At 48.7% G+C, this 72,089-nt stretch overlaps 1 pseudogene; it reads left to right on the forward strand.

Moving 5' to 3' along the window:
• Window positions 1-1,349: 1,349 nt before the first annotated feature.
• Window positions 1,350-40,755, forward strand: LOC138489366 (zinc finger protein 135-like; annotated as a pseudogene).
• Window positions 40,756-72,089: the final 31,334 nt, after the last annotated feature.

Here is a 72,089-nt window from a genome sequence, read left to right on the forward strand (position 1 = left end):
GGGTGTGGTGGGTGTTGTGAGGGTTTTATTTTGAGTGTGCTCACAGTAGTGTGTGTTGGCTATTATGGTGGTCCATGGGACACAGGTAACTGTTGGGGGTGGCGACACAACACCGTGGGTGTTTATGATGTTTTGGGCTTGTCCACCCAGGTGTTTGGAACACCCAGCCTGGTTCCTGGGAACGTGTGAGTGCACAGCTTGGAGTTGTGTGTTTGGTGTGGCTGTGAGGGAGATAGTTGGGTTGGTAGTTGTAGTTAGTGTGGCGGTGCAAGTTGTGCAGTTGTGGAGAGGTGTTGGAGTGCCTGAGGTAGTGAGGATTTGTAGTGGTGCACTTCCAGTATTTGGTGTCCTTCCTCCACTTTGTAGAAAAGGGGAAGGGCATTGTTGGTGTGTGTTTGCTAACACTATGCTGTGGACGGGTTTCAGGTTGTGTAGAGTTTCAGGGTGTGTAGATGTGGTGGTTGCAGTTTTGGTAGCGATGCACGCGCATGGGATGGTGTGTGTGTTGTTTGAGTGTATTCTTTCCTGGTAGGTCTTATTTGTTGTTCATTAAAGGGGGAAGATATGTAGAGACCTGGTTTCCCCTGTATCCCTTTAAATATTCATGGAACCTTGGGTGAGTGACATGGAATGCAGCCTGTGAGAATGTTGACGTATGGTTGAGTGTTCTGAGTGAGTCAGATGGAGAGATGTAGCTTACCTGAGAGGAGGCCGGTGCATGTTGCCTTGAGCTTGAATGTACCTGACTCAATGTACATGATATTATCCACAAGAACTTTAAAACATTATTAACCAGTACATCAGGAGAAGTCAGGTCATCATTTGGAGAACCCAAGCTTTACAAACTGCTTGGGGACTGTTATTTAAACATTCCAACTGCATGGGAAGTTCTTGGTAAGTGGGGGGGGTGGGGAGGGGTAATACCAAGTGCCTCCCCAGATGTTGCAGTGTATTAAACATGGCATGTAAGGAGGGAAGGTAGACACATGTGCCCAGGATGAGCTGACCAATAGCCGGCCTGTAAAAGTGGCATTTAACTGATATCTGGCAATGAGATTACTCTCACACTTCAGTAGTGATAGTATCTGCGCATGCTCTGGAGAGTAGTGTTTCCTGGTCTTGTGATTAGTGTCTCTTATTCCTGGTGATTAGTGTCTCCTGTTCTGCGCAGCCTCAGTCTAGTCCTGGGACCCTCAGCTCACCCAGTCTCCTGGGACCTTCCTCTCTACCTTAGTGGGTTTGCTCTGAATCCTGCAAGAGGTCAGTGCAGAATAATCCATTCATGATCTCTAGGGAGAAATCCACCCAAGATCACTGGGGAGGAATCCACCCAAGATCACTGTGAGAAATCCACCCAAGATCACTGGAGAGGACTCCACCCCGGAGCACTAGAGAGAAATCCACCCCGGATCACGTGAGGGAAATCCACCCAAGATCACGTGAGGGAAATCCACCCAAGACTACTGGAGAGCAATGGCTGGGAAAGAGCCAGATGAGGTGAGGGGCCTCCTGGGCTTTTTCTTTGGGGACAGGAGCCATTGCTGCCAACTGGGCCCATGTCACGGGGCTCATCTTTTGCCCTCCCTGGTATTTTAGCCAACAATCCTTTGGATTCTTGGAGTTGTAGTGTCAAGTATCCCACCAAAAATGCCCCTTTAAGTGTTAGAATTCCCAGCATGCAGCGTGCTATTGCCTGAAAAAAAAGGACTGGCTGAAGGGGTCCTTTATGACATGGAGCCTTTTCCAGGTGTGCAGCACGTATACTTGTGTTTATTGAAGAGAAAGCCGAGTGCTTCTATCAGAAACACTGTGCATAAGTTATAAGGTTGGTGAGTGGACCAATGGCCTAACAGGGCACTTTACAATGGTAGTGAATAGTGAGCAGGAAATGATGGAGGTGGCAGAGGAGGAAAATACAAGTGGAAAACCTGGCCAAGGGGCATTATAGATTGCCAGTACACCATGTACATTATTTATACTTACTTATAATAACCAGTAAAGGAAGGTGAAGTTGGGGATTAATGGGGAGGGCTGATGACACTATAGTCTCCTGCAACTCAGGTGAGTCTCCAGGAAAAGAGCGCTGTCTCCCGGCCTCTTCTATTGCCTTTAATAATGGCTTTAATGATGACAATAAGTGCACTGTCTGCCAACCACGCCCTCGGGCATTCTGCGGGGCAGCTTCAAGGAGATGGGTGGGGTGCTGCGCTGAGCACTGCACATGCCACGTTTCTCTACGGGCTGTGACCCTCACATATGTCGCTCCAGGAGCCCTCTTGTACCTGGTACTTGCCTAGGGGTCTACAAAAGTAGGTTTAACATTCCCAATAATACCTAAATCTAAGCCTCTATTGTCCAGCAACATTGTAGTGTATTCATTAGTTGTGTATTCTCTATCACCTTAAGTGTATCATTTTCTGAGGATTTCTGTGCATGTACAGATCCCCAAATGCACAGACATTAATTGCCTGAGACCCGGCCTACCCTCTTCTAAAGTTCTGCAGGTCTCCCAAACGTAGTGAGGCCCTCTTTTATGGGAGAATAAACATGAGGAGTAGCAGATGTCACAGTCAGTTATCATCAAAGCCAAACTTTGGCTGTCTGAATGAGAGTATATGGCTCATGGTTACAGACACCTAAAGGTATGGGTGGGCGTTGCGAAAAATAAAATGCGCCTCAAGTCCATTGTGCTTCATGTACTTAGCGGTTCAAGAATACAACCATTATATCACAGAGATACTTGTCAAAGTTAACACTCTGTAGTCATTCGTATGTTCTCAAAATGCCCTTTATTGTTATGTAAAGCAGCAAGGAGCCCCCATTAGTGCTATTTGTGCCATTGCCCATTCTAAGATGGGTATTTACAATACAATGGGAGTGTACAGGACTGTGCATCTTAGAGTGACATTCTCATATCATCAAACCTTAGACAGATTACAAAAAGAAATATGACAAAATATATACATATTACATTGCAAACAGATATGTTTACTTTTGATTTAGAAAGAGAAATGGTCTATATAATATTAAAATACGTAAAGTAGCTAGCATTATAATTAGGAACAATCATCAGACTATGTTTCATACATCTAATATCAGAAAAGAATAGATATGGTTGTACTAGGTTTTAATAATGCACCGTTGGCTACAATATTTACTGGAATTGTAATAATGACAGTACAATGAAATAATTTCATTTTTTTTAGTATCACCTTTGTCTTTCAAAATATTATAAAACTTATATTGGGATGTGATCCGATTAAAACCAATGATCTGCTTCTTCTGTGAGCTCCAAGGCAATGCTTAAGTTTGCGTGCGGGCCACTGGTTGCTACTGTTGCAAAACTAGCACATTTATTACAGTTTGAAAGGCACTAATAATTAACAAAGAATGGAACATACAAGCACATTTGCAGAGCCTGCAGCCTGGTCCTCTGTCGACTTACAAGATCTGGTAGAACCGCAGCACATCCCCTGCGGCGGAGCCTATCCGCACCCCCCTCAAATCCTCCATACATACAATGCACCCAAGTGTGATGCCAGCTTTCCTGCCGGGCAACCAGAATTACCACGTATGTCTCCAAATACTAGGCTGCTCCCCTCCCATGGGAGTGCTGTTGTTGCTGCTGTTCGCATTAACCGTAGCAAATAACCCTCAATCCTCCAAGACAGCACTTGTGCTCTGGCTGTCGCCCTGTCAGCAGCAGCGGGGGTGGGTCTAGCAAACATGCACCTAACAACGCAAATATCTCCCACCGAGTGGGAGGGAGCCATCCTGCATGAAGGCTGTGGGTAGTGGAGCGATCCTGCATGAAGGCAGTGGGTAGCAGAAATTGGGCAAAGGGCCATCGTGCCTTATTACTACAAAAAGATGCAGAGGACATGTTAGCAGTCCTGGCCTCAAGAGATTCGGACAATTTTTGGTGAATGATACGATGGGGTAAAGTGCAATCCTCGTTGCAGCATCAGCTGATTTCTGGCCATTTGTGGGAGACCTATTTTAGCTACTTGTATGCTCCTGTGATTCTCCCAGGGTTTTGTGCGTGTGGGAGTACGGGAGCCTTTTTGGGTGCAGTGGCTTGTGAGTTGTTGGATATTGATCTTGTGGGGATTCAGCTGGCCATTAGGAGGCTAAGTCTTCGAATGCCCCTTGACCCCATGGCCTTTCCAAATAAAAATCAGCAGCGCTATTAAGGGCTGAGGTCTTGCTTGAACTGTTTGGCAACGTTGTTGGGCGGGCTAGGTGCCCTTTGACTTGGAAGGAGGCTATTGTAGTGGTTATTTTCAAAAAGGGTGGCAGGGCGGATCCAGGGAATTACCGCCCCATCTCCTTGTTGAATGCCTCCTACAAGTTAATTTCAGGCTTTTTATTGCATGCGCTCGAAAGATGGGATGTTGATGCTGATAAGCTGACCACAATTAGTCAAGCTTTCGTAAAGGAACAAGTACAGCTTTGAACTGCCTCTTGATACAACTCTCATAGCTCTCAACTCACACGCATTTGGCGGGTGTCACCCGCCTTGTAAAGGGCTGTATCACCCGCCAAGCCTCCTACACGCCCATTCATTCCAATGGGCATCTCACCCGCCAAAAACAAAATCGGGTGATTTCACCCGCCTCTGCAGCACAAATGGTTGAGAGCTATGCAACTCTTGAAGAATCAGGCATTTAAGTCCAAGCAAACTTTGTTTCTCCAATTTCTCGACATCTCTTAGGTGTTTGACTGCGTTGATCACTCGAGGTTATGGGAGATGCTTAGATCCTCAGGTTGTTCGGAGACCCTGGTTCTGATGCTGGAGCTCTTGAACAAAGATATTAGACTAAAAGTGGGGCTGGTCCAAAAGGGTACTTACCTGGGGTGGATCTCTGTGGACCGGGGCTTACGCCAGGGGTGTGTATTGGCACCCTTTTTGTTCAACTTACACATTTTTGGAATAAGGGAAGCACTAGCAGGCATTGGTGTCAATCCTCCGGGGTTGGGTCTTGTGAAAATCCACTATCATCTGTATGCCAACGACCTTGGGTTTCTCGATTATACTGCAATAGGCCTACATAAATCTTTGGTACGCTCGTATGATTTCTTCAGGAGCTCGGCCTGGACATTAGTGTGACCAAGTCTAAGGTCTTGGTGATTAATCGCAGAAAGATTTTGTCGGGTAGGCCTAACTTCGGTTGGTATATTGATGGTAAGATATTGGAGGTGGTCTGGGAGTTTAGGTATCTTGGGGTTGTGATTAAAGCCAACTGGTCGGTCTGTGTCTTTGGCTAATCAGGCCTTGAAGCTTGATGCAATCTCCGCAGACTCTCAGCTCCACATACTCAACAGAAAATATGGCAGTTTTTCACTATTGCTGACACTCAGAATGTATAATCAGGTACTTATTCCAAGGCTGACCTACAGGTCCGAGGTAAACAAGTTCGACTTGGAATTGGACAAGACGGAGTCCCTTATTTGGAAATGTCCCTTCCAACGAGCACTCCGTTTGCAGCAGTTATGCACATTTTGCGACTCACATCATTAGAAGCTAAGGTCCTTAGGCTAAGAATTTTGCTTCTTCAATCCATTATGTTTCCGCCGGCCTCTACCTTACTTATGCAAATGAATGCACTCTATCCTCTTGGCAATTGTGTGCCACTTAAGGCTTGGGTGAGTTCTGTGTTGGCCATGGTGAAAGAGAGAACAGTTTTGCTTGAAGAATTAGAGCGTAATCCAGCTAAGGTAAAAAAGATGTTATTTTAAAGTGACTGGATTGAAAACCGGAAAAAGATTGCTCTCTCACAACGTGTTTGAGCATTTCTCCTTGGATGTTAAACCATTTAATTCTACTCAGAAATGTTTATTAAAACATGCCTTGAAAAATCTCAGAAAGTTTTAGCTACTGTAAGGTACTCAGGTTGGCAACAGTAAAAACAGACACAAGTGATCACAGTTCAAGGGTTTTTATTAGCTGTATGCAGGTTGGAAAAATGCCTATTCTAAACCTAACACGAAGATGGAAGCAAGCTTCGCCCATCAAATGAAAAATAAGGCAGTCCTTGTGGTGTCTTGTCAAAATAAAAGGGCCTATACTAAAAAAAAAACTATTGCTAATCCTTACAACTAAATATAGAAAGAGTCTGGGATAGGGTTCACAAGAAAGAAAAAAGTGTTTACAAATACTAAATCAGAATGTGGTGGCCGTGGTCTTCCTTCCCCACATTATGAGCAGAGGATAAAGTGGGACTCCTGAGCACAGCACTCTCTCAAGCGTTCCAAGCACAAGACGATAGTTCCTTTTTCACATATCAGGACCTTTGATGGTTAAGTCTCTTTTCGGGCGAAAAGTTTCTTTGGCTCAGAGGCGCTGATGCGTAAACAAATATAAACAAAAATTCTGTCCCGATTGCACTTGGGTGATGTTTCTTTACCCCTGGGTCCCCCTCTGCTGGGCTCAGACCCCTCTCAAAGTTCAGCCTCCCTCCATCAGGTTCACAGCTGGTTTTCCCTTAATATCAATAGTTCTTTGAACTTCCGTTAGTTTGCTACTTGCAGCTTTCTTTCAACACAGTTCGGTTTCTTATCGGCTCTCCCCTTGACTCACTGGCTGGGATGAACCACTTGGCTATTCTTGTATCTGGAGTCAAGGACGGGACCACAGTATCAGGTGTCTCTCTCAGTCCTGCTTATCAGCATAGGCATGCTGCGTGTACCGTTGACATCTGCTGCAACACACTCGGGCTATTCTTTGCAGTCTTACGATTCTTTGCAGGGAGGTTTTGTGGGTCTGGCTTGGAAAGGGCAAGGTCGCTTCTCTCCTTGTCACCCCTTCAGTTCTCACTGGTTTTCTCTGCCTCTTGAATTGCCGTGCTTGGGTAGCTGTGTCGTTGTGCAGTCTGCCTTGCTCGTATTGTGCTCTCATGCTCCACCTAGTATCGTTTTGTATAGTGCTGGGACGAGGAAGATGCGACTAAGAGTAGTGAACACTTGTGAGTCATTTCACCACTCTAGTACTGGGACAAGGAAGAGGCGACTAGGGATAGTGAACACCAGTAAGCCATTTAACCACTCTAGTACTGAGATGAAGAAGAGGCCGGCAGAGTATTGTGAAGGTCAGGCATGTCCCATGATCTCCTCTAATTGCAACCAGGCTATTACAATTTGGAACTCACACCTGCAACCTGTCAAGTGGTTGCAGGCGAATTAGAAGGGAGGAGACCAGCAGCACAGAGACCAGCAGGGAATGCTGTGTGTGAGGAGGCAGCTGTGGCGGGTCCTGCAGGAGACCCAGGACACCAGCAGGTGACCTCATGGAACTGTGGAGCCCAGGGCCAGGCGGGCCACAAGACGACCACAGATGTGGAAGCCTCCATGGTCGGAGATACGCAGCTAGAGCTGCGGGCGAAGAACAGGAAGCAAAGTGACCATCAGCATCTGCGGAGAGGAAGCAGAGCTGCCGATCAGAAGTGTGAGCGCAGGTGAAGGAAAGCCAGCTGGCGGAGCCAAAAAACAAAAGTACACCTGTCTGGAGGGAATGCCAGGACTGGTGAGTAAAGAGGGAAAGTTAATGGATTGGGGCGCTCCAGGGGGCTATGGTGAAGCGATGCGAATGCCGAGTGAATGAAACAGCATGCGCACATGAAACAAACCCCAAGCCACCTATTGGAAGAAAATTAAGAACAATATAATGTGCAAGTGGCAAAGCAAACAATCACACATATTGAATCCCAAACTGAATGAGAACTGTTACAACCTAATGACAAATCATTGTGAAATTCAGAGAGTGCCTAACTGAAAGCAAAGTACGAAACAAGAAAGCAAGTAGGGAAGATTGCGAGAGAGCCTGACAGCATGGTGGTGAAGGAAGAGAACCACCACAAAGTGAACTATATGCATGAACACTGTGTGGCAAAGCCAAAGACTAGCAACAGATATATTACATATTGTGGCAAAGCCAAGAGGCTGACAAGGAGAAGCCAAGTGTCTGTGAACATTCACATACAGGCAGATACAGAAGAACCTGTGTGGGCTAGAAACCTAGGGTTCCTGGTTGCGTGACCTGTAATGGGTGGGCTGTGTTGCCTGACAACTGCGCCTAGAATGGGGAACCTTCAATTGTGTGATCCAAAGACATTGCTGAAGTGAACCAAGAAGAAGTAATCTGATTGAACGGAGATTATGTAGGAATGTACATATGTAGGAATGTACATTGTGTGCGTCCTCAGATAAAGTATTAAAAACATAAGAACAGCCCCTCAAACCATTTCATCTTCCCAGACTTCCCTGGGAATATGTCTCCATAGACAGTATGGTCAAAAGTTATTGAGAAATATGTAACAGTACTGGTTGACTTATACTCTAAATGGATGGAAGGGAAGCGTGTGTGCGAAACAGATTCCAGGGCAGTAGTTCAATTTATGGATGACATTTTTCAAAGAGAAGGTATTCAACTCAAACCTTTAACTGATAATGAATGGTGTTCAATTCACATCAAGATTTAGGAAAGAATTTCTCAAGGACATGGTGGTGTTGTTAATGAGTTCTGTTAGGGTGTGGAAGGAGGATATAAAGAAACTGGTAGTTGCCTATAGATTTGCGCCACACTCAACTACAGATCTCATTCCATTTGAAGTTCTAAGAAGAAGGAAAGCTGCACATTCAGTGTGTCCCCAATGGTTGGGGAGGATGCTTTTTGTGGAGTGGGATGTGTAAGGAACTCATGGTGACGACAGCAAAGACAGACACAAGTAATTACAGTTCAAGGGTGTTTATTGAACAATGAATGCAGGGTGGAAAAATGCCTAATCTAAACCTAAATCTAAGATTGGAGCAAGCATCGACCATCAAATGAAAATATTAGGCAGTCCTTGTGGCGTTGTCAAAATAAAAGGCCTATACTAGCAAAACCTATTACCAGTTCCTTATGCTAAATACAAAAGAGTGTGGGATAGGGTTTTCAATAAAGAAAGAAGTGTTCTCAAATCGCAAGTCAGGATGTGATTGCCAGGGGTCTCCCTTCCCCACGTTTTCTGGCACGGGACAAGGTGGGTCTCCAGAGCACAGCACACTCTCCAACTTTCCCCAGCAGGAGCCGACAGTTCTGCTCCAGCTATCGGGCTCTCTGATGGGCAAAAAGTATCTTTCCAATAACAAGTCTCTTATTTATTTATTTATTTATTTATTTATTTATTTATCTACATTTATAAAGCACACATCGGCCCTGGGGCATCTTGGCGCTGTTACAGCTTATTCACTTGGCAGGCAGACATATAAACAGGCACAGAAGTACATTGAATGGCATAATAGGCTGTCACTAAGGTTACAGTTGAGCAGCGTGTCTATACATAATGGTTAGTTCTAGCCGAACAGTATGTTTTTCAGTTTTTTGCAGAAGACAGTGTAAGAACTTTAGTTTCTGAGGGTTGTGGGTAATGCATTTCAGTTTTTGGGAGCCAGGTGTTGAAAGCTGGGCCCTCCCGCTTTGGTTCTTTTGAAGGCTGGCACGTAGATCTGGTTGGTCAGGTGAGATCTGGTGGGTCTGTTGGCTCTTGCCCTTGAAGGACTGATAGTTCCAACAACAAACATAAAGTTCTGTTCTATGAACACCTTGGGTGAGGATTTCACCGCTGGGTACCTCTCTTCTGGATGCTGACCCCCTCAGAATACTGTTGTTTGATGGTTTCACCCCTGTGTCCCCCACTTCTGGGCGCTGGCCCATCAGAATACTTTTAGGTGACTGTTTCACCCCTGGATCCCTCTGTTCTGGGTGCCAACCCTTTGCGATACCTTTCGGGTGATGGCTTTACCCCTGGGTCCTCCTCTTCTGGATGCTGACCCTTTGTTTCTTTCACAATTATGGTGGGATTCAATTCCCTTGCTTTCTCTCAGTACGGGATTCACTTCCCTTGCTTTCTCTTAATATGGGATTCACTTCCCTTGCTTTTTACCAGTTTGCGTAACAAATTCGTTTGATTGTATGGGGAATTTTGCTTGACCTCCTGTATGACCATGTTGACCTGTTCGTGCAGCTCTCCTACGGCCTTCTGGTATCTGTAGTTTTCCACAACATGAGATTAGCCAGAGTCTCTCGAGTTAGCACCCACGTGATGCCTGTTCCCTCTGCAGCTGGTTTTCCCTTTTACAATTAACAGTTCGTTGAACTTCCTTCAACTTATCACTTTACTACCTTCATTCAACACAGCCTGGTTCTTATCGATTCTCCCCTCGACTCATTGGCTGTGATGAATCGCTTGGCTTTCCTCTTTACTGGAGTCAAGGCCAGTACCACAGTCACTGAGCCTCCCTTGTTCCTGCTTATCGGCGTAGGCTTGCCCCGTGTACCAATTAATGTGATCAAGTATGGGTACATAGACCGTGTTGGTGTATTCTTAACGTTGAGAGCAAATTTGTTGGGCCCTTGAGAGTGGACAAGGTGTTAGATAATGCTGTTGTGTTAGTGGACGGCACATGGAACCAAATGCAGAACAGCATTCAGACCCAGGACAAGTGGTCAAAGATAAAACAAATATAAAGAAGAAAGGAGGTTAAAAAAAAGAGAAAAGGCTGTTTTCTTCCTTCCAGTATAAAGGGGGAGAGGTGTGTTATATAATCGCATTTGCATAATTCATGTACTAAACAGTACAAGATGTAAGTTGTGTATCTAAACTCTTGTAAATATCTGTTGGGATAGAAGTAGCATTTTCAATATGTAACAAGTTTCAGTTGAGGTAAACATGTTATGGTTGTGATTAACAGTCAACAGTAACAAATATAAGCTGAGGTAAACATGTGATGGGTGTGACTAACGGTGAACGGAACAAGTGTAAGGTGAGGTAAACATGTGATGGTTGTGACTAATGGTCAACGGTAACGCGTATAAGTTGAGGTAAACATGTTATGGTTGTGACTAATGGTCAACGGTAGCAAGCATAAGGTGAGGTAAATATGTTATGGTTGTGACTAACGGTCAACGGTTACAAGTATAAGTTGGGGTAAACATGTTATATTGGGGCTAACCGTCAACATAAACATTTTTGGTGAGGTGCAGCACTTCATATATCTATTTGTCTATCTTGTTGCCATGTTTAAGTACAACACAAGCCTAACATGTTGTTAGGTTTCCAGGACACCATAGAACCTATCAAGTTTCCAAACTGGATGCATAGGAGGCTGTGTGAGTGTCCAGCTGTTAGTTCACAGCATGGACAGGAGGGCCTCCTTTTATGAATAAAACCTACTTGAGGAAATGTACCCAGTTTCCTATGGATCTTTGGATAATTCAGATCTCATAAAAAAGACACCTTTTTATCCATACAGATATATCAATATCTCACATCTCCTGCAGTGTCTATATAATATTTACTGAATTATCCATGGCTTTCATTATTTGAATATTAAAAATCCTTCTCTAATATGCACCCTGGCAGATATAGGTTTGCCAAATTTGTAATGATTGTATAGGGGGTTTGTTTGGCAAGACAAGGATTGGCTGCCAATATGCCCCTTCATCTCTCTATGCCAATTATCTGTATGCCCCACTGTCACTTCAACATCATATACAATTACAGAGTACATTCTGTTTATATAAGATATTATATCTGGGGATAACAAACATGTCCTATATCTTTGTTCAAAGCCCCTAAGTGATGCCATTACAGGATTTAACTTGCTTTCAGTGCCAAGACAGGTACAGTTAACACGTGCTGGTGTAAAGCCTTAGGCTCTGGCCTTCCAGTTTCCCCAGGGGCTTGAGTGGTGTTCTGCAATCAGCATCCAGGTCTGAACAGCTCCTGACCTGGTCTCGCTCATCTTCTCTGTGTATGCTCTCCCATTTTTTCAAGCAGCACTCCTTCCACTGTTTCTCGCTCCAGGAATCTCCCCTTGTGTTAAGGAAGCATTAAAAGGAACAGCTGCTTCCTCTGGGATTCTCTCTCCTTCTGCACATTCCCAGCCCATTCCTATTATAGTCTTTCATGTTTAAGGCTGTTTCTGATGGGTTACTCCCATGCGTGTTAGAACTCTTTTTTCCTTAGTTCCTCACATTATTGTATTTAATTAAGGCATGGTATTGAGTGATGACCAGATTACCTCTATTGCTGCAATCTCTTACCCCCCACTTAACTTTACTGTGGCGCACTCTTGTGCTGACAACCTGTGCCGACACTGCGCTGACTTCCTTGTACCCCTGTGGCATCAGCCCCTTCCACTTACGTGGGGTGGTGCTGATGCCGCAGGGTCCTTTTTTGATATAGCTTTTCTCCCCCACTTAGCGTAATGGTAAGTGAAGGACACCCCTGCAACCCCTTCTCTGCTTGGGCGCAGTAATGTGGGTTGGGATGTTCGTACCAAGCTCCGGCGCAGTTGTAGTAATGTCACCACAATCGTGGTGACATTATGGTACGATTCCTCTTTGAATTACTGGTAGCATGGTAGAGGACTCTGAAGTGTTGCCCAGGCTCTCCTGCATCCTGAAAACTTTGCTGCAATATAAGCAGTTACACCCAAGGAACACAACCCTTCCTTCCCTTGCTCTCGCTCAGGTAGGCTCTCAGTATTCTTTCCTGGAAATTTGAGAATATCACAGGTTTGCAAACAGTACTTCTCTAATTGTTACATGTTTGTTGATCCAAACCCCGGATTGCAGCAAAAGGTGGCAAATCTTTCTAGGAGTTGAAATCCTCCAGGCCATAATCCCAAAGGTTTGCCACTTGGGCTGTCTTTCCGCGTATCTGGAGGAACAGCGAACCAGCGCGATTCCACCCCATCCACTCTCTGGGGGTGGATCAAATGACGTAGCCGCTGGACCAACTCAGTCCCTGTTGGCTCACTTACTCCACATGCCAAGATGAGGAGTTCAGTTGGCACATCACACCTGCCCTCGGAACTCAACTCTCTCACATGCAGGTGAGGGGTTAGAATCTGCCTTGCATTCATAGAAGAGGTTACTGGATGGATCTGCACCACACGGCATCTGCCAGAGAAGAGAGGAATGCAATCGGATGGTCATTCTTGCAGTAACATGTGTGCTTGCTCTAACTATAAATCTAGTCATATCATAATATTCTCCATTGTAAGACTATTGTGTTGAGTTTATCTCAGCCCACAATCCAGTTTGTAGGATGACTAGACTTTGTGGCAGCTAATGAAACCTAATGTGAGGCTATATAGAAGTGGAATATAGCCACATATCTGCTAAGTACATTTAGGCTTTAGCAGACTGTATTAAATAATGTCAAACCTTTCCCCAACTCTTCCAAATGATAACAAACACTGTTGATATGCTCTCCAAGTTGATTTATTTCTTGGTAGTTTCTCTACAAGTTTTAATTATGCTACATTAGTTGTCTGTGTTAATACCATTGATTGCAAACCTTGACGCGTGTTTTTCCATTGATTTTACAATGGTTCATCAGTAGGTTAAAAAGAATGTGCATCTTTAACATTTAATTCACTGCAAAATAAAGTCAACAAGAAACCTTGTGTTAGTTTGAAACAATCCTATGATGTGTGTTGCTATTCAGAAATGTCATAACAGAACAAAAGTCATGTCAGAATTGATAATTGTTACTTTCAGGTGTGAAAAAACGATTAAATGACTAAATGACACCTTCATTAGCTTACTTGTTTTGGACCTTCACTCAGGATAATCAGTCTGTGATTTCAAATTCACATTCGATTTCAAATCAAATTTCATAAGTATGGCGAAATTTTCATTTCTTCCTTTTTATCCTGTAGGGGTCTTTAATTCCTAAAAAATAATAGTTGATTTCAAATGAAAATAGTATAAAGTGTGCTAGTAGTATGGGATCCATGAGATTCTTATTCTTACCTGAATTTCTTCATCATATCAAATGAAAACCTTATTGTTCCTGTTTTGCATTTACCCACGATCGTACAAGTGAACCGTGAGGTACAGAAATGGCCACCGATTTGTATTACGTCGTTATGTGAAGGCACGTGATCAGCACGTACGCGCCTTCACGTGACAGGTGCCATTTTAAATCGGGAAGTAATTATTGGGTTTTAGATCGGGAAGTAATTGTCAGGTTCTGGTTGCCGCAAATTTAAGTTTTTCAAATCATAGCTTTTTCAAAAGTAATTAATTACAGCTTTTTCTAAGCAAAATTTAATTAAAAAAAAGAGTTTCCCTTATACTAATTTAGTTTCAACTATGGATGCCAAATTACTTAAAATACTTTGCAAATTATTTTGCCAACTTCAGGTATTTGACCTGATACATCTAGTTTCAGGACTTATCTATTTCATGGCATATAGGTTTTTGCGGTAATGTCTCTGAAAAACATATTAATACTTGACAATTATTATAAAGGTTTACCTGAATTGCAATATTACCCCCAGTACATCATTCAGTCTGATATTTCCTTTGTTGTTGAATATTCTTCAAAGAAAATGTCTAAGTTCATGGTCTGAGTTAAGACCTGTTACACAACTGTCCCTAGTGTAAATCCAATTAGCCTCTTTTTGTCTCAACAGTTTTTCTCTGCTATCACCTCTCTTAGGATTTGTTACAGGTTCTAGTCCAAAAAATGTTATGTTAATAATTTGTTCCTCTGTATGTATTTCCCCAAAATGTTTGCTCATTGGATAGTGTTCATCTTTTTGTTTGATGGCTCGAAGGTGTTCTGCTATCCTGATTTTCAGACATCTTATTGTACTTCCTATGTAGATTTTGTGGCATACACATTTGATTGCATAAATGACACATTTGGTATTGTAATTTAGGAAGTCTTCAATGATATAAAGCCTCCCATTGGGTTTCATTATCTGTTTGAATCCATTTTCTGAGTATGCACACATGCTGCAATTACCACATTTGTAATGTCCAGTCAGTTTTCCAATTTCCCATAATTTATCCAGGCCCCTAGTTGTTTTCTGTTTAATGAAATGGGAAGGACACCAAATGTTTTTAATATTAGGTGCTTTCCGATATTTAATATATGATGTATTAGTAAGGTACGGAGTAAGATCTGTATCCATTTTTAGCAGATTCCAATGTTTTTTTTAAATTGATCTTAGGTGTTTAGCTTCATTATTGTATGTAGTTACTAATCTGATTTTTGATAAGGAGGTATTGTCTGATTCTTTCGGTTTGCTTTTCAAAAGGTCTTTTCTCATTCGTTCCTTGCTTTTGTTTTGAGCTTGGTTTAAATGTTGCCGTTAGTAACCTCGCATCAGGAATTTTTCTTTTGCTATGTTCAAATGTTTGGTCATTTCTTCGTCTTGAGTGCAATTTCTTTTGATCCGTAAGAACTCCCCATAGGTAATATTGTGTTTGATGTGAAACGGGTGGTTGCTTGCAGCAAGTAAAATACTATTTCCTGAGGTGGGTTTGATGAATAGGGTTCAATGAATTTGGTTGTTAAAAAAGTTCTAAATCTATGAAATTGATTCTCTCTGTACTTTCCTCCATGGTCAGTTTTAGGTCGTACTGGTTAGTGTTCAAGTATTGATGGTATTCAAGAAGAGATTCTATGCTGACTTTTCATATTATCAAAATGTCATCGATAAATCTGCTCCAATAGATTATTTGATTGTTCTCTGAGAATGATGGATGTTGCCATGCATGGCGTAATTCATATGAACCCATATGAAGATTTGCATATGCGGGGGCAAATTTTGCCCCCATTGCAGTGCCTTGTTGTTGTTTGTAGAATATTTCGTTGAATAGAAAGAGGTTATTATTTAATGTGAAGTTCAGCATTTCGATGATCATTTAGTTTTGTTTTTGATATGAGATGGATCTTGTACGTAAGAATTCTTCTGTTGTTTCTCAAACTTTTAGGTGTAAAATACTAGTATACAAACTAGTAACATCAAATGTGACTAATCTGTATTCTGGTTCCCATTCAATCAGTTCCAGTCGGTTGATCACCTCTTTTGAATCTTTTATAAATGACACTAGGTTTGTGGCTAAAGGTTGAAGATGTTGGTCTATATATGCAGAAATAGGTTCTGTCAGAGAGCCAATGCTATTTATTATTGGTCTACTGGATGGCAGCAGATCACATTTTTTGTGAGTTTTAGGTAGGAAGTAAATACTTGCAATAATTGGATGAGTGTTTTTCATGAAATTCTTCTTCTGTGATTAGATCTTCCTCAAACCAATGTGTATTAAAAGTATTCCATTCTTTGATTATGTCTGGTAATGTATTTGTTGTAAGTTTTTCATAAGTCTCTATGTTCTTGAGATGTTCTTCTGCCATTTTTATGTAGTCTGTCCCAACTCTATCATATTCCAGGGATACAGTTGGAGATGCCAATGGACATCTGTGTAGTATAGGCCTGTCTCCTTAAGGCTTGTAGGTTTTTTAAATGGAGTTTACACGAAACACAGATTCTGTTTTACATTTCACATTGGAAGTTGAATGTAACCTTACAGCTGCTGGTTATGGACTGGGCACAAAAGACATATACATGTATTTATTATATCAAAAGCCGTGATTATTGTAAGCATGCACTTGGCTTAAAATTAGCTCCGGTGGCAACACAGTACTGCTGTAATATTATTCCTTCCAAATACTCCCAACACATAGGAGCCTGCTCCCTGCTTCCGCCCACACAGATCAGGGGTACCAGCAGATCAGCCCCACAGGAAGATGCTGTAATATTATTCCTTCCAAATACTCCCAACATACAGGAGCCTGCTCCCTGCTTACACCCACACAGACCAGGGGTACCAGCAGAGCAGCACCACAGGAAGATGCTGTAATATTATTCCTTCCAAATACTCCCAACACACAGGAGCATGCTCCCTGCTTCCACCCCCACAGATCAGGGGTACCAGCAGAGCAGCACCACAGGACGATGCTGTAATATTACTCCTTCCAAATACTCCCAACACACAGGAGCCTGCTCCCTGCTTCCACCCACACGGATCAGGGGTACCAGCAGAGCAGCACCACAGGAAGATGCTGTAATATTATTCCTTCCAAATACTCCCAACACATAGGAGCCTGCTCCCTGATTCTACCCACATAGATCAAGGGTACCAGCAGAGCAGCACCACAGGAAGATGCTGAAATATTATTCCTTCCAAATACTCCCACCACACAGGAGCCTGCTCCCTGCTTCCACCCACACAGATCAGGGGGACCAGCGGAGCAGCACCACAGGAAGATGCTGTAATATTATTCCTTCCAAATACTCCCAACACACAGGAGCATGCTCCCTGCTTCCACCCATACAGACCAGGGGCACCAGCAGAGCAGCACCACAGGAAGATGGTGTAATATTATTCCTTCCAAATACTCCCAACACACAGGAGCCTGCTCCCTGCTTCCACCCACACAGACCAGGGGTACCAGCAGAGGAGCATTGCAGGAAGATGCTGTAATATTATTCCTTCCAAATACTCCCAACACACAGGAGCCTGCTCCCTGCTTCCACTCACACAGACCAGGGGTATCAGCAGAGCAGCACCACAGGAAGTTGCTGTAATATTATTCCTTCCAAATACTCCCAACACACAGGAGCCTGGTCCCTGCTTCCACCCACACAGACCAGGGGTACCAGCAGAGCAGCACCACAGGAAGATGCTGTAATATTATTCCTTCCAAATACTCCCAACACACAGGAGCCTGCTCCCTGCTTCCACCCACTCAGATCAGGGGCACCAGCAGAGCAGCACCACAGGAAGATGCTGTAATATTATTCCTTCCAAATACTCCCAACACACAGGAGCCTGGTCCCTGCTTCAACCCACACAGATCAGGGGTACCATCAGAGCAGCACCACAAGAAGATGCTGTAATATTATTCCTTCCAAATACTCCCAACACATAGCAGCCTGCTCCCTGCTTCCACTCACACAGACCAGGGGTACCAGCAGATCAGCACCGCAGGAAGATGGTGTAATATTATTCCTTACTTCCAAATACTCCCAACACACAGGGGCCTACTCCCTGCTTCCACCCACACAGATCAGGGCTACCAGCAGAGCAGCACCACAGGAAAATGCTGTAATATTATTCCTTCCAAATACTCCCAACACATAGGAGCTTGCTCCCTGCTTCCACTCACACAGACCAGGGGTACCAGCAGAGCAGCACCGCAGGAAGATGGTGTAATATTATTCCTTCCTTCCAAATACTCCCAACACACAGGGGCCTACTCCCTGCTTCCACCCACACAGATCAGGGCTACCAGCAGAGCAGCAGCACAGGAAAATGCTGTAATATTATTCCTTCCAAATACTCCCAACACACAGGAGCCTGGTCCCTGCTTCCACCCACTTAGATCAAGGGGACCAGAAAAGCAGCACCACTAACAAGACCCAGGTCAGAGAGTTAATCTACATTTCTCTCATGCAATATGTGAATATGTAGTGAGTTCCAAGCATCTTCTTAAAATGATTTCTGTACTTTATCATTTTATTTTTTACTTGTCTGTTCCATTTGCTCTTCTTTCGCCTTGGTAATGCATGTTATAGTTCCTTATCCGAGACCACTGTGCCAAACACGTATTGGTCTTAGTTGTCTTGGTTTTAGTGTATAGCTGCTGTTGCAGTATATGGTGAATAATACTAATGGTAACATGTCCATGTTTATATAATGTATGAGATAAAGTACTCAAGAATTAAGTATTATTGGACTCTTATTATATAAGACTAGGTAGTGTGTCTTTTATATTTTGATCCTTCATTGCACTAATTATAGTACTTTAAAAGTTCCAAATAAAAAAACTATGTGTTAGATACATTTTGAGCGAAACGAGGCAGTGACCTCTAATTAGTGGCAGCGAGCATTGGACAACTGCCAAATGATTTTGGTGAGTTGGGAGAACAGTTTTTCATGTGCTGATGACAGAGAAGAGGTAAAGGGGGGGAACGGAAATATGGAATACCCAAAATGATCTTATCTAATACCTGCAACATGCACATCCATCAATGGTCAAATCTAGGGCCAAGAGAAGGATTGTCTGTATTGTTAGATGAGCTATAGTATGCTACCGCAATTTAGCTTATCATAAAGTAATAAATGAGCTTCTCCAGCATTGGATCTTTCATAGATTCAGATGCTTGAATATTCCCCGTCGTCAGACTGGGAATCCTCGGTGATAAATTTAATAATAATACATTTTTTTTATTTTTTTTTTTAAATATACACACACTGCTACCTAGCAGTGCATGTACATAGCCCATTATGGCCTATGAGCCATTTCATTGTGTAGTCCCTCCACCTCACTTTGGTCCTTTATGGCCCCAGCCAATGAGGTGGCAGGGCTTAAGCTCCGCCCCCGGCAGCCATCTTCAGATTTTTCACCGCAGTCTAACAGACACAGGGAATCTTCAAGCTCTCTGAGCTTTTTCAAATTCTTTCTACTTTTGTGTGGAATATATTTGGAAAAATATATTCCATCTTGTTCCCCTTCTTAGGGGCTTTGTTTTCAATTAACCTTGGAGACAAAACTTGTTGTTTTCCTCTCAAAATCGTCGACTGAACTTCTCTTCAGAAATGGAGGCACCTCAGGCTGTCAGGAAGCCTTCCCTGTTCAGGGACTGCACGAGGTGTAAGAAGAAATTGGTTTACTACAAAGACCCCCACAAGCATTGCATTTATTGTCTGTACCCACATGACATTAAAAAATGCGAGATTTGTAGAAATTTTTCCACCAAGACCCTTCATGACAGGCATAGAAGACTCCTTTCATACCTGGAATCCAGGGATCAATCTTCGGACGAAGAGTCTGTCAGAACAGCTCCTGTCCAATCCAGCACTCCATCTGAGAGGCAAACTTCAAAGAGAAGGGCCTCTTCAGTGGAAAGGAGTTCCTCTCCCAAGTCCAAAAAGAGGAAGCTGGAATTGATACCCTTTCTGCCTCCAGTTGACTTACCAAGCCAGAAAAAGTCAGCAAAATCTGCCTCGAGAGGTAAGGAGGAGTTTGCAAAAAACGGGGGGGGGGGGCAGTCGTCGGCGGGTAAACCGTCCACGAATGAAGGGAAAGGTAAAGGCCCGTCATCGGCCATACCGTCGACGAAACCATCATCGACGACGACGACGCTTAAGACATCGTCGACAATTAGATCATCGTCATCGGACATGTCGACCACGAAGCAATCGTCGACGAGCAAGAAACACCACTCGTCCACGAAGCATTCATCCATGACGCAGTCGTCCACGGAACATACTCCACATTCGTCAACGAAGCCCTCGTCGACGGGAAAGTGTCAGTCGTCGACGAAGCCCTCGTCGACTTGAAAATCTCAGTCGTCGACGGAAAAATCTCAGTCGTCGACGGGAAAATCTCAGTCGTCGACGGGAAAATCTCAGTCGGCGGCGAAGCCCTCGTCGACGGGAAAATCTCAGTCGTCGACGAAGATAGCATCGTCCATAACACCTTCAGAGGCACCACAAATTTCGGCAGTTACGGAGGAATTACTGCCGTCCACATTTGAAACTCCTGTCATTGAAAGCAATATCATTGAGAAGAATACTGAGACTGAACCAATGGTACAGCAATTTTCACCTTTGGGGCACATGGCAGAACTTCCGGATATAATTCTTCAGGAAGAATTCTCTGATGCGGAAGTGGTGGAAGAGTCCATCGGTCCCTTACCGAAACAATACAGCCCTCCTTGGCACCCGTCCACAGGAGAATTCGAATATCCTCATGACCCGATACTCATGTTATCCGTGCAGAGGATTGTAGAAGAATTTTACAAACGGCAAAGGGAGAAGCAAATCCCGATTAATCCCATAGAAGCAGGAATTATTCCTAGAGAGTCATCTCCGATTCCAGGCACATCTGGTTGCTCTCCTCACAGGAGTAGACCGCAAAAATGGATGAGATCACCTGCTCGAAGACCGAGGAGCAGCACTCACAGTGCTTCACCTACAAGAGTCCCGTCACCACAGTCATCGCACAGACCGCGATCTCCGGACGTGGATCCTACGATGGTACCGTCCACCATCTCGGTATCAGACTGGCAGGAGGATCCTTTTGGAGAATTCTCGGAACCAGAAGAAGGAGAAATAACACAGGAGCCAGAAGCACCCAGTGAGTGGGATGACTACGTAGTCGAGAAGCCCAGGAGGAGAGACTCGCCGGGCAAAGCCTCACCGCCGGATGATCTCGTCTCTTTCCACACCATTATAGGTAAAGCCGCAGAATTGTTTAAAATTCAGGTTTCTTCGGAGGAAAGGCAATCAGTGCTCTATGAGCACAGGGACAAACGAAGGAGGACAGTGACCACAATTCCTCTCCTCGATACCATCTGGGATTCCGGATCCAAGATCCTATCCACACCCTTATCGACTCCGGCGTTGGTGTCCAGGCCAGAAAAGAAATATAAAGCTCCGGATTCGGCACCGCTTTGTTTGAGGGGTCATACGAAACCAGACTCGGTTGTTACAGTGGCGGCCAGAAAGAAACTCGCCAACCCCTCCTCACCGTTGTCGGCACCACCGGATAAGGACGGACGTAAACTGGAAGCCATGGGCAGAAAAGTATCATCTTCTGCATCCCTTACAATCAGAGCGGGCAATGCGCTGGCCATGACCGCAAGATTCGATCGCGAGCTTTGGCTCCGCATGTCTAACTTGGCGAAGCAATTACCACCGGAGCTCCAGGAGGAGGCAAAATCGATAATCGCGGATGGTGAAGCAACATCGGATCACATGATCGACGCAGCGGTTGATGTGGCCGAATCAGGCTTCAGGCAGATGGCGCACGGCACAGTGCTCAGAAGGCAGGCCTGGATGAAGGCTACTAACTTTAGACATGAAGTCCAGGCGCAGATATTAGACATGCCGTTTGATGGCCAAGATCTCTTTGGAAAAAAGATAGACGACCATTTGAAGACAATCAAGACAGACACGGACACAGCCAGAGCCATCAGTTCTTTAAAGGACAAAAGTAAGGACCATCGGTCTTTTCGTCCCTTTAGAGGTTCATCTTCCAAGTTCAGAGGATACGGTCGTTCCTCCTATGGTCAAAAAGCACAAGGCGGCACGTACCAAGACAATAAATATCAGTCATCCAACAGATACGCCCATAGAGGCAGCCGTGGCTCCGCCCAAGGGAAGTCACAAGGCAAGCAAAACTGACGTCCAATTTTCTCCCCCCATTCACCACACCCCGGTGGGGGGAAGGGTGAGCCAGTTATTCCAGCGCTGGCAGTCAATTACATCGGACAGATGGGTGTTGCAGGTGATCCGAAAGGGTCACACCTTAGAATTTCTGGACCAACCTCCTTCTCTGCCTCCAACATCTCGCAGAGTGCATATGCTAAGACAGGTCATGTCCGAAGTGCAAAAACTGCTCCAGAAGGCAGCAGTAGAACCAGTACCTTATTCTCAGAGGGGAAAAGGTTTCTACTCCCGATTCTTCCTCGTCAAAAAGACAAACGGTCAATGGAGACCCATCTTGGACCTGAGGGCACTCAACAAATTCATCAAGCGCATAACATTCAAGATGGTAGCTTTACAAGGGGTGCTACCTTGGTTAAACAAGCACGACTTCTTGGCCACTTTAGACTTGGAGGACGCATACTTCCATATTCCGATCCATCCAGCGCACAGGCAGTTCCTCAGGTTCACAGTGGGAGAGCTCCACTTTCAGTTTCAAGTGCTCCCGTTCGGGCTAAAATCGGCTCCGAGAGTTTTCACAAAATGCTTGGCACCGGTAGCGGCAAGTCTCAGGAGGGCAGGAACGGACGTTTTTCCATACCTGGACGATTGGCTGATAAAGGCAAGTTCCGCTGCAAAGGCTCGCTCGGCAGTGTCGAGGACTGTCAACCTCCTAAAAGAGTTAGGTTTCTTAATAAACCAGACGAAGTCCTGCGTCGTTCCCAGCAAGGTAGCTCTCTTCCTGGGAGCCGAACTCGACACCAGCATTCCCAGAGTGAGGCCATCCACAGAAAGAATAGCAGCGATCCTATGGCAAGTCTGGTACCCGACGCTGAGGCACCTATCCTGCCGACCCCCGATTCGTCTCAAGTCACATCAATATCTACTGACACAACAGAACCGCAAGGTCCTCCACCACGACCCGAGGAGCCTGTCTCTCAAAGCATGGTTCCTGAGCAGCGCAAACTGATGCACCTAAAGTTACCATCAGAATGCTGGGATGTCATCAGGGCCGCTAGAGCCCCGTCCACGCAACTTACCTACACAAGGAAATGGACCAGGTTTTCCAAATGGTGCGAGACCTCTGCGATCGATCCCCTCTCGGCCTCGGTTGATCAGATTCTGCCCTACTTGTTGCACCTGGCCAAGTCAGGGCTCTCACTGTCCTCTATCAAGGTCCATCTGTCAGCCATAGCGGCCTACACAGTAACCGCGGAGACGCAAGCCTTACTTTCCTTGCCAGCGGTTAAGATCTTCCAGAAAGGTCTGATGCGTACTTATCCACCTACACCTACACCAGTTCCAGACTGGAGCCTCAACACTGTCTTAACAGCCCTCATGCAACCTCCCTTCGAACCCATACACAGATGCGATATGAAATTCTTGTCCTGGAAGACATCTTTCCTGATAGCCATCACTTCAGCCAGAAGGATCAGTGAGTTGCAAGCTTTGTCTTCAGAACCTCCGTTTACTCTGTTCCAGAAGGACCGCGTCATCTTAAGGCCTCACCCGAAGTTCCTCCCCAAGGTACTTTCGGAGATGTCGTTCACTGAGCGCATTGTTTTACCTACCTTCTTCCAGAATCACGCTTCTGAAGCGGAAAGGACATTACATTCTCTAGACGTTGCTAGAGTGTTGAAGTTCTACTTGCAAAGAACCAAGGAGTTCCGCTCCTCAAACCGGCTATTCATTTCGTTCTCTGGCCGTACCAAGGGTCAGCATATATCTAAACAAAGTCTGGCACGCTGGGTATCGTCCTGCATCACCCACTGCCATCAGTTGAAAGGCGACCCTTTAACTAGACCGCCATCTGCGCACTCCACCAGAGGAAGAGCGGCGTCAACAGCATTCCACGCAGGGGTGGCCTTGAAGGACATATGTAGAGCCGCCACGTGGAGCACTCTGCATACTTTCGCGAAGCACTACTGCCTGACTGAAGATACCAACAAAGAAGCTGCAGTTGGACAGGCAGTGCTCCGCCATCTCTTTGTATAAGGTAGGACCAGCCTCCTTTCCCACCTTTCCCGAAGTATGTAACCGTTGTGTTGCTGCATGGTAAAGGTTTGACCAGAAATATGTTTTTTCTGTAGTTATACATATATGTATATTATGGTGGCATGTTTTAACTGCTTGGTATTCTATTCAAGAATCTGAATCTATGAAAGATCCAATGCTGGAGAAGTCTTAGTTACTTACCTGTAACTGTATTTCTCCAGCATTGGTATCTTTCATAGATTCACATGCGCCCGCCCGCCTCCCCTGAGAGGCTGCTCCTATGCTCGGCATCCATCATACTGTAATCTCTACGGTTCAAAATCTGAAGATGGCGGCCGGGGGCGGAGCTTAAGCCCTGCCACCTCATTGGCTGGGGCCATAAAGGACCAAAGTGAGGTGGAGGGACTACACAATGAAATGGCTCATAGGCCATAATGGGCTATGTACATGCACTGCTAGGTAGCAGTGTGTGTATATTAAAAAAAAAAAAAAAAAAAATTGTTATTATTATTAAATTTATCACCGAGGATTCCCAGTCTGACGACGGGGAATATTCAAGCATGTGAATCTATGAAAGATACCAATGCTGGAGAAATACAGTTACAGGTAAGTAACTAAGACTTCCGTTCGCTGCTGCCACTCTCATGTTCCATGAACTGCACCCACCTCACCTTAGAGGCACACAGTCCCCTGTATCCACCCGTTTGTGCCTGCTGAGATAACACATGAACCAGCACCTGTGTAATATCTACTTGTGGTTTAATGAATTTAGCAGGAGGTACACAGTGTAACATGAGTGGCAGCAGAGGGGAGAGAACACGCATTCAGCACACCGTCTTCCCAAGACATAATTATTGATAGCGTTGTTTTGTTTATCAATGGCCATTTTTCTCTTCTCCCAATGCCATATCATCCCACTGTAACATCACAGCAGAGGATTATGGAATTCATAATCAATACCTGTTATATCATGGGCTGTGGTGCCAGCGTTTTCTCTGCCTCCCCGTGTCATATAAGAACTGAGGGAAGCCCCAGGAAAAGCCCCACACCCTGCCCACATACATGAATAGCTTCCCTGACAGTGCAGGGTCCGTGATTCTGGGTGTTTGTGAAAGCTTTGACTCTAGTGCTGCCACAGGCCACACTGCGTTTGACATGGGGGCCATAGACATCATAACATTATGATTGGGCAGCTATCAGTCATGGGGTATATTCTCCAGCATTGGATCTTTCATAGATTCAGATGCTTGAATATTCCCCGTCGTCAGACTGGGAATCCTCGGTGATAAATTTAATAATAATAATTTTTTTTTATTTTTTTTTTTAAAATATACAAACACTGCTACCTAGCAGTGCATGTACATAGCCCATTATGGCCTATGAGCCATTTCATTGTGTAGTCCCTCCACCTCACTTTGGTCCTTTATGGCCCCAGCCAATGAGGTGGCAGGGCTTAAGCTCCGCCCCCGGCAGCCATCTTCAGATTTTTCACCGCAGTCTAACAGACACAGGGAATCCTCAAGCTCTCTGAGCTTTTTCAAATTCTTTCTACTTTTGTGTGGAATATATTTGGAAAAATATATTCCATCTTGTTCCCCTTCTTAGGGGCTTTGTTTTCAATTAACCTTGGAGACAAAACTTGTTGTTTTCCTCTCAAAATCGTCGACTGAACTTCTCTTCAGAAATGGAGGCACCTCAGGCTGTCAGGAAGCCTTCCCTGTTCAGGGACTGCACGAGGTGTAAGAAGAAATTGGTTTACTACAAAGACCCCCACGAGCATTGCATTTATTGTCTGTACCCACATGACATTAAAAAATGCGAGATTTGTAGAACTTTTTCCACCAAGACCCTTCATGACAGGCATAGAAGACTCCTTTCATACCTGGAATCCAGGGATCAATCTTCGGACGAAGAGTCTGTCAGAACAGCTCCTGTCCAATCCAGCACTCCATCTGAGAGGCAAACTTCAAAGAGAAGGGCCTCTTCAGTGGAAAGGAGTTCCTCTCCCAAGTCCAAAAAGAGGAAGCTGGAATTGATACCCTTTCTGCCTCCAGTTGACTTACCAAGCCAGAAAAAGTCAGCAAAATCTGCCTCCAGAGGTAAGGAGGAGTTTGCAAAAAATGGGGGGGGGCAGTCGTCGGCGGGTAAACCGTCCACGAATGAAGGGAAAGGTAAAGGCCCGTCATCGGCCATACCGTCGACGAAACCATCATCGACGACGACGACGCTTAAGACATCGTCGACAATTAGATCATCGTCATCGGACATGTCGACCACAAAGCAATCGTCGACGAGCAAGAAACACCACTCGTCCACGAAGCATTCATCCATGACGCAGTCGTCCACGGAACATACTCCACATTCGTCAACGAAGCCCTCGTCGACGGGAAAGTGTCAGTCGTCGACGAAGCCCTCGTCGACGGGAAAATCTCAGTCGTCGACGGGAAAATCTCAGTCGGCGGCGAAGCCCTCGTCGACGGGAAAATCTCAGTCGTCGACGAAGATAGCATCGTCCATAACACCTTCAGAGGCACCACAAATTTCGGCAGTTACGGAGGAATTACTGCCGACCACATTTGAAACTCCAGTCATTGAAAGCAATATCATTGAGAAGAATACTGAGACTGAACCAATGGTACAGCAATTTTCACCTTTGGGGCACATGGCAGAACTTCCGGATGTAATTCTTCAGGAAGAATTCTCTGATGCGGAAGTGGTGGAAGAGTCCATCGGTCCCTTACCGAAACAATACAGTCCTCCTTGGCACCCGTCCACGGGAGAATCCGAATATCCTCATGACCCGATACTCATGTTATCCGTGCAGAGGATTGTAGAAGAATTTTACAAACGGCAAAGGGAGAAGCAAATCCCGATTAATCCCATAGAAGCAGGAATTATTCCTAGAGAGTCATCTCCGATTCCAGGCACATCTGGTTGCTCTCCTCACAGGAGTAGACCGCAAAAACGGATGAGATCACCTGCTCGAAGACCGAGGAGCAGCACTCACAGTGCTTCACCTACAAGAGTCCCGTCACCACAGTCATCGCACAGACCGCGATCTCCGGACGTGGATCCTACGATGGTACCGTCCACCATCTCGGTATCAGACTGGCAGGAGGATCCTTTTGGAGAATTCTCGGAACCAGAAGAAGGAGAAATAACACAGGAGCCAGACGCACCCAGTGAGTGGGATGACTACGTAGTCGAGAAGCCCAGGAGGAGAGACTCGCCGGGCAAAGCCTCACCGCCGGATGATCTCGTCTCTTTCCACACCATTATAGGTAAAGCCGCAGAATTGTTTAAAATTCAGGTTTCTTCGGAGGAAAGGCAATCAGTGCTCTATGAGCACAGGGACAAACGAAGGAGGACAGTGACCACAATTCCTCTCCTCGATACCATCTGGGATTCCGGATCCAAGATCCTATCCACGCCCTTATCGACTCCGGCGTTGGTGTCCAGGCCAGAAAAGAAATATAAAGCTCCGGATTCGGCACCGCTTTGTTTGAGGGGTCATACGAAACCAGACTCGGTTGTTACAGTGGCGGCCAGAAAGAAACTCGCCAACCCCTCCTCACCGTTGTCGGCACCACCGGATAAGGACGGACGTAAACTGGAAGCCATGGGCAGAAAAGTATCATCTTCTGCATCCCTTACAATCAGAGCGGGCAATGCGCTGGCCATGACCGCAAGATTCGATCGCGAGCTTTGGCTCCGCATGTCTAACTTGGCGAAGCAATTACCACCGGAGCTCCAGGAGGAGGCAAAATCGATAATCGCAGATGGTGAAGCAACATCGGATCACATGATCGACGCAGCGGTTGATGTGGCCGAATCAGGCTTCAGGCAGATGGCGCACGGCACAGTGCTCAGAAGGCAGGCCTGGATGAAGGCTACTAACTTTAGACCTGAAGTCCAGGCGCAGATATTAGACATGCCGTTTGATGGCCAAGATCTCTTTGGAAAAAAGATAGACGACCATTTGAAGACAATCAAGACAGACACGGACACAGCCAGAGCCATCAGTTCTTTAAAGGACAAAAGTAAGGACCATCGGTCTTTTCGTCCCTTTAGAGGTTCATCTTCCAAGTTCAGAGGATACGGTCGTTCCTCCTATGGTCAAAAAGCACAAGGCGGCACGTACCAAGACAATAAATATCAGTCATCCAACAGATACACCCATAGAGGTAGACGTGGCTCTGCCCAAAGGAAGTCACAAGGCAAGCAAAACTGACGTCCAATTTTCTCCCCCCATTCACCACACCCCGGTGGGGGGAAGGGTGAGCCAGTTATTCCAGCGCTGGCAGTCAATTACATCGGACAGATGGGTGTTACAGGTGATCCGAAAGGGTCACACCTTAGAATTTCTGGACCAACCTCCTTCTCTGCCTCCAACATCTCGCAGAGTGCATATGCTAAGACAGGTCATGTCCGAAGTGCAAAAACTGCTCCAGAAGGCAGCAGTAGAACCAGTACCTTATTCTCAGAGGGGAAAAGGTTTCTACTCCCGATTCTTCCTCGTCAAAAAGAAAAACGGTCAATGGAGACCCATCTTGGACCTGAGGGAACTCAACAAATTCATCAAGCGCATAACATTCAAGATGGTAGCTTTACAAGGGGTGCTACCTTGGTTAAACAAGCACGTCTTCTTGGCCACTTTAGACTTGGAGGACGCATACTTCCATATTCCGATCCATCCAGCGCACAGGCAGTTCCTCAGGTTCACAGTGGGAGAGCTCCACTTTCAGTTTCAAGTGCTCCCGTTCGGGCTAAAATCGGCTCCGAGAGTTTTCACAAAATGCTTGGCACCGGTAGCGGCAAGTCTCAGGAGGGCAGGAACGGACGTTTTTCCATACCTGGACGATTGGCTGATAAAGGCAAGTTCCGCTGCAAAGGCTCGCTCGGCAGTGTCGAGGACTGTCAACCTCCTAAAAGAGTTAGGTTTCTCCATAAACCAGACGAAGTCCTGCCTCGTTCCCAGCAAGGTAGCTCTCTTCCTGGGAGCCGAACTCGACACCAGCATTCCCAGAGTGAGGCCATCCACAGAAAGAATAGCAGCGATCCTACGCTCAACTTCGAACTTCCTACAGAAAGAGACAACATCCGTACGCTCTTACAAATCCCTATTGGGCATGATGTCATCATGCATATTCCTCATACCGAATTGCAGGCTTCGCATGAGACCGGTTCAGGAAGCTCTGGACCACCAATGGAAACAAGCTTTCGGATGCTGGGAAGACATTGTCCAGATTCCATCGACGTTGCACAAGGCCCTTCGATGGTGGAATGTTCCGAGGAATCTTCTGCAGGGAATGCCGTTTCAAGCACCGACATCGACCCTCCTGCTGCGGACGGACGCTTCCTTATCAGGCTGGGGCGCTCATCTGGCGGACCTCCAAACCAAGGGATCTTGGTCGGCACAAGAGTCCCAGCTCCACATCAACGTGTTAGAGCTCAGGGCTGTAAGGTTAGCGCTGAAAGCTTTCCTACCGGTTATAGTTGGTCAAGTTCTTACAGTCCAGACAGACAACACGACCTCCATGCACTATATAAACAAGCAGGGAGGCACGAGGTCTCAGATCCTGTCGCAAGAAGCCCAACAGCTATGGGCATGGGCTTTGCGCTACGGGATACAGATCAGGGCAGAGCATCTTCCAGGAGTGGACAATGTCCTAGCGGACAGACTGAGCAGAGAGTACACAGCGTCACACGAGTGGGAGCTGGACGAAAAAGAAACCCAACGGATCTTTGCCTTATGGGGCCATCCGCAGATCGACCTTTTTGCCACCAGGAACAACAAAAAATGCAAGAGATTTGCTTCAAGATACCCGGAGCACCAATCACTGGGAGACGCATTCTCAGTGGATTGGTCGGGGAAGTTCCTCTACGCCTTCCCACCCATTCCCCTCATGTCAAGGGTACTTCGCAGGATAAAAGAACAGGATTGTTCTTTGATTTTTATTGCACCGGACTGGGCACGGCAAGTCTGGTACCCGACGCTGAGGCACCTATCCTGCCGACCCCCGATTCGTCTCAAGTCACATCAATATCTACTGACACAACAGAACTGCAAGGTCCTCCACCACGACCCAAGGAGCTTGTCTCTCAAAGCATGGTTCCTGAGCAGCGCAAACTGATGCACCTAAAGTTACCATCAGAATGCTGGGATGTCATCAGGGCCGCTAGAGCCCCGTCCACGCAACTTACCTACACCAGGAAATGGACCAGGTTTTCCAAATGGTGCGAGACCTCTGCGATCGATCCCCTCTCGGCCTCGGTTGATCAGATTCTGCCCTACTTGTTGCACCTGGCCAAGTCAGGGCTCTCACTGTCCTCTATCAAGGTCCATCTGTCAGCCATAGCGGCCTACACAGTAACCGCGGAGACGCAAGCCTTACTTTCCTTGCCAGCGGTTAAGATCTTCCTGAAAGGTCTGATGCGTACTTATCCACCTACACCTACACCAGTTCCAGACTGGAGCCTCAACACCGTCTTAACAGCCCTCATGCAACCTCCCTTCGAACCCATACACAGATGCGATATGAAATTCTTGTCCTGGAAGACATCTTTCCTGATAGCCATCACTTCAGCCAGAAGGATCAGTGAGTTGCAAGCTTTGTCTTCAGAACCTCCGTTTACTCTGTTCCAGAAGGACCGCGTCATCTTAAGGCCTCACCCGAAGTTCCTCCCCAAGGTACTTTCGGAGATGTCGTTCACTGAGCGCATTGTTTTACCTACCTTTTTCCAGAATCACGCTTCTGAAGCGGAAAGGACATTACATTCTCTAGACGTTGCTAGAGTGTTGAAGTTCTACTTGCAAAGAACCAAGGAGTTCCGCTCCTCAAACCGGCTATTCATTTCGTTCTCTGGCCGTACCAAGGGTCAGCATATATCTAAACAAAGTCTGGCACGCTGGGTATCGTCCTGCATCACCCACTGCCATCAGTTGAAAGGCGACCCTTAAACTAGACCGCCATCTGCGCACTCCACCAGAGGAAGAGCGGCGTCAACAGCATTCCACGCAGGGGTGGCCTTGAAGGACATATGCAGAGCCGCCACGTGGAGCACTCTGCATACTTTCGCGAAGCACTACTGCCTGACTGAAGATACCAACAAAGAAGCTGCAGTTGGACAGGCAGTGCTCCGCCATCTCTTTGTATAAGGTAGGACCAGCCTCCTTTCCCACCTTTCCCGAAGTATGTAACCGTTGTGTTGCTGCATGGTAAAGGTTTGACCAGAAATATGTTTTTTCTGTAGTTATACATATATGTATATTATGGTGGCATGTTTTAACTGCTTGGTATTCTATTCAAGCATCTGAATCTATGAAAGATCCAATGCTGGAGAAGTCTTAGTTACTTACCTGTAACTGTATTTCTCCAGCATTGGTATCTTTCATAGATTCACATGCGCCCGCCCGCCTCCCCTGAGAGGCTGCTCCTATGCTCGGCATCCATCATACTGTAATCTCTACGGTTCAAAATCTGAAGATGGCTGCCGGGGGCGGAGCTTAAGCCCTGCCACCTCATTGGCTGGGGCCATAAAGGACCAAAGTGAGGTGGAGGGACTACACAATGAAATGGCTCATAGGCCATAATGGGCTATGTACATGCACTGCTAGGTAGCAGTGTGTGTATATTTAAAAAAAAAAAAAATTTATTATTATTAAATTTATCACCGAGGATTCCCAGTCTGACGACGGGGAATATTCAAGCATCTGAATCTATGAAAGATCCAATGCTGGAGAATATACCCCATGACTGATAGCTGCCCAATCATAATGTTATGATGTCTATGGCCCCCATGTCAAACGCAGTGTGGCCTGTGGCAGCACTAGAGTCAAAGCTTTCACAAACACCCAGAATCACGGACCCTGCACTGTCAGGGAAGCTATTCATGTATGTGGGCAGGGTGTGGGGCTTTTCCTGGGGCTTCCCTCAGTTCTTATATGACACGGGGAGGCAGAGAAAACGCTGGCACCACAGCCCATGATATAACAGGTATTGATTATGAATTCCATAATCCTCTGCTGTGATGTTACAGTGGGATGATATGGCATTGGGAGAAGAGAAAAATGGCCATTGATAAACAAAACAACGCTATCAATAATTATGTCTTGGGAAGACGGTGTGCTGAATGCGTGTTCTCTCCCCTCTGCTGCCACTCATGTTACACTGTGTACCTCCTGCTAAATTCATTAAACCACAAGTAGATATTACACAGGTGCTGGTTCATGTGTTATCTCAGCAGGCACAAACGGGTGGATACAGGGGACTGTGTGCCTCTAAGGTGAGGTGGGTGCAGTTCATGGAACATGAGAGTGGCAGCAGCGAACGGAAGTCTTAGTTACTTACCTGTAACTGTATTTCTCCAGCATTGGTATCTTTCATAGATTCACATGCTTGAATATTCCCCGTCGTCAGACTGGGAATCCTCGGTGATAAATTTAATAATAATAATTTTTTTTTTTTTAAATATACACACACTGCTACCTAGCAGTGCATGTACATAGCCCATTATGGCCTATGAGCCATTTCATTGTGTAGTCCCTCCACCTCACTTTGGTCCTTTATGGCCCCAGCCAATGAGGTGGCAGGGCTTAAGCTCCGCTCCCGGCAGCCATCTTCAGATTTTTCAACGCAGTCTAACAGACACAGGGAATCCTCAAGCTCTCTGAGCTTTTTCAAATTCTTTCTACTTTTGTGTGGAATATATTTGGAAAAATATATTCCATCTTGTTCCCCTTCTTAGGGGCTTTGTTTTCAATTAACCTTGGAGACAAAACTTGTTGTTTTCCTCTCAAAATCGTCGACTGAACTTCTCTTCAGAAATGGAGGCACCTCAGGCTGTCAGGAAGCCTTCCCTGTTCAGGGACTGCACAAGGTGTAAGAAGAAATTGGTTTACTACAAAGACCCCCACGAGCATTGCATTTATTGTCTGTACCCACATGACATTAAAAAATGCGAGATTTGTAGAACTTTTTCCACCAAGACCCTTCATGACAGGCATAGAAGACTCCTTTCATACCTGGAATCCAGGGATCAATCTTCGGACGAAGAGTCTGTCAGAACAGCTCCTGTCCAATCCAGCACTCCATCTGCGAGGCAAACTTCAAAGAGAAGGGCCTCTTCAGTGGAAAGGAGTTCCTCTCCCAAGTCCAAAAAGAGGAAGCTGGAATTGATACCCTTTCTGCCTCCAGTTGACTTACCAAGCCAGAAAAAGTCAGCAAAATCTGCCTCCAGAGGTAAGGAGGAGTTTGCAAAAAACGGGGGGGGGGCAGTCGTCGGCGGGTAAACCGTCCACGAATGAAGGGAAAGGTAAACGCCCGTCATCGGCCATACCGTCGACGAAACCATCATCGACGACGACGACGCTTAAGACATCATCGACAATTAGATCATCGTCATCGGACATGTCGACCACGAAGCAATCGTCGACGAGCAAGAAACACCACTCGTCCACGAAGCATTCATCCATGACGCAGTCGTCCACGGAACATACTCCACATTCGTCAACGAAGCCCTCGTCGACGGGAAAGTGTCAGTCGTCGACGAAGCCCTCGTCGACTGGAAAATCTCAGTCGTCGACGGAAAAATCTCAGTCGTCGACGGGAAAATCTCAGTCGTCGACGGGAAAATCTCAGTCGGCGGCGAAGCCCTCGTCGACGGGAAAATCTCAGTCGTCGACGAAGATAGCATCGTCCATAACACCTTCAGAGGCACCACAAATTTCGGCAGTTACGGAGGAATTACTGCCGTCCACATTTGAAACTCCTGTCATTGAAAGCAATATCATTGAGAAGAATACTGAGACTGAACCAATGGTACAGCAATTTTCACCTTTGGGGCACATGGCAGAACTTCCGGATGTAATTCTTCAGGAAGAATCCTCTGATGCGGAAGTGGTGGAAGAGTCCATCGGTCCCTTATCGAAACAATACAGTCCTCCTTGGCACCCGTCCACGGGAGAATCCGAATATCCTCATGACCCGATACTCATGTTATCCGTGCAGAGGATTGTAGAAGAATTTTACAAACGGCAAAGGGAGAAGCAAATCCCGATTAATCCCATAGAAGCAGGAATTATTCCTAGAGAGTCATCTCCGATTCCAGGCACATCTGGTTGCTCTCCTCACAGGAGTAGACTGCAAAAACGGATGAGATCACCTGCTCGAAGACCGAGGAGCAGCACTCACAGTGCTTCACCTACAAGAGTCCCGTCACCACAGTCATCGCACAGACCGCGATCTCCGGACGTGGATCCTACGATGGTACCGTCCACCATCTCGGTATCAGACTGGCAGGAGGATCCTTTTGGAGAATTCTCGGAACCAGAAGAAGGAGAAATAACACAGGAGCCAGACGCACCCAGTGAGTGGGATGACTACGTAGTCGAGAAGCCCAGCAGGAGAGACTCGCCGGGCAAAGCCTCACCGCCGGATGATCTCGTCTCTTTCCACACCATTATAGGTAAAGCCGCAGAATTGTTTAAAATTCAGGTTTCTTCGGAGGAAAGGCAATCAGTGCTCTATGAGCACAGGGACAAACGAAGGAGGACAGTGACCACAATTCCTCTCCTCGATACCATCTGGGATTCCGGATCCAAGATCCTATCCACGCCCTTATCGACTCCGGCGTTGGTGTCCAGGCCAGAAAAGAAATATAAAACTCCGGATTCGGCACCGCTTTGTTTGAGGGGTCATACGAAACCAGACTCGGTTGTTACAGTGGCGGCCAGAAAGAAACTCGCCAACCCCTCCTCACCGTTGTCGGCACCACCGGATAAGGACGGACGTAAACTGGAAGCCATGGGCAGAAAAGTATCATCTTCTGCATCCCTTACAATCAGAGCGGGCAATGCGCTGGCCATGACCGCAAGATTCGATCGCGAGCTTTGGCTCCGCATGTTTAACTTGGCGAAGCAATTACCACCGGAGCTCCAGGAGGAGGCAAAATCGATAATCACGGATGGTGAAGCAACATCGGATCACATGATCGACGCAGCGGTTGATGTGGCCGAATCAGGCTTCAGGCAGATGGCGCACGGCACAGTGCTCAGAAGGCAGGCCTGGATGAAGGCTACTAACTTTAGACCTGAAGTCCAGGCGCAGATATTAGACATGCCGTTTGATGGCCAAGATCTCTTTGGAAAAAAGATAGACGACCATTTGAAGACAATCAAGACAGACACGGACACAGCCAGAGCCATCAGTTCTTTAAAGGACAAAAGTAAGGACCATCGGTCTTTTCGTCCCTTTAGAGGTTCATCTTCCAAGTTCAGAGGATACAGTCGTTCCTCCTATGGTCAAAAAGCACAAGGCGGCACGTACCAAGACAATAAATATCAGTCATCCAACAGATACGCCCATAGAGGCAGACGTGGCTCCGCCCAAGGGAAGTCACAAGGCAAGCAAAACTGACGTCCAATTTTCTCCCCCCATTCACCACACCCCGGTGGGGGGAAGGGTGAGCCAGTTATTCCAGCGCTGGCAGTCAATTACATCGGACAGATGGGTGTTACAGGTGATCCGAAAGGGTCACACCTTAGAATTTCTGGACCAACCTCCTTCTCTGCCTCCAACATCTCGCAGAGTGCATATGCTAAGACAGGTCATGTCCGAAGTGCAAAAACTGCTCCAGAAGGCAGCAGTAGAACCAGTACCTTATTCTCAGAGGGGAAAAGGTTTCTACTCCCGATTCTTCCTCGTCAAAAAGAAAAACGGTCAATGGAGACCCATCTTGGACCTGAGGGAACTCAACAAATTCATCAAGCGCATAACATTCAAGATGGTAGCTTTACAAGGGGTGCTACCTTGGTTAAACAAGCACGACTTCTTGGCCACTTTAGACTTGGAGGACGCATACTTCCATATTCCGATCCATCCAGCGCACAGGCAGTTCCTCAGGTTCACAGTGGGAGAGCTCCACTTTCAGTTTCAAGTGCTCCCGTTCGGGCTAAAATCGGCTCCGAGAGTTTTCACAAAATGCTTGGCACCGGTAGCGGCAAGTCTCAGGAGGGCAGGAACGGACGTTTTTCCATACCTGGACGATTGGCTGATAAAGGCAAGTTCCGCTGCAAAGGCTCGCTCGGCAGTGTCGAGGACTGTCAACCTCCTAAAAGAGTTAGGTTTCTCCATAAACCAGACGAAGTCCTGCCTCGTTCCCAGCAAGGTAGCTCTCTTCCTGGGAGCCGAACTCGACACCAGCATTCCCAGAGTGAGGCCATCCACAGAAAGAATAGCAGCGATCCTACGCTCAACTTCGAACTTCCTACAGAAAGAGACAACATCCGTACGCTCTTACAAATCCCTATTGGGCATGATGTCATCATGCATATTCCTCATACCGAATTGCAGGCTTCGCATGAGACCGGTTCAGGAAGCTCTGGACCACCAATGGAAACAAGCTTTCGGATGCTGGGAAGACATTGTCCAGATTCCATCGACGTTGCACAAGGCCCTTCGATGGTGGAATGTTCCGAGGAATCTTCTGCAGGGAATGCCGTTTCAAGCACCGACATTGACCCTCCTGCTGCGGACGGACGCTTCCTTATCAGGCTGGGGCGCTCATCTGGCGGACCTCCAAACCAAGGGATCTTGGTCGGCACAAGAGTCCCAGCTCCACATCAACGTGTTAGAGCTCAGGGCCGTAAGGTTAGCGCTGAAAGCTTTCCTACCGGTTATAGTTGGTCAAGTTCTTACAGTCCAGACAGACAACACAACCTCCATGCACTATACAAACAAGCAGGGAGGCACGAGGTCTCAGATCCTGTCGCAAGAAGCCCAACAGCTATGGGCATGGGCTTTGCGCTACGGGATACAGATCAGGGCAGAGCATCTTCCAGGAGTGGACAATGTCCTAGCGGACAGACTGAGCAGAGAGTACACAGCGTCACACGAGTGGGAGCTGGACGAAAAAGAAACCCAACGGATCTTTGCCTTATGGGGCCATCCGCAGATCGACCTTTTTGCCACCAGGAATAACAAAAAATGCAAGAGATTTGCTTCAAGATACCCGGAGCACCAATCACTGGGAGACGCGTTCTCAGTGGATTGGTCGGGGAAGTTCCTCTACGCCTTCCCACCCATTCCCCTCATGTCGAGGGTACTTCGCAGGGTAAAAGAACAGGATTGTTCTTTGATTCTTATTGCACCGGACTGGGCACGGCAAGTCTGGTACCCGACGCTGAGGCACCTATCCTGCCGACCCCCGATTCGTCTCAAGTCACATCAATATCTACTGACACAACAGAACGGCAAGGTCCTCCACCACGACCCGAGGAGCCTGTCTCTCAAAGCATGGTTCCTGAGCAGCGCAAACTGATGCACCTAAAGTTACCATCAGAATGCTGGGATGTCATCAGGGCCGCTAGAGCCCCGTCCACGCAACTTACCTACACCAGGAAATGGACCAGGTTTTCCAAATGGTGCGAGACCTCTGCGATCGATCCCCTCTCGGCCTCGGTTGATCAGATTCTGCCCTACTTGTTGCACCTGGCCAAGTCAGGGCTCTCACTGTCCTCTATCAAGGTCCATCTGTCAGCCATAGCGGCCTACACAGTAACCGCGGAGACGCAAGCCTTACTTTCCTTGCCAGCGGTTAAGATCTTCCTGAAAGGTCTGATGCGTACTTATCCACCTACACCTACACCAGTTCCAGACTGGAGCCTCAACACCGTCTTAACAGCCCTCATGCAACCTCCCTTCGAACCCATACACAGATGCGATATGAAATTCTTGTCGTGGAAGACATCTTTCCTGATAGCCATCACTTCAGCCAGAAGGATCAGTGAGTTGCAAGCTTTGTCTTCAGAACCTCCGTTTACTCTGTTCCAGAAGGACCGCGTCATCTTAAGGCCTCACCCGAAGTTCCTCCCCAAGGTACTTTCGGAGATGTCGTTCACTGAGCGCATTGTTTTACCTACCTTCTTCCAGAATCACGCTTCTGAAGCGGAAAGGACATTACATTCTCTAGACGTTGCTAGAGTGTTGAAGTTCTACTTGCAAAGAACCAAGGAGTTCCGCTCCTCAAACCGGCTATTCATTTCGTTCTCTGGCCGTACCAAGGGTCAGCATATATCTAAACAAAGTCTGGCACGCTGGGTATCGTCCTGCATCACCCACTGCCATCAGTTGAAAGGCGACCCTTTAACTAGACCGCCATCTGCGCACTCCACCAGAGGAAGAGCGGCGTCAACAGCATTCCACGCAGGGGTGGCCTTGAAGGACATATGCAGAGCCGCCACGTGGAGCACTCTGCATACTTTCGCGAAGCACTACTGCCTGACTGAAGATACCAACAAAGAAGCTGCAGTTGGACAGGCAGTGCTCCGCCATCTCTTTGTATAAGGTAGGACCAGCCTCCTTTCCCACCTTTCCCGAAGTATGTAACCGTTGTGTTGCTGCATGGTAAAGGTTTGACCAGAAATATGTTTTTTCTGTAGTTATACATATATGTATATTATGGTGGCATGTTTTAACTGCTTGGTATTCTATTCAAGCATCTGAATCTATGAAAGATCCAATGCTGGAGAAGTCTTAGTTACTTACCTGTAACTGTATTTCTCCAGCATTGGTATCTTTCATAGATTCACATGCGCCCGCCCGCCTCCCCTGAGAGGCTGCTCCTATGCTCGGCATCCATCATACTGTAATCTCTACGGTTCAAAATCTGAAGATGGCTGCCGGGGGCGGAGCTTAAGCCCTGCCACCTCATTGGCTGGGGCCATAAAGGACCAAAGTGAGGTGGAGGGACTACACAATGAAATGGCTCATAGGCCATAATGGGCTATGTACATGCACTGCTAGGTAGCAGTGTGTGTATATTTAAAAAAAAAAATAAATAAAAAAAATATTTATTATTATTAAATTTAGCACCGAGGATTCCCAGTCTGACGACGGGGAATATTCAAGCATGTGAATCTATGAAAGATACCAATGCTGGAGAAATACAGTTACAGGTAAGTAACTAAGACTTCCACCTCGGGGTAACTAATGGCATCATAAACTCAAGCTCCACTTTTATTGTCTATCAGCTTTCCCTCAGAACCTCTGGATTGGATGGAATATAGTCCCATAGTCGATAGCTACTCATTGATAATTCTATTTTTCACTAATCAATTTCCTGTTTTAGAAAGATTAAGATTAAGGATGGTGAAGGCTCACAAGTGTTTATAATATACTGATTAAGGATGGTGAAGGCTCATAGGGGTTTATAATATACTGATTAAGGATTGAACTGTGCAGCGACTTCAAGCTCCTGATTTAAACTCATGAAATTGATCTGAGTCAAGACTTACATTACTTCTCACAGGATGACCCATTAAGTTTGTGAGCGGGGTGTAAAATGAGGATTAACAGCTCTGTGATAGATCTATTGTTTTTTGGGCTGTACTATGACATACAAAATAATGTGTTCCTCTGCTTCTTTCAACAGAGAATGAGCAGCCATCAGAGGATCCATGCTAGGGAGAAGTCCTACGAGTTCACGGAATGTGATAAGCACATTAATCACACCTCTAAACTGAGAAGGCATAAGAGATCCCACAGAGTGGAAAGACCTTTCAAGTGCTCGGAGTGTGAGAAAAGCATCACTCAGAGCTCACATATAACCCAGCATTTGCAGAGCCATACTGGGGAGCGACCATACCAGTGCTCAGAGTGTGAGAAAGGCTTCACTCAGAGCTCACATCTGCAGCAGCATCAGAAGATCCATACCAGTGCACAGAGTGTGATAAAAGCTTCACTCTGAGCTCAGATCTGCAGAGGCATCAGAAGATCCATACTGGGGAGCGACCATACCAGTGCACAGAGTGTGTGAAAAGCTTCACTTACAGCTCGGATCTGGTCAACTATCAGAAGATCCATACTGGGGTGCGACCATACCATTGTACAGAGTGTGATAAAAGCTTCACTCTGAGCTCACATCTGCACCAGCATCAGAAGATCCATACTGGGGGCTACCATACCAGTGTACAGAGTGTGTGAAATGCTTCACTTATACTTCAGATCTGGTCAAGCATCAGAGGATCCATAAAGGGCTGAACCCTATCAATGCACAGAGTGCAAGGCAAGGTTTTGTTTCCCATCATCCCCGAGTTACCATCAAAGGACACATAATGAGCAGAAGCCCTATCAATGTACAGAATGCAAGAAAAGCTTCAGTGACCCCTCGGCCCTGAGCAACCATCAAAGGACACATACTGGGGGGAAGCCCTATGAGTGCACTGAATACAAGAAAAGCTTCAGTGACCGATCAACTCTGATGCGCCATCAACTGATCCATACTGGAAAGAAGCCATATTGGTGTACAGAGTGCCAGAAAAGCTTCCATTTCCTCATAGACCTTAGCAACCATCAAAGGACCCATACTGGGGAGAAACCCTATGAGTGCACAGAATGCAAGAAAAGCTTCAGTGACCGATCAACTCTGAGGCGCCATCAAAGGATCCATACTGGGGAGAAGCCCTATGGGTGTACAGCATGTGGTAAGTGCTTTAATCGTTCATCAAACCTGATGACTCATAAGAGATCCCACACTGGATTGAAACCCTACTAGTATACAGAGTGTGAGAAGAGCGTCACCTGTAAATCAAGTCTATCCGCGCATCAGAGTATTCATACAGGGGTTAAGCCCTAGAACTGCTCAGAGTGCAAGAAAAGCTTCAGTGACCTTTCAATTCTGAAGATCCATCTAAGGATCCATATTGGGGGGGAAGCCCTATTAATGCACCGAGCCCAAGAAATGCTTCAGTCTCCCCTCAGTCCTGAGGAGCCATCAGAGGACCCATACTGAGAAGAAGCCCTATCAATGCACAGAATGCAAGCAAAGCTTCAGTGACCAATCAACTCTGAGGCGCCATCAAAGGATCCATACTGGGGGGGAAACCCTATGGGTGTACAGAACTCAAGAAAAGCATCAGCAGCCATCAAAGGATCCATACAGGGCAGAAGCCCTATGAGTGCCCAGAATGTGGTAAGAACTTTAAGCGTACATTAAACATGATCACTCATAAGAGATCCTACATTGGATTGAAACCCTACCACTGTACAACGTGTGAGAAGAGCTTCACTCTTAGAACATGTCTTTACAGGCATCAGAGGTGCCATACTGGAGAGTGACCATACTAGTGTACAGAGCGAGAGAGTCTTCATTCATATAGTTAAAAGCCATGTTTATGTTGGACAAGGGCTTCCATGACAACAGTGGAATATATATTGTAAATAAAAACGAGATATTTTGCAAAAAGAAACATGTATATTCCTAACAGTTCCACGAGTGCTCCATCTGAGGATGGAGGTGATATGGGGGCCAAAGAGTGGAATTCTCTTCCAACCGCTGTTCCATTTCCTGATGATAATCAGATCTTTTGGGAATCTTGGAAGTCCTGCATAAGCAGCCCTGCTGCGTTCTCCTGTGGTCCAAACATTTGGTCACCAGAATACCCTTTGGGTGAATGTTGCATGTTGCATGTTATAAATATGTTAAATAGAAACAGCTCATTAGGTAAGCACACACAGTGAATATCTACTTACAGCCTTCATGTCATGCACCATTCCCAGCATGATAGCTCAGCATGTTGAGCAACTGCTGCAGAAATTAAAAGGCCAGATATTGAGCCCTCTGCAAAGCCTGAGGATAAGGGCAAGGCAGTCTGCAGCTGTCCACCACCTCAACAGCATCCTGTACGGCTGCTTTCCTATTCTGTTTGCCCTGCCCACCCTGCTCCAAAAGATGCTGACTATCGAGTCCTTGATGAAGCCGAAGGACAAGGGTGAGGCAGCAGTTTGTGGCATTCTGTGAAGGGCTGTGAGGCTGTATGTATTCTAAACAACCCTTGCTATGCCACCTTACTATAGGCCTCATCACGAGCTAGGTGGTAGCCCTTAAATGCAGCAGTAACGCTAATACTGCAGCATTTAAGGGATGGCCCTATTTTGAGTTGGCTGAAAGTTTGGAGTTTCACCTCCCGCTTTTTGCTGGAGGTAAAAATCCTGCTTTCTGCCCATTTCTCAGCCGTATTTGGCACTGTTACTGCCACTGCAATTACCGCCTGTGTTAATAGTGCCCACCAACCCCATTGGGGAATGGGAGCTTACTGCTGTACCGCTACTTGGGATCCAGTGATAGCTCCAATTAGTGAAAGGATACTGCCCAACACCTGATGAGGCCCTATATCGATACAGGTTCTTTGGACCAATAACATTAAAAGTACTCAGAAGTCCATTTATTTGTTAAAGCTATTTTTCTTGCTGTCTTTACCTGGCTACAGATGTATAGTGTGATCTGAGACCTGCTCCATCAATCACATCTGACTTCTAACTTGTAATACTGTAAAGGTGTGGTCCCCAAGTAATCATCGAAATGATCCAAATGGATTCAAACATGGAGTGTACAAGCAGCAAACAGAAACTGAACTTGAAAGCCTTTCTCAACATTATACTCCTGGGCTATAACTTTTTAAAGCGGAAAATTGCAACAATGAGCATAATTCTAACATGTTGTTTGGCCACTCGAAATCAGGCCTACATGCTTTCAATCTTTGGGCTTCTGTTTCTTCTTGTTTCTCTTCTTCTTACCTCTCCTTCTCCCTTTTCACCTCATATTTTCTTTGTTCTTTCCTTCGCTTACATTCTTTGTCTCTGTATTGTTTATATAGCCTCTCTTCTTGCTCTACATTGACAAATCTAACTGATGGTTTCCTTTCTCATGACAAATAAATATACTGACCGTTCATCATTACCTAATGCGATAGTGTTGTGAAGTACTTGTTTGTGAATGTATTCGGTAAGGAGGGAGATGTGTTGTGAAGTACTTGTTTGAGTCTGATGTAGCTTGTCATGTGCTTGATGATGTCATGTGAGTGCCTGTGGAATGTTGATGTATGAGTGGGAGAATGCTGTGTTGAGTGTTCCGTGTTAGGTCAGTTGGTCCCTCCCTTCCTGGGTGATGGTTGCCGGTGTTTATATGTCTTTTTCCTGATATCTGTAACTTGTAACCTAAGAACTGAAGTAAACTTACAAAGAAGTAACCAAAGCAAGCCTGGACAGTACTATATTACATTGGCGACGAGGATATCTGGATCCCATAAGAGATTGAATCAGCAGCCCATAGTTCTTGGGAGTGCAGTGTTGTGGAAATAAGAAACTGGAAGTGGGCCATGTGAGAAGGATGCCCCTGGTATTATCGGACAGGATCAGCAGCCCTTAAGAATTTGGGAGTGCTGTGTCGGGTTTCCAAAGGAAAGACTGGCGTCATGTTAAGGGAGTTTAATACTGGAGCTGCGCATTTAAATTAATCAGAGTAAAAGATGCTTGAGACTATGAAAATACTGCATGTTCATTATACACAAGCAGTAGCAGCTCCAGAAGTGTTAGAAGTGATTGAAGGGGCCGTGTAAGCAACGGGAATTCTTGCGGAACATAGAAACTCATAAGGGTCTGAAAATGCTGGTGAAGTTTAAAAATGTTTTTGAAGAAGCTGAGTGTACACCAGAGGTGCTGGCGGAGTGACCGTTAACCCAAGGGTCAGCGCCGCAGTACCTTTGCTTTCTGTGCCATATTCAAGTATGATGACGTCACATTCCAGCAGAGAGAGTCGACGAAGCTTTGGAACTCTGTGCCTCAGTGTTCCGGAGAGAGGCCTTTGAAGGATTCGAGCAGTGAGCGGTGATACTCGAATAGAGCACCTTGATGGCGTCTTGCAACATGAAGACGTCATGTCGCGGCATCCGAAATGTTTAAAAAAAAAGAGGAAGAACAATAAATCATTGCGCTTCTTAGTAGAGGACTGTGCTATGGAGATGCAACGTGAGGTGACACATTAGACAATACGGAAGTGACTCTTTATAAAGAAATCTGCTCATATGGACAAAATAATGAAAGGAACGTTTTGGAAGCAACGCGAGTAACGCTTTGGGTTACGGGAAAGCTTTATGCTGAATTAATGCGGCAAAGAAGGCCGTATCGAAGTAGGTGGGCAGCAAAGCCGCTCTGCCTGTTAGGGGCGTTTGTTAGCGTCCAACGAGTTTGAGTATCGTTCAGGGTTTTCACCTAATGATCAAAGCGTGTTTTAAATTAAGGCTGCGACGAGAAACCTTGTGCTTGGTGATGGACAGTAAAGCCGCTCTGCCTGGTATGGGTGTCGAGTAGGAGCCAAAGGTGAAGAAGAAGAGGGTCCAGGACTTTCATTTTGGATGTGTGCAGTAAGTCCATGAAGTGTTTCATTATGTAAGAGGTTGTGAGAAATGAATGCCGCCTGATAATGAGGTGTTATGTAGCGGCCATCGGATCGGCATATGTAGTATGTTCCTGGAGGTTAAGAAGTAATTAAGTGACATTTTGTTGTGGCTAATTAGTGCAATGTTGTAGTTAGTAATGCACTATATATATATATATATATATATATATATATATATATATATATATATATATATATATATATATTCAGTAAAAAAACTTTGTTAAAGGGACGTTATGGTTAAGTTGCGCTACTAAAAACCTATGAAATTCAGTTAAAAAATGTTGTTAAAGCGACGTTGTGGTTCCAAGTAAAACCGAAAACCCCTTGAAATTCGCCAGTTATGGTAAGGTAAGCAACCATAACTCGCACCACCCCCGTGCACCACCCCCACCCAATTCAGCGCAAAGGGCTGCGCTAACCCTGAACCAGTGTACAGGGCTGCGAAACAGCAAACGCCAAGCGGGAACGTGTATTTCAGGGGTGCGCGTGAAGTTTGACACGCGATTTCAACAGGGCACGTGTATTTCGGGGTGCGCGGGAAGTTCCACACGCGATTGGCCTGGGTACGTGTATTTCAGGGGTGCGCGGGAAGTTCCACACGCGATTGTCCTGGGTACGTGTATTTCAGGGGTGCGTGAAGTGTCACACGCGATTGGCCTGGGTACGTGTATTTCAGGGGTGCGCGTGAAGTTTCACACGCAATTTCAACAGGGCACGTGTATTTCGGGGTGCGCGGGAAGTTCCACACGTGATTGGCCTGGGTACGTGTATTTCAGGGGTGCGCAGGAAGTTCCACACACGATTGTCCTGGGTACGTGTATTTCAGGGGTGCGCGTGAAGTTTCACACGCGATTGGCCTGGGTACGTGTATTTCAGGGGTGCGCGTGAAGTTTCACACGCGATTTCAACAGGGCACGTGTATTTCGGGGTGCGCGGGAAGTTCCACACGCAATTGGCCTGGGTACGTGTATTTCAGGGGTGCGCGGTAAGTTCCACACGCGATTGTCCTGGGTACGTGTATTTCAGGGGTGCGCATGAAGTGTCACACGCGATTGGCCTGGGTACGTGTATTTCAGGGGTGCGCGTGAAGTTTCACACACGATTTCAACAGGGCACGTGTATTTCGGGGTGCGCGGGAAGTTCCACACGCGATTGTCCTGGGTACGTGTATTTCAGGGGTGCGCGTGAAGTTTCACACGCGATATCATCAGGGCACGTGTATTTCGGGGTGCGCGGGAAATTCCACACGCGATTGGCCTGGGTACTTGTATTTCAGGGGTGCGAGGGAAGTTCCACACGCGATTGCAGTAGGGTACGTGTATTTCGGGGGTGCCGGGGAGTCCGACACGTGATTTGGCAGTGTGGGTCCTCCCAGTTGTTCCCTCTACACCCTCCACGGCCCCTGCAGGCAGCCCACACCACAGGGGACTACCCTGCACCCCTGGTCATGTCCCGCAGCCAGCCCATCCACCATGTGCATGCCCCCCAGCAAAGCCACATGTCCCCTTGCACCCCCACCCCCCAGCAGAGCAGGGCACCTGCCCGCAGGCCCCCACTCATGTCCCCCTGCACCCCCACCCCCCAGCAGTGCGGGGCACCTGCCAGCAGGCCCCCACTCATGTCCCACTCATGTCCCCCTGCACCCCCACCCCCCAGCAGTGCAGGGCACCTGCCAGCAGGCCCCCACTCATGTCCCACTCAAGTCCCCCTGCACCCCCACCCCCCAGCAGTGCAGGGCACCTGCCAGCAGGCCCCCACTCATGTCCCCCTGCACCCCCACCCCCCAGCAGTGCAGGGCACCTGCCAGCAGGCCCCTACTCATGTCCCCCTGCACTCCCACCCCCCAGCAGTCAGGGGCACCTGCCAGCAGGCCCCCACTCATGTCCCACTCATGTCCCCCAGCACCCCGTTCCCCAGCAGTGCAGGGCACCTGCCAGCAGGCACCCACTCATGTCCCCCTGCACCCCCACCCCCCCAGCAGTGCAGGGCACCTGCCAGCAGGCCCCCACTCATGTCCCACTCATGTCCCCCTGCCCACAGGTCCTGACAATCCTCAATCATGGCCCTCATGGCCAGCCTCCCCAGCCCAAAGACCCAACCAAGTATCCCATCCGCCCACATAGAGAAGGCAATTACATGATACAACCCCAATGGAAACAATGTAAATGAACACATGTGTGTCACACACACACAATGGTTGCAAGTGAACCTGAAAACCCATATCATGACATGCATGAAACCAATGAGATGATGCCACACATCGAAGTATGATTTAAAAAAATGTATTAAAAACAACATGAATGGCAATGAAATGAAACAAGCAACAGTGGGAATAAAAAAATAAAAGCTGCCTGTCCCTTTTAAAATCAAAAACAAGAAATCATAATCCAAAGAAATGTTGTCCAAAGTCACAGTCCAAAAAAAGTAATCCAAGGGAAAAAACAAATAGAAAACCATTGCTCCATGGTGACAAAAAAAAGAAATAAAAAAATGATAAATCCAATGTCGAACTATATACAAATGAAGAATCCAGGGTCCATGAGCCCAACTGAAGAAATGAAACCTACCAAAAACTAATACCTAAGAAAAAAACTATATACAAAAATGTGGTGCATAGTCCAAGCGCAACCAAAATAAAGAAAAAACAAAAGGAAACCTAACACTAACTATCTAACTATATACAATGGCGGTGGGTAAGTCCAGCGGCTAACTCTGTGGTGTCCCGGGCCAGGGCATCATCGAACTCCTGCTCGATGCCCCGGAGGCAGTCCTCTTCCATGGCCCAGAGGGTTTGCAGGGACGATGACATCTGGATCTCCAGGTCTCTGCGAATGGCCTCGAGGCACTCGGCCCGCCTCAGGGCCCTCCGCATGGAGTTCTCCGCCCTGACCATCGTGAGCCGCGCCTCTTCCGCCCGCCGCCGCTCCGCATCTATCTGCTGGCCCAACCGCTGCCACACGGAAGACACTTCCCGTCCTGGGTCCTCCTGCCCTCCGGCCGATGCCTGCCCCTCCGATGTCGAAGGCCCCGAGCCATCGTGGCTCCCACCTACAGCCTCCTCCTGCTGTCAATGTGCCCTGTCCGATGGTGCCTGCACATCCTCCTCCAGCTGGGGTGCAGTTGTTGATGTGGCCACCCCTGCTGGACGTCCGACTCCCGACTGTGGCAGGGATGTGTCCTCCACCAGCCTGGCAGCACGGTCAGAGGGCACCCAGGTGATACATGGGTGGGAAGATGGCACGGAGGACGACTGGCGCATAGGGGGTTCAGTTGAGGAGGGGGTCGAAACAAGCTCCAGCAAACGGAGGATTCCTGCCTGGGTGACCTGTCACAGTAGGCTGACGTGGTCAACGAGCCATTCGAGATGACGTGCAGTCTCCCCACGGAAAGACTGCAGGTCAGCTTGCATGGCCCGTTGACGCAACGCAACGTCTTCCGTGTGCTTACGCGTGGCCAGCTTGATACGGAGTGAATTGGCACGTGAAAATCCTGCACGTCTGCGTGTAATTCGAGGAAAGGCCCTTAGCGCGTAAGCGCGTCAGCACACGTACGCGAATTCATTGGCCCAAAGGCCCTCGGCATGTAGGCACGTCCTGACGTTATGCGCGCGGGCGTTTTTCCTCGTTACGTGGGCACAGTGGTCCATGTTGCGTGAAAAAATAAACACGTCCGAGTGTCAAGGTGTGTAATTGGAGGAAAGGGCCTTAGCGTGTAAGCGTGTCTGTGACATGCACGCGCGCGCGTTTGCCTGAACACGGGTGCATGTAAAACGTCCAAAAACTGCACGTCCGAGTGTCAGCTCGTGTAATTGGAGGATAGTGCCTTGGTGCGTACACGCGAGAGTGACGCGGGACGTGTGGGCTGGTTCAAAAGGTACGTGTAGGATGCCATTTCCTTGTACGTGCTTTTCGTGGAGAGCGAGTGGGTGAATTCTGTACTTCTTGTCGGTTCACACGCCTGTGCCTGTGCGTTGTGTGACCCGTCATCTTTCCCCAGGGGTCACATACAGCCTTGCTAGAGCACTATGGTACGAATTCCATCTAGTACCCTACCCCTTTGACCCCCAATTGCCCAGGACAATAGTTTACTGCAACTCCCATACGCACGACAACATCAGTGCCATCGTTGGGAGGCGAGCAAGCGGTAAGGGTGGCAAAGGTGGCCGAGCCTCAAGAGGTGGGCGGGGGTGCGCGGTAGGGGACGTGGCCGGGATTTGCAGGGTGCCTCTAGCCCCCCATGTGTGGAGGACCAGTCAGGGACACCCATGCCCCCCCGCCCCCATTGTTGAGGGAAACGTGGCTGACACCATCCATGCTCAGCCCTTGTTGGACCGGCCCATTGTGGCACCAGACCTGGCACAGGGTGACTCCCAGGCTGACTTCCAGGTCAGCAAGTCTAGGCCACGTGTGGCGGTGCAAGTTGGTGTCACCAGGCCACGTGGATCAGGGGCAGCCATGTCATCTGCTGCCCCGAGTCGGCAGGGTGGGGAGGCTGCAGGGGCAGCTGCGGCTCCATCCACCCCAGCTCTGACTCTCCCAGCCAGGACAGTGTCGGTCCTGGTCCATCATGCTGACGTTCCCCCTGACACCATCACACTTCAGCTAATGCCTGCACCAAGTCCCATGGTCAGTGTTCATTCCCACACTCCTACTACACAGTCCACCGGTGCTCCTGCCCCTAGTGTCCAGAGCGGCATACGCCACTCAGGATCCCCACCACCTTCGAAAAGGAAGAGGAAGAGTGCTCGTCCAGTACAGGCTGATGCCCCAGACACGGCTACACCGGCCGGCACATCAAGGAAGCCTAGCTTCAATGAGGCCGAACGTGATGCACTTGTGGAGTATGTGTCCACACATGACCACGAGATGTTGATTACTGCAGGGTGCAAGACCACGCAAGCTCAACGTCAGGCACACTGGCAGACCATCGCGGACATCATAAGTGCCCTTGGAATTGTGAGGCGCACAGCTGGTGATTGCTACAAGCGCTGGAACGACCTGAAGCGCAGGGCAAAGAAAAAAAGCTGGCCTCAAATCATGCCGCTACTCTAGTGACTGGAGGTGGGTCCCCACCAGAGGACATTGAACTCACTTCACATGAGTATGTTGCTGGGACCTACATCACAGAGGAACAGATCCAAGGCGTGGGAGAACTGCCAGATTACGAGGCATTGTCCGGTGAGTGCACATGCATGTGTGTGTGATCTATTTGTATGTTGTGTGTGTGAGGGTTTCTGATTGAGTGCCAGGTGAGGGTGTGTGTGCCTGAGTGGTTTGGGTCACCCATGTGCTTCATCCAAAACATTCTGCGCCCCAGTATTTGGGTATTACAGTATCCCTTCTGCCCACAGTAGACATTTAGCGCAACATCACGCCAGTTGCCCTTGAAGTGGCTTCTTGCTGCAACATTGTTCCGTATTTCTCAGTGTTCATTCAGGCTGATAGTTTCAATTCCCCCACTTTAACTATGCATTTATCTGCCCTATTGTCACATATGTGACATGCCTATGGTACATGCCATCTGTGTGATGGCACTGCTAGCCAGCATGCAGCTAATGTGTTGATCTTCCATCTTGGTGTCATCAGTGTCTGCCATTTGACTCCCCTTCATACTCAGTGACAGTGCATGTATGGGAGGGTCATAGTCATGTGGGACATGTGTCAATCAAGTACTGGTTCTGTAGCTTATCAGGCCTATTTGTGTGCCATGGTGCTAATGCCTGTTTCCATTTTCTGTCTTTCCTGTCTTTGCAGGGGATGACGCACTTGATGCTGTTGAGGTTGAGGAGATGGTGCAGACCCAGGAGGGATCTCAGGCACAACCAAGCACCAGTGGGGGTCGTGGTGTGGTGGTGGGTGAGAACCCACTCCTGCTGCAGACCATCCTCTCCAGAAGTGTCTCTGGGTGCACCTCCCCAGACCTCTATTCAGGTGTTGATTCGGATGATGATGAGACCTATGTGCCGTCGCAGGTAAGTGTTTCTGGAAGGGATTCTGTTCTGTCCGACCCACCTGCACCAGGGGTAGAACCCTCTATGGGGATGTCAGTGTTGGTAGGTCCGCCTTTGGTGATTACGTATGTATTACATGTATATTCCTAACAGTTCCACGAGTGCTCCATCTGAGGATGGAGGTGATATGGGGGCCAAAGAGTGGAATTCTCTTCCAACCGCTGTTCCATTTCCTGATGATAATCAGATCTTTTGGGAATCTTGGAAGTCCTGCATAAGCAGCCCTGCTGCGTTCTCCTGTGGTCCAAACATTTGGTCACCAGAATACCCTTTGGGTGAATGTTGCATGTTGCATGTTATAAATATGTTAAATAGAAACAGCTCATTAGGTAAGCACACACAGTGAATATCTACTTACAGCCTTCATGTCATGCACCATTCCCAGCATGATAGCTCAGCATGTTGAGCAACTGCTGCAGAAATTAAAAGGCCAGATATTGAGCCCTCTGCAAAGCCTGAGGATAAGGGCAAGGCAGTCTGCAGCTGTCCACCACCTCAACAGCATCCTGTACGGCTGCTTTCCTATTCTGTTTGCCCTGCCCACCCTGCTCCAAAAGATGCTGACTATCGAGTCCTTGATGAAGCCGAAGGACAAGGGTGAGGCAGCAGTTTGTGGCATTCTGTGAAGGGCTGTGAGGCTGTATGTATTCTAAACAACCCTTGCTATGCCACCTTACTATAGGCCTCATCACGAGCTAGGTGGTAGCCCTTAAATGCAGCAGTAACGCTAATACTGCAGCATTTAAGGGATGGCCCTATTTTGAGTTGGCTGAAAGTTTGGAGTTTCACCTCCCGCTTTTTGCTGGAGGTAAAAATCCTGCTTTCTGCCCATTTCTCAGCCGTATTTGGCACTGTTACTGCCACTGCAATTACCGCCTGTGTTAATAGTGCCCACCAACCCCATTGGGGAATGGGAGCTTACTGCTGTACCGCTACTTGGGATCCAGTGATAGCTCCAATTAGTGAAAGGATACTGCCCAACACCTGATGAGGCCCTATATCGATACAGGTTCTTTGGACCAATAACATTAAAAGTACTCAGAAGTCCATTTATTTGTTAAAGCTATTTTTCTTGCTGTCTTTACCTGGCTACAGATGTATAGTGTGATCTGAGACCTGCTCCATCAATCACATCTGACTTCTAACTTGTAATACTGTAAAGGTGTGGTCCCCAAGTAATCATCGAAATGATCCAAATGGATTCAAACATGGAGTGTACAAGCAGCAAACAGAAACTGAACTTGAAAGCCTTTCTCAACATTATACTCCTGGGCTATAACTTTTTAAAGCGGAAAATTGCAACAATGAGCATAATTCTAACATGTTGTTTGGCCACTCGAAATCAGGCCTACATGCTTTCAATCTTTGGGCTTCTGTTTCTTCTTGTTTCTCTTCTTTTTACCTCTACTTCTCCCTTTTCACCTCATATTTTCTTTGTTCTTTCCTTCGCTTACATTCTTTGTCTCTGTATTGTTTATATAGCCTCTCTTCTTGCTCTACATTGACAAATCTAACTGATGGTTTCCTTTCTCATGACAAATAAATATACTGACCGTTCATCATTACCTAATGCGATAGTGTTGTGAAGTACTTGTTTGTGAATGTATTCGGTAAGGAGGGAGATGTGTTGTGAAGTACTTGTTTGAGTCTGATGTAGCTTGTCATGTGCTTGATGATGTCATGTGAGTGCCTGTGGAATGTTGATGTATGAGTGGGAGAATGCTGTGTTGAGTGTTCCGTGTTAGGTCAGTTGGTCCCTCCCTTCCTGGGTGATGGTTGCCGGTGTTTATATGTCTTTTTCCTGATATCTGTAACTTGTAACCTAAGAACTGAAGTAAACTTACAAAGAAGTAACCAAAGCAAGCCTGGACAGTACTATATTACATTGGCGACGAGGATATCTGGATCCCATAAGAGATTGAATCAGCAGCCCATAGTTCTTGGGAGTGCAGTGTTGTGGAAATAAGAAACTGGAAGTGGGCCATGTGAGAAGGATGCCCCTGGTATTATCGGACAGGATCAGCAGCCCTTAAGAATTTGGGAGTGCTGTGTCGGGTTTCCAAAGGAAAGACTGGCGTCATGTTAAGGGAGTTTAATACTGGAGCTGCGCATTTAAATTAATCAGAGTAAAAGATGCTTGAGACTATGAAAATACTGCATGTTCATTATACACAAGCAGTAGCAGCTCCAGAAGTGTTAGAAGTGATTGAAGGGGCCGTGTAAGCAACGGGAATTCTTGCGGAACATAGAAACTCATAAGGGTCTGAAAATGCTGGTGAAGTTTAAAAATGTTTTTGAAGAAGCTGAGTGTACACCAGAGGTGCTGGCGGAGTGACCGTTAACCCAAGGGTCAGCGCCGCAGTACCTTTGCTTTCTGTGCCATATTCAAGTATGATGACGTCACATTCCAACAGAGAGAGTCGACGAAGCTTTGGAACTCTGTGCCTCAGTGTTCCGGAGAGAGGCCTTTGAAGGATTCGAGCAGTGAGCGGTGATACTCGAATAGAGCACCTTGATGGCGTCTTGCAACATGAAGACGTCATGTCGCGGCATCCGAAATGTTTAAAAAAAAAGAGGAAGAACAATAAATCATTGCGCTTCTTAGTAGAGGACTGTGCTATGGAGATGCAACGTGAGGTGACACATTAGACAATACGGAAGTGACTCTTTATAAAGAAATCTGCTCATATGGACAAAATAATGAAAGGAACGTTTTGGAAGCAACGCGAGTAACGCTTTGGGTTACGGGAAAGCTTTATGCTGAATTAATGCGGCAAAGAAGGCCGTATCGAAGTAGGTGGGCAGCAAAGCCGCTCTGCCTGTTAGGGGCGTTTGTTAGCGTCCAACGAGTTTGAGTATCGTTCAGGGTTTTCACCTAATGATCAAAGCGTGTTTTAAATTAAGGCTGCGACGAGAAACCTTGTGCTTGGTGATGGACAGTAAAGCCGCTCTGCCTGGTATGGGTGTCGAGTAGGAGCCAAAGGTGAAGAAGAAGAGGGTCCAGGACTTTCATTTTGGATGTGTGCAGTAAGTCCATGAAGTGTTTCATTATGTAAGAGGTTGTGAGAAATGAATGCCGCCTGATAATGAGGTGTTATGTAGCGGCCATCGGATCGGCATATGTAGTATGTTCCTGGAGGTTAAGAAGTAATTAAGTGACATTTTGTTGTGGCTAATTAGTGCAATGTTGTAGTTAGTAATGCACTATATATATATATATATATATATATATATATATATATATATATATATATATATATATATATATATATATTCAGTAAAAAAACTTTGTTAAAGGGACGTTATGGTTAAGTTGCGCTACTAAAAACCTATGAAATTCAGTTAAAAAATGTTGTTAAAGCGACGTTGTGGTTCCAAGTAAAACCGAAAACCCCTTGAAATTCGCCAGTTATGGTAAGGTAAGCAACCATAACTCGCACCACCCCCGTGCACCACCCCCACCCAATTCAGCGCAAAGGGCTGCGCTAACCCTGAACCAGTGTACAGGGCTGCGAAACAGCAAACGCCAAGCGGGAACGTGTATTTCAGGGGTGAGCGTGAAGTTTGACACGCGATTTCAACAGGGCACGTGTATTTCGGGGTGCGCGGGAAGTTCCACACGCGATTGGCCTGGGTACGTGTATTTCAGGGGTGCGCGGGAAGTTCCACACGCGATTGTCCTGGGTACGTGTATTTCAGGGGTGCGTGAAGTGTCACACGCGATTGGCCTGGGTACGTGTATTTCAGGGGTGCGCGTGAAGTTTCACACGCAATTTCAACAGGGCACGTGTATTTCGGGGTGCGCGGGAAGTTCCACACGCGATTGGCCTGGGTACGTGTATTTCAGGGGTGCGCAGGAAGTTCCACACACGATTGTCCTGGGTACGTGTATTTCAGGGGTGCGCGTGAAGTTTCACTCGCGATTGGCCTGGGTACGTGTATTTCAGGGGTGCGCGTGAAGTTTCACACGCGATTTCAACAGGGCACGTGTATTTCGGGGTGCGCGGGAAGTTCCACACGCAATTGGCCTGGGTACGTGTATTTCAGGGGTGCGCGGTAAGTTCCACACGCGATTGTCCTGGGTACGTGTATTTCAGGGGTGCGCATGAAGTGTCACACGCGATTGGCCTGGGTACGTGTATTTCAGGGGTGCGCGTGAAGTTTCACACACGATTTCAACAGGGCACGTGTATTTCGGGGTGCGCGGGAAGTTCCACACGCGATTGTCCTGGGTACGTGTATTTCAGGGGTGCGCGTGAAGTTTCACACGCGATATCATCAGGGCACGTGTATTTCGGGGTGCGCGGGAAATTCCACACGCGATTGGCCTGGGTACTTGTATTTCAGGGGTGCGAGGGAAGTTCCACACGCGATTGCAGTAGGGTACGTGTATTTCGGGGGTGCCGGGGAGTCCGACACGTGATTTGGCAGTGTGGGTCCTCCCAGTTGTTCCCTCTACACCCTCCACGGCCCCTGCAGGCAGCCCACACCACAGGGGACTACCCTGCACCCCTGGTCATGTCCCGCAGCCAGCCCATCCACCATGTGCATGCCCCCCAGCAAAGCCACATGTCCCCTTGCACCCCCACCCCCCAGCAGAGCAGGGCACCTGCCCGCAGGCCCCCACTCATGTCCCCCTGCACCCCCACCCCCCAGCAGTGCGGGGCACCTGCCAGCAGGCCCCCACTCATGTCCCACTCATGTCCCCCTGCACCCCCACCCCCCAGCAGTGCAGGGCACCTGCCAGCAGGCCCCCACTCATGTCCCACTCAAGTCCCCCTGCACCCCCACCCCCCAGCAGTGCAGGGCACCTGCCAGCAGGCCCCCACTCATGTCCCCCTGCACCCCCACCCCCCAGCAGTGCACGGCACCTGCCAGCAGGCCCCTACTCATGTCCCCCTGCACTCCCACCCCCCAGCAGTCAGGGGCACCTGCCAGCAGGCCCCCACTCATGTCCCACTCATGTCCCCCAGCACCCCGTTCCCCAGCAGTGCAGGGCACCTGCCAGCAGGCACCCACTCATGTCCCCCTGCACCCCCACCCCCCCAGCAGTGCAGGGCACCTGCCAGCAGGCCCCCACTCATGTCCCACTCATGTCCCCCTGCCCACAGGTCCTGACAATCCTCAATCATGGCCCTCATGGCCAGCCTCCCCAGCCCAAAGACCCAACCAAGTATCCCATCCGCCCACATAGAGAAGGCAATTACATGATACAACCCCAATGGAAACAATGTAAATGAACACATGTGTGTCACACACACACAATGGTTGCAAGTGAACCTGAAAACCCATATCATGACATGCATGAAACCAATGAGATGATACCACACATCGAAGTATGATTTAAAAAAATGTATTAAAAACAACATGAATGGCAATGAAATGAAACAAGCAACAGTGGGAATAAAAAAATAAAAGCTGCCTGTCCCTTTTAAAATCAAAAACAAGAAATCATAATCCAAAGAAATGTTGTCCAAAGTCACAGTCCAAAAAAAGTAATCCAAGGGAAAAAACAAATAGAAAACCATTGCTCCATGGTGACAAAAAAAAGAAATAAAAAAATGATAAATCCAATGTCGAACTATATACAAATGAAGAATCCAGGGTCCATGAGCCCAACTGAAGAAATGAAACCTACCAAAAACTAATACCTAAGAAAAAAACTATATACAAAAATGTGGTGCATAGTCCAAGCGCAACCAAAATAAAGAAAAAACAAAAGGAAACCTAACACTAACTATCTAACTATATACAATGGCGGTGGGTAAGTCCAGCGGCTAACTCTGTGGTGTCCCGGGCCAGGGCATCATCGAACTCCTGCTCGATGCCCCGGAGGCAGTCCTCTTCCATGGCCCAGAGGGTTTGCAGGGACAATGACATCTGGATCTCCAGGTCTCTGCGAATGGCCTCGAGGCACTCGGCCCGCCTCAGGGCCCTCCGCATGGAGTTCTCCGCCCTGACCATCGTGAGCCGCGCCTCTTCCGCCCGCCGCCGCTCCGCATCTATCTGCTGGCCCAACCGCTGCCACACGGAAGACACTTCCCGTCCTGGGTCCTCCTGCCCTCCGGCCGATGCCTGCCCCTCCGATGTCGAAGGCCCCGAGCCATCGTGGCTCCCACCTACAGCCTCCTCCTGCTGTCAATGTGCCCTGTCCGATGGTGCCTGCACATCCTCCTCCAGCTGGGGTGCAGTTGTTGATGTGGCCACCCCTGCTGGACGTCCGACTCCCGACTGTGGCAGGGATGTGTCCTCCACCAGCCTGGCAGCACGGTCAGAGGCATCTCCACAGGGCACCCAGGTGATACATGGGTGGGAAGATGGCACGGAGGACGACTGGCGCATAGGGGGTTCAGTTGAGGAGGGGGTCGAAACAAGCTCCAGCAAACGGAGGATTCCTGCCTGGGTGACCTGTCACAGTAGGCTGACGTGGTCAACGAGCCATTCGAGATGACGTGCAGTCTCCCCACGGAAAGACTGCAGGTCAGCTTGCATGGCCCGTTGACGCAACGCAACGTCTTCCGTGTGCTTACGCGTGGCCAGCTTGATACGGAGTGAATTGGCACGTGAAAATCCTGCACGTCTGCGTGTAATTCGAGGAAAGGCCCTTAGCGCGTAAGCGCGTCAGCACACGTACGCGAATTCATTGGCCCAAAGGCCCTCGGCATGTAGGCACGTCCTGACGTTATGCGCGCGGGCGTTTTTCCTCGTGACGTGGGCACAGTGGTCCATGTTGCGTGAAAAAATAAACACGTCCGAGTGTCAAGGTGTGTAATTGGAGGAAAGGGCCTTAGCGTGTAAGCGTGTCTGTGACATGCACGCGCGCGCGTTTGCCTGAACACGGGTGCATGTAAAACGTCCAAAAACTGCACGTCCGAGTGTCAGCTCGTGTAATTGGAGGATAGTGCCTTGGTGCGTACACGCGAGAGTGACGCGGGACGTGTGGGCTGGTTCAAAAGGTACGTGTAGGATGCCATTTCCTTGTACGTGCTTTTCGTGGAGAGCGAGTGGGTGAATTCTGTACTTCTTGTCGGTTCACACGCCTGTGCCTGTGCGTTGTGTGACCCGTCATCTTTCCCCAGGGGTCACATACAGCCTTGCTAGAGCACTATGGTACGAATTCCATCTAGTACCCTACCCCTTTGACCCCCAATTGCCCAGGACAATAGTTTACTGCAACTCCCATACGCACGACAACATCAGTGCCATCGTTGGGAGGCGAGCAAGCGGTAAGGGTGGCAAAGGTGGCCGAGCCTCAAGAGGTGGGCGGGGGTGCGCGGTAGGGGACGTGGCCGGGATTTGCAGGGTGCCTCTAGCCCCCCATGTGTGGAGGACCAGTCAGGGACACCCATGCCCCCCCGCCCCCATTGTTGAGGGAAACGTGGCTGACACCATCCATGCTCAGCCCTTGTTGGACCGGCCCATTGTGGCACCAGACCTGGCACAGGGTGACTCCCAGGCTGACTTCCAGGTCAGCAAGTCTAGGCCACGTGTGGCGGTGCAAGTTGGTGTCACCAGGCCACGTGGATCAGGGGCAGCCATGTCATCTGCTGCCCCGAGTCGGCAGGGTGGGGAGGCTGCAGGGGCAGCTGCGGCTCCATCCACCCCAGCTCTGACTCTCCCAGCCAGGACAGTGTCGGTCCTGGTCCATCATGCTGACGTTCCCCCTGACACCATCACACTTCAGCTAATGCCTGCACCAAGTCCCATGGTCAGTGTTCATTCCCACACTCCTACTACACAGTCCACCGGTGCTCCTGCCCCTAGTGTCCAGAGCGGCGTACGCCACTCAGGATCCCCACCACCTTCGAAAAGGAAGAGGAAGAGTGCTCGTCCAGTACAGGCTGATGCCCCAGACACGGCTACACCGGCCGGCACATCAAGGAAGCCTAGCTTCAATGAGGCCGAACGTGATGCACTTGTGGAGTATGTGTCCACACATGACCACGAGATGTTGATTACTGCAGGGTGCAAGACCACGCAAGCTCAACGTCAGGCACACTGGCAGACCATCGCGGACATCATAAGTGCCCTTGGAATTGTGAGGCGCACAGCTGGTGATTGCTACAAGCGCTGGAACGACCTGAAGCGCAGGGCAAAGAAAAAAAGCTGGCCTCAAATCATGCCGCTACTCTAGTGACTGGAGGTGGGTCCCCACCAGAGGACATTGAACTCACTTCACATGAGTATGTTGCTGGGACCTACATCACAGAGGAACAGATCCAAGGCGTGGGAGAACTGCCAGATTACGAGGCATTGTCCGGTGAGTGCACATGCATGTGTGTGTGATCTATTTGTATGTTGTGTGTGTGAGGGTTTCTGATTGAGTGCCAGGTGAGGGTGTGTGTGCCTGAGTGGTTTGGGTCACCCATGTGCTTCATCCAAAACATTCTGCGCCCCAGTATTTGGGTATTACAGTATCCCTTCTGCCCACAGTAGACATTTAGCGCAACATCACGCCAGTTGCCCTTGAAGTGGCTTCTTGCTGCAACATTGTTCCGTATTTCTCAGTGTTCATTCAGGCTGATAGTTTCAATTCCCCCACTTTAACTATGCATTTATCTGCCCTATTGTCACATATGTGACATGCCTATGGTACATGCCATCTGTGTGATGGCACTGCTAGCCAGCATGCAGCTAATGTGTTGATCTTCCATCTTGGTGTCATCAGTGTCTGCCATTTGACTCCCCTTCATACTCAGTGACAGTGCATGTATGGGAGGGTCATAGTCATGTGGGACATGTGTCAATCAAGTACTGGTTCTGTAGCTTATCAGGCCTATTTGTGTGCCATGGTGCTAATGCCTGTTTCCATTTTCTGTCTTTCCTGTCTTTGCAGGGGATGACGCACTTGATGCTGTTGAGGTTGAGGAGATGGTGCAGACCCAGGAGGGATCTCAGGCACAACCAAGCACCAGTGGGGGTCATGGTGTGGTGGTGGGTGAGAACCCACTCCTGCTGCAGACCATCCTCTCCAGAAGTGTCTCTGGGTGCACCTCCCCAGACCTCTATTCAGGTGTTGATTCGGATGATGATGAGACCTATGTGCCGTCGCAGGTAAGTGTTTCTGGAAGGGATTCTGTTCTGTCCGACCCACCTGCACCAGGGGTAGAACCCTCTATGGGGATGTCAATGTTGGTAGGTCCGCCTTTGGTGATTACGGATGCAGGGTCACACTTCGCAATTTCTGATCCTGTTCCTGGGCCAGCAGATCAGAGGGGGAATGCAGTCCTGCAGCCTCAGGCAGTACCGACACAGCAAGGCGCAGTATGCCTTGCCCCAGGCAGGTGTGGTGCCCGCCAACGCGGTGGCCGTACGCCACCAGGCAATACCGCATGGGAGCAATCCATTTACAGTATGGCAACCCAACAGGCAGCATCATCAGAGTTGATGGCTCAAGCCATGGAGAGGGTGGCCACTTCCATTGTACTCCCAGAAAGGCAGATGGAGCAACTTCAGCAGGCAACAGACTCCATTTGCCAATCACTCAGGGAGGACATGTTGGCGTCCAACAGGGACAGGCGGGCGGCACTGGAGAGTCTACGCCAATCGATATCAATAGAGTCCCAGGCCCAGAGGGAAGCCCTGAGGGTGGAAGTCCATCACCTCAGACAGACTCTTGTTGACCTTGAGGCTTCCACTAACACGAGGACAGAACAGCAGCTGGAGCGTCTCACACGTACGCTCTCAGCTGAGATGCAGGCTACTCGGGAGGAGGTCCGGGCATCACGTCAGGTGGTGCATGGGGATCTCCGCACCATAATCCTCCAGAACGAGACCTTCCACACCCGCATGCTTGCTGCGATGGAGGACCAGACTAGGGCTTTGCGTGGGCTGCCTCCCATAGTGCCACCACCTCCTGATGCAGCAGCAGAGGGTGGGGAGAGCGACAGCAGCGATTCTCTCACTATACCGTAGCCATGCAGGCCATGAGCCCATGGAGGTGTTCTTTTTCCCAACATCCACACAGGTGGCTGTTGGTGTGCACCTTTTCCTCGGACCTCCTGGGTGGCCTCCCCCACCCCTCCTGGCCCCCACATGGCCATTTTTGATTTTTATTTTTTGATTTTTTTTTACAGTGTGTTGCCTTGTGTGGCTCCCGTGGGCATCCACTGTATTCCGGCTGGGCACATGCAGGCTTGTCCTGAGTTTGGGTTAGATGCTTGGGTTCATGAGACACACATCCCTCCTGCTTCCCGTTTGCATGGGCTTGCAAAGGGTGTGCCCAAGTGACAGTGACTTACACAGTGACGTTGGACTCCCATGAGCTGTGTGGGCAGTCTGTAGTCAATACTGTGTATACATTCCTATTGTTTATTGTTGTTGTATTGTACACTGCATGGTGTATTGATATGTGCCTGTGCATCCATGTCTTCCTCCTGATTTGCAGGTTCATTCTTCATGTCTTCACAAGGCCGTCTACTTTGGTGATGGAGTTCATATTCTCAGCAGTGCACTGGAACATTTGCGTGGCAGCAACACTGTACAGTTGGAAGTGGTCGATGTGCTGGCATGACCAGGTTGTAAGACTACCAATACTTTAACTTAGTACTGTCATGTTTATGCTATGTTTGAGGTTGTGCAGCTGCATTGGATTGTTGGTGAGTATTTGGTCATGTGTGTTGTTAGTACTACATTACTGGGAGCATATTGTGTGTGGCCAGTTTCCAATAGGGACACTGTACTTTGTGGCACTTGTGTCATGTTTTTGGGATTACTTTGTTTGCTCTCACGTAGCATGACATGCCATGGTGTGTTGGGTGGGGTGCAGGGAGACATGAGTGGGGGCCTGCTGGCAGGTGCCCCTGACTGCTGGGTGGCGGGGGTGCAGGGGAGGGGTTGGGTGACATGGCACTGTTGTCATGTTGTATTTTGCAAGGGGGTAATGATTGTAGCAGCATAGAATTGTGTCTTTTGATGACACAGCATTGGTGGTGTTTGTGTAGGTAGGGACGCACACAATGTGACACTTCCAGGTGAACAATCTCAGGCTGGTATGGTTGTGACAGTTGACTGTCCCTTCAGTCATCATCATTGTCATATTGAGTCATCATTGATTGTCAGATGGTGTGTGCCAGGGCTGTGTGCACTCCACAGGGGTGTGATTTTATGTGAAGTAATTAGCCACCAGCTGCGTACGGGCTGCCTCCCCCCGTGCCCTTTCCCCTCCCATGCGCAGCAGGCGTGCATGTGGTTGGGGATGTGGGGGCGTGTTGCAACGTTGTGCTGGACACATGCTGCCGCTATGATCCTGCACACTACTGGGGGAGCGTATAACAGCTGCCCGCCAGAACGGTCAAGGGAGCAAAAGCGTGACTTGAGCACTCCGAATGTGCGCTTCACTATGCCCCGGGTTGCAATGTGGGCTGTGTTGTATCTTACCTCGGGTGGCGTGGTGGGGCTCCGAATTGGTGTCATCATGTGGGTGCTGAGAGGGTAGGCACTGTCCCCTGTGGAGGTAGTGCTGGGTATCATTAGTGGGGTTGTGACCTTGCTCAGTATCTGACATGCATGCATGTGCAGTGGCATTCATACTGACCAAGTAGCCATGTATCGCCATGCTGCCCAGCTTCTAGGTCCCGGCTTAGGGTAGACATTCGGTAAATGAAGCTGTCGTGGGTGGACCCTGGATAGTTGGCATATACTGAAGTGATGATTCCCTTGGCATTACATACTACCTGCACGTTGATGGAATGCCAGTGCTTGCGGTTTCTATAGATGTGCTCAGATGCCCTGGTGGGACGTAGAGCCACATGGGTGCAGTCAATGGCACCTAGCACTTTGGGGAATTGTGCCACACCGTAGAAATCCAGGGCGGCAGCCTGCCTTTCTGCAGGTGTCTGGGCAGGTATATGTGCCTGCGGACTGATGGGCGTGCAGTGATGATGGCCAAGACCGTGTGTAGGCAGTGTGACTGCGTGGCCTGTGACACCCCACCCACTATGGCACTTGTCAGCTGAAATGATCCAGTTGCCAAGAAGTGCAGTACATTGAGGACCTTCTCCAGGGGGCTGAGTGCTTGGGAGCACAGGGTGGGTGATGTGAGGTCATCCTCCCACTCACTCACCAGGTCGAGTATTATGTGAGGTGGAAACCTGTACCTCCCATACACCTGGTCATCAGGCATCCCAAAAAGGCTGGTTCTGGGTGTGAAAATTCTGGCCCTGACTATCCTCCTCCTCCTCCTTTGGTAACCCACGGCCACTGCTTCTAGGAACGGTATATTCATCCTGGTGTCTGAGCTTGTTTGATGTTTGCGCGCACTTTTATGCTGCATGGGTGGACGTACGCCTGCTTCCTGCGCGGGTCGACGTACGCCTGCTTCCTGCTGGCGTACGTGTTTCCGGATTAGCACGTCTTTTGTTGCGCATGCCTTAGCCCCGTTCAATTCCATGGATACGTGTTGTAGGCGAGCGTGTAAAACTTCCCGCGCACCCCTGAAATACACATACCCAAGCCGATCGCGTGTAGAACTACCCGCGCACCCCTGAAATACACGTACCCAGGCCAATCGCGTGTACGCACACTTTCCTCCAATTACACGCGATGACACTCGGACGTGCAGTCTTTCCACGTGTGCTCTGTCATCACGTGCTATGAGGGAAACACCCGTGCGCGTCACATCACAGACGCGCTTACGCGCTGAGGGCCTTTAGTCCAATGAAATCGCGTATGCGTGCTGACGCGCTTACGCGCTTAGGGCCTTTCCTCGAATTACACGCTGACGTGCAATTTTTTTACATGCCAAATCACTCCGTATCAAGCTGGCCACACGAAAACACACGGAAGACCACGCTCCTGCCCAGAAGGCCGAATTACTACCCCCCCAGAGCCCCGAGCACGCTCCCACCTGCCATCTGCTGCTGCCTGCTGCCCACGTGCCCTGCTATTTGCTGCCTGCACATCAGCCAGGGGTGCAGTTGCTGTGACCACCCCTGCTGGAACTGAAGACTCCCGACTGGGATTCCATCGCTCCACAGCCCAGCCCCAGGACCCAGTTGCCCACCCACTCCTGCCTCTGGGGTTGCCATGTCGGGCACGACATCATCTGGCACCACTGGCAACCCCCAGCCAGAGAGGCAGAGGGCCACCAGCTTCACTGCCACCGAAGTTGGTGTCCTGGTGGAGCAAGTCCTGGGGCAGTATGATGCCCTCTTCGGAAGTACGTGTGCCAACAAGGAAGGACGGACTCGGATCTGGACGGACATCGTGACTGCCATCAACGCGGAGGGGGTGGCAGTCCGCGACTACCAACATGTCAAGAAGCGCTGGGAGGACTTCATGGATGGATGTGAGACACATGGATGGTGTATGTGTGGGTAAGCATGCAGGCCAAATGCAGGTGTGTGTGCACACATGTTTTGATTACTGTGTATGTCAGTTGGCATGGTTGTGGTGTCACACATGGAGGTTGGTTCCAGCTGCATGTATGTGCTATTTGTACATGTGCATGTGTGTGTATTTGACAAGGGTGCAACAGTGATGCAACATGGATGCATGTGACACTGAAATGTGGAAGACTGATTGGCGGATGTGACATCTGAACACTGCGACAGTTAGCGGAGGTGTACACATGCATGTAAGTGTGGTGGCGTGTGTGCATGTGTAGTGCACTCCCTGTGTTTCATGTGATGTCTGGCTCCCCTTTGCCTGCTCATGCTGTCGTATGTGTATGGATGGTGCTGGCTGTTGCGATATGGCTGTGGTATAGCTCATGTGTGCAAGTTGCAATGACATGTGTGTTGGGGATTGTGATGCCATGTCTGAAGTTTGACAATGCCACTCATGTACAACTGTCATGTGTGTATGAGTCCATTGTACGGTGCCCTGATGCCTGTGTTTTATTTCTCCCAGTCTGCAGCGTCAACTGATGAAGAGGGCGGAGAAGGTGCTGTGGAGCACAGCGGCAGGGATCCCACCGCCAGCCGGAGACGCAAGGCCCGGCTCCACTCCCGGGTTGTCATCTTGTCGGGGAGTGAGGAGTCCGGTGCCGCGTCCCAGGCCGCAGCTGCCGAGGGGAGGTCCAAGAGGCGGAGGTTGGGGTTGGACTCCTCGGCAGCAGAAGGGGCAGCTGAGACCCCACAGGGCCCAACAGAGGAAGATGGCACGGAGTCATCCAGGTTGGTGGGGGGTTTGGTGGAGGAGGAGGCCGTGCAAGGGACAGAGACGGGGTCTGGAGGTGGGGATTCCACTGGTGGTAGTGGTGCAGTGCAGGGGCAGGCACAGGAGGCAGCACAGGCCGCCACGGAGGTGCCTGTGTGCAATCCTGTCCCTGATCCTGTCACTGCATCATCTCGCACCAGCAGGGGTGCCTACGTCCAGACCCGTTCTCAGGGAGGGGATTGCCTTACACCAACTGGCCTTCCTCTCCCTGCGTATGTGGCTATCCGGCACTGGGTTGGGCCTGTCCTGGGTGGGGTGGCGTTGCGTCAACGGGCCATGCGAGCTGACCTGCAGTCTTTTCATGAGGAGACTGCACATCTTCTCGCATGGCTCGTTGACCGCGTTGACCCACTGGGACAGCTCACCATGGCCGGATTCCTCCGTTTCCTGGACCTTGTTCCGACCCCCTCCTCAACTGAACCCCCTATGCCCCAGTCGTCCTCCATGCCATCTTCCCACCCATGTATCACCTGGGTGCCCTGTGGAGCTGCCTCTGACCCTGCGGCCAGGCTGGTGGACAACAGATCCCTGCCACAGTCGGGAGTCGGACGTCCAGCAGGGGTGGCCACCTCAACAACTGCACCCCAGCTGGAGGAGGATGTGCAGGCAGCAGGAGCCAGGGCACAGGCAGTGGCACAGCAGCAGCAGCAACAAGGTGGGAGCCATGATGGCTCGGGGCCTTCGACATTGGAGGGGCAGGCATCGGCCGGAGGGCAGGAGGACCCAGGACGGGAAGTGTCTTCCGTGTGGCAGCGGTTGGGCCAGCAGATAGATGCGGAGCGGCGGCGGGCGGGAGAGGTGCGGCTCACGATGGTCAGGGCGGAGAACTCCATGCTGAGGGCCCTGAGGCGGGCTGAGTGCCTCGAGGCCATTCGCAGGGACCTGGAGATCCAGATGTCATCGTCCCTGCGAACCCTCGGGGCCATGGAAGAGGACCGCCTCCGGGACATCGAGCAGGAGTTCGATGATGCCCTGGCCCGGGACACCACAGAGTGAGCCGCTGGACTTACCCACCGCCATTGTATATAGTTCGATAGTGTTAGGTTTCCTTTGGTTTTTTCTTTGTTTTGGTTGCGCTTGGACTATGCACCACATTTTTGTATATAGTTTTTTTCGTAGGTGTTAGTTTTTGGTAGGTTTCATTTCTTTAGTTGGGCTCATGGACCCTGGATACTACATTTGTACATAGTTCGACATTGGATTTGTATTTTTTGAAATTTTTATTTTTTCACCATGGAGCAATGGTTTTTTATTTGGTTTTTGCCTTGGATTACTTTTTTGGGACTGTGACTTTGGACAACATTTCTATGGATTGTTATTTCTTGTTTTTGAGTTTAAAAGGGACATGCAGCTTTTGTTTTTTATTCCCACTGTTGTTTGTTTCATTTTATTGCCATTCATGTTGTTTTTAATACATTTTTTAGATTCATACTTCGATGTGTGGTATTATCTCATTGGTTTCATGCATGTCATGATTTGGGTTTTCAGGTTCACTTGCAACCATTGTGTGTGTGTGACACACATGTGTTCATTTACATTGTTTCCATTGGGGTTGTATCATGTAATTGCATTCTCTATATGGGCGGATGGGATACTTGGTTGGGTCTTTGGGCTGGGGAGGCTGGCCATAAGGGCCATGATTGAGGATTGTCAGGACCTGTGGGCAGGGGGACATGAGTGGGACATGAGTGGGGGCCTGCTGGCAGGAGCCCCACACTGCTGGGGGGTGGGGGTGCAGGGGGACATGAGTGGGACATGGGTGGGGGCCTGCTGGCAGGTGCCCCACACTGCTGGGGGCTGGGGTGCAGGGGGACATGGGTGGGGGCCTGCTGGCAGGTGCCCTGCACTGCTGGGGGGTGGGGGTGCAGGGGGACATGGGTGGGGGCCTGCTGGCAGGTGCCCTGCACTGCTGGGGGGTGGGGGTGCAGGGGGACATGAGTGGGGACCTGCTGGCAGGTGCCCTGCACTGCTCGGGGGTGGGGGTGCAGGGGGACCTGAGTGGGGGCCTGCTGGCAGGTGCCCCACAATGCTGGGGGGGTGGGGGTGCAAGGGGACATGAGTGGGACATGAGTGGGGGCCTGCTGGCAGGTGCCCCACACTGCTGGGGCGTGGGGGTGCAGGGGGACATGTGTGGGGGCCTGCTGGCAGGTGTCCCACACTGCTGGGGGGTGGGGGTGCAGGGGGACATGAGTGGGGGCCTGCTGGCAGGTGCCCCACAGTACTGGGGGGGTGGGGGTGCAAGGGGACATGAGTGGGACATGAGTGGGGGCCTGCTGGCAGGTGCCCCGCACTGCTGGGGGGTGGGGGTGCAGGGGGACATGAGTGGAGGCCTGCTGGCAGGTGCTCCACACTGCTGGGGGGTGGGGGTGCACGGGGACATGAGTGGGGGCCTGCTTGCAGGTGCCCTGCACTGCTGGGGGGTGGGGGTGCAGGGGGACATAGGTGGGGGCCTGCTGGCAGGTGCCCCACACTGCTGGGGGGTGGGGGTGCAGGGGGACATGAGTAGGGGCCTGCTGGCAGGTGCCCTGCACTGCTGGGGGGTGGGGGTGCAGGGGGACATGAGTGGAGGCCTGCTGGCAGGTGCCCCACAGTGCTGGCGGCGTGGGGGTGCAAGGGGACATGAGTGGGACATGAGTGGGGGCCTGCTGGCAGGTGCCCCGCACTGCTGGGGGGTGGGGGTGCAGGGAGACATGAGTGGGGGCCTGCTGGCAGGTGCCCCACACTGCTAGGGGGTGGGGGTGCAGGGGGACATGAGTGGGGGCCTGCTGGCAGGTGCTCCACAGTGCTGGGGGGGTGGGGGTGAAAGGGGACATGAGTGGGACATGAGTGGGGGCCTGCTGACAGGTGCCCTGCTCTGCTGGGGGGTGGGGGTGCAGGGGGACATGAGTGGGGGCCTGCTGGCAGGTGCCCCACACTGCTGGGGGTGGGGGTGCAGGGGGACATGAGTGGGGGCCTGCGGGCAGGTGCCCTGCTCTGCTGGGGGGTGGGGGTCCAAGGGGACATGTGGCTTTGCTGGGGGGCATGCCCATGGTGGATGGGCTGGCTGCGGGACATGACCAGGGGTGCAGGGTAGTCCCCTGTGGTGTGGGATGCCTGCAGGGGCCGTGTAGGGTGTAAAGGGAACACCTGGGAGGACCCACACTGCCAAATCACGTGTAGGACTCCCCGGCACCCCCGAAATACATGTACCCTGCTGATTTCGCGGGTGAAAGTTCCCGCGCACCACGAAATACACGTACCCTGCTGAAATCGCGGGTGATAGTTCCCGTGCACCCCTGAAATACACGTACCCAGGCCAATCGCGTGTGGACCTTCCCGCGCACCCCGAAATACACGTGCGCTGATGTAATCGCGTGTGAAACTTCACGCGCACCCCGAAATACATGCACACGCTATTTTTCACATGGCCGGTGTCCGTGTTTGTCGCGTGCCCCTTTGCACCTCATTTGTCCTAGAGGGCCACAGTATGGGGCATTCATCATAGCTGTATATAGGTGCTTTTTGTTGGTGCACATTTTGGAGCACATTTCTTTCATGCTGCAGGGACGCTACCGCCTGCCTTCTTGTGGCGGACGTGTTTGGGCCTGTGCGCTGGTTTGACCGTGCGCTGGTTTGCCCTATTGGATTCCATGAATACGTGTTGTAGGCGAGCGTGTGGGCGTTCCGTGTAAAACTTCACTCGAACCCCTGAAATACGCGAACCCCTGAAATACACGTACCCTGCTCCCCCAGGCCCGATCGCATGAAAAGCTTCACGCGAACCCCTGAAATACACGTACCCCTCTCCCCCAGGCCCGATCGCGTGTGGTACTTCCCGCGCACCCCAGTGATACACGTACCCCGCTCCCCCAGGCCCGATCGCGTGTAAAACTTCACGCGAACCCCTGAAATGCACGTCCCCCGCTCCCCCAGGCCCGATCGCGTGTAAAACTTCACGCGTACCCCGAAATACACGTACCCAGGCCATTCGCATGTGGTACTTCCCGCGCACCCCAGTGATACACGTACCCCGCTCACCCAGGCCCAATCGTGTGTATGACTTCCTGCGCACCCCCGGAATACACGCACATGCTATTTTTCACCCAGCGGGTGTCCGTGTTTGTCGCGTACCCCTTTGCACATAATTTGTCCTAGAGGGCCACATTCATCATGCCTGTATGGACGTGCTTTTTGTTGGCGCACATTTTGGCACACATTTTTTTCATTGCCAGGGGCGCTACCACCTGCCTTCTTGTGGCGGACGTGTTTGGGCTTCTGCGCGTCTTTGCCCGTCTTTGCCCGTGCGTTGGTTTGCCCTATTCGGTTCCATGAATACGTGTTGTAGGCGAGCATGTGGGCGTTCCGTGCACTTGCCTCCTGTACTTCCCCCGTGACGCCCACATTTTCACGAGTTGTTCCCCATTCTGAGTGTTACGCCCCATGTTCCGCCTACTTTTGTTGTGTGCGCCGCGCTATGTGCGATTTCGCTGTGGCCGTGGCGCACGCCGTTAGATGACCTGTGCGCCGGCGTGCGCCGTGCACTTTTTCAGCGCGCATCCAATATATTTCTCACGCATGGCCTTCCATGAATCGATGTGCGCTGGTTTCCCTGCGATTTTCGCTCTTTCACTGCGAATCGCACGTTTTAGCACACTTGCGCCTAAATTTTCAGCGCACATTAATTCCATGAATCGGCCTGTATATCTGTCCGTAATGTTCGCATGCAAGTTGAAACTGTTCTAAGAACAGAGCTGGTGTTCGGAATGTCCGCAATCAAACTGCCACATGCGATGTCCTGAAATGTTCGTCAATAAACAAAATGGAGGTGTACTGAGGACGCTAGACCTGTCCGTATTGATCGCAGGCGAGTTGAAACTGTTCTAAGAACACAGGCAGTATCTTGAAATGTTCGTAAATAAACTAAATAGGGGTGTCGTAAGGACGGTATACTTGTCCGTATTGTTCGGGGGCAAGCTGAAACTGTCCTAAGAACACACACAGTGTCCTGAAATGTTCATCAATAAACAAAATGGGGGTGTCCTGAGGACGCTAGAACTGTCCGTATTGTTCACAGGCGAGTTGAAACTGTTCTAGGAACACAAGCGGTGTCCTGAAATTTTCATAAATAACCAAAATGGGTGTGTCCTGAGGATGCTATGCCTGTCCGTATTGTGCAGAGACAAACTGAAACTGTCCTAAGAACAAACGCTGTGACCTGAAATGTTCGTAAATAAACAAAATGGGGGTGTCCTGAGGACGCTCGATCTGTCCGTATTCTTCGCAGGCGAGTTGAAACTGTTCTAAGAACACAGGCAGTATCCTGAAATGTTCGTAAATAAACAAAATGGGGGTGTCCTAAGGACGCTATACCTGTCCGTATTGCTCGGAGGCAAGCTGAAACTGTCCTAAGAACACACACAGTGTCCTCAAATATTCGTAAATAAACAAAATCGGGGTGTCCGAGGACGCTAGACCTGTTTGTGCTGTTCGTAAGCATGTTCAAACTGTTCTCAGAATACATCAAGTGTCCCGAGATGTTCGCAAATAAACACAATGGGGTGTCCTGAGGATTCTATGCCTGTCGGTATTGTTCACAAGCGAGTTAAAACTGTTCTAAGAACAAACACCTTTCCGTAATTGTTCGTTTCACTTGTGACACACGTTTAATTAGTTTCAGGACCCGAACAGTGTCCGTAGAACACCAACGCGCATGCGCAAAACAGTTTCAGTGCATTTGATGTCCTGCGGATTACTATGTGGGACTTGTGCTATGGTGAGTTATTATTGAAAAATATTGTGGATTGCTTGAAAAGGTAGTTTTAAAATGTTCGCGAAGCTATCATATGACCGCACCCACGCTGAGTGCGAACACTGTTCGTGTCCCCGAACATTTTAAAACTACCTTTTCAAGCAATCCACAATATTTTTCAATAATAACTCACCATAGCACAAGTCCCACATAGTAATCCTGAGTGTCTACATACTTTTTGGGACTTGTTAAACCTTTTTTTGGTGTTCGATCTGTCTGCGGACAGCGCGCATGTCCGCGAACCGCGCACAAGCACCCCTATAAAGGCCACACCCTAGAGCTCATTCTCATTGTGTTTCTGGCTATCTTACAGAACACAGTGCATTTTCCAGCCAAATTTCCAGATTTTAATCGGAAACCTGATGGCATCCATGGCTGCAGTACTGCCACCTGGTGCTACATCTGCCTCAGCACCACCCCCACCCCGCCCACCACCACCACCTCCCCAAGGGCCTGAAGAGGGGAACAGGAGTGAGGATGCAGAGGAGGATGAAGAGGATGACGAGAATGAGGTAGAGGAACTCCCTACTACCAGCACTCGGCGTGAGTCTTGGGTGTGGCGGTTATTTACCATTCATGGTAATGTTCCTAAGGCGCGTGCAAACCGAGTCACCTGCAAAGAGTGCAAAATGGTACTTAGTTGCGGGAGGGCTGGTTCATACAGCTTTGGGACAACTACCATGAAGCGACACCTAATGTCATTCCACACTGTGGCCATTCGCAAGGTTGTACCTTGCAAGGAGCGTAGTAGGTTGACTTCCTCTACTTCATCCTCTGTTTCTGATCCTGTCACCACAAGGAACACTCCTGTGGGACAGCGTATTCCTCAAACTGCCTCACAGGCCATACGTAATACTGATGACCCTTACCTTTCGAGGGTCACAGTTGTGTGTATGTACTGCGACGCAGTACTCTGCAGGGGGGGAGAGACTTCGAAGTGCTTTTGAGGCTCTCGTCAACTAAACTGTACTTAAACATTAACTAAACTTCTATTAAAAAACTATAAACTGTTACAATATGCCAACAGCTATATAACTGCCCCAAGATTCTACAACAACTAAACAGATAAATGAATACCACTAAATTATATCAAACAATAAACAGTTAGAATATGCCAACTGGTATCTAACTACCCCAAGATTTTCAATAACTAAACAGATAAATCAATACCACTACATTATAACAAAAAATAGACAGTTAGAATACCCCAACTGGTATCTAACTGCCCCAAAATTTTACAATATCCAAACAGATAAATCAATACCACTTCATTATAACAAAAAATAGACTGTTAGAATATGTCAACAGGTATCTAACTGCTCCAAAAATCTGCAACAAGCCAATATATAGAGCATTAGCCAGAAACAACAAGTGAACACTGACAACAAACAAATAGACTGTAGCATAACAAAAAAAGTTTTTTTTTTAATCCAACATGGATTTTTTTCTCCCACAGACCCAATGATTTTAGCAACAAACACAGAAACTAAGCAAATTGCACAGTACACTGGTTTGTAATCTACTAAATAAGAGGGTAAAAAAAAAATGTTGATTATTCAATATTATAAGTCGTTAGAAAATACCAATACTAACAACCATGGAGGACCGAGTAATTCCTCATTCAATGAAGCTATCCCCATTCCCATTCGAGCCCCCATTGGGCTCAATTGGAATGGAGAGGGAGCTAACAACGTCTGCTAGCAGGACCTGCTAAGTGTACCTGGTTTTACCAGGCGCCCTTTGCGGGTCCCGCCAGCAGACTCGTAATAGTGCGGACCGCCTATATCCATTTTGTTGGAATCAAAAGGTTGCAAAGGTTGAGATTGCAAGTTCTTTAA

The sequence above is a fragment of the Ambystoma mexicanum genome, chromosome 9 (assembly GCF_040938575.1).
Source record: "Ambystoma mexicanum isolate Mex_15411 chromosome 9, UKY_AmexF1_1, whole genome shotgun sequence".
NCBI lineage: Eukaryota > Metazoa > Chordata > Amphibia > Caudata > Ambystomatidae > Ambystoma > Ambystoma mexicanum.